Below are 72,089 nucleotides of genomic sequence, written 5' to 3'. Positions count from 1 at the left end.
GTGGGCGGAGAATAAGAATATGTATACAAAACTGATACACAAATCTGAAAAAAACCATACATATGTATTAACAAATGCGCTGTAATTCATTATCCCTCCAACAAAAAAAAAGTGTTTTTGCACAACAATTATGCTATTTCCCCAACCATAATGGTTCCATTGTTTTTTGTCAAGTGACATGGTCTTCTTTTTTGTTTTTAGCAAACTGCCACTAGATATTAACAAAATGAATGTTAGTGTCCCTTTAAACAATATGAAGCAGTGGGTGATGATACACTCCTTTGAACTCACACATTACCATACTCAAGGACCAGGACTTCAAACCTCAAGTTCCCACCTGCAGGGGTGGGGGTGGTAAGGTAGAGGAATTTGAGTAGATTGAAGCAGTGCTACAGCTATCCCTCTCTCTATATATAACCCCCTCCCCTCTCCATTTCTCTCTGCCCTATTGAAATAAAAACAAACAAAAGCAAACAAACCCCCATATGAATCCTATCCCTACTTTAGTTGTTTGGAGCTTAAGATAATATTCAGGAGATATTAATAACAGGATAATATTTGGATAACAGGATATTAATAACAGGATAATAATTGGAGCTTAAGATAATAATAACAGGAGTACAACCATGTGAGAGCAGATACCAATGAATAAAAACTGAAAGTTCCAACTCTATTCTCCAGCGTTCACTCATACAACAAACTTCAACTGTAGTATGTTGCCAAATGGCCCTTTCCTGTGATCTGAAATTGTGGAAATGCTATAGGAACAATTTGTGCAAAAACTGAGAAAGAATGACTATTTCATTTCCTTAGATCTTTGGAACATTAGTACCATTTCAACACTGATGACAATCAATGTTGGAAATGCTTTTAGAAACCAACTGTCTTAAGGACTTTAGGTGTGTCTTTATTGTATCTATTAATTTGGAGCAATTCCATTTTTATTATTGTTATTGACTTTATATGTGATATGTATTGTGTTTATTAATTATGTTTTAGTCATAAGAGATATTTAAAAATTATTATGCTAAAGGCAAGAACCTTTATTTTCTTCACTGATATATTCTAATCCTCTAGAACAGTGTACATTGTATCTATAAATATTTGTTGAATTGATAAGTAAATCAATTGAATGTGCCTCATTTTTTAATCCCTGGCACATAATACATGTTCAATAAATGCTAGCTGTTATTTTCAGGTGCTAAGTTTTAGGTTAAATATAACAAATGTTTCACTTGATTCTCCTACCAATCATAAAAGAAATATTGCTTTTATTATGTTAATTTTCCAGATGAGGTTAGGAAGAGCTGAGAGAGTAAGTAATCTGCTCAAGGTCACACACAAGACTGGTAGGTCACAGCACTGTGGTTGGAACCCAGCTATGGTCCTAAGCTTGGGCCCTTATTCCCAAGCGCTCTTCTGTCTTTGCTACTGAAGAATAAACAATCAAAGCCCTTTTGTCATTGCCTGGCAGCCCCAGAACTGCCAGATGTTACAATTTAAACAGAAGAGGAGTGCTGCTGTGTATGAGCCATCTCTCCTTTTTTCTGCAGCAGATCTCTGTCTTTGAGGTGTAAAGAACAGATATTCAGGTAATAGAAAAGGAAACCTCAGCCTGCTTGAATTTCATATGAAAAGTTGTCAGTGTTATTGATCCATCCCACATGTAGCAGCTGGGAAAGGGTTTGTTTTAACTTGCTTTCTCCTCAAGCCTGAAAGTTTTACTACTCTACAGTCACATAATTGAGAGATTACTTAAACTCTACCTAATCCTTCTGATCTATATGATTGCTTGCTTCTGATAGTTAGTAGTTATTCCCAAGGGGTTAAAAGAGGAAAAGTAATGCATTAACTTATTCCAGGAAGATAAAAAGAAATACTTTTCTTGAGAGGCAAGAAAAATATAAAATTTTTAAAAAAATCAGTGTTTATTTGTAATTTAGAATTTCTTGGACTGGTTCCTGTATTAATAAATCTTACTAATCAATTTAGCCAAGAAAAATAAGTGGATATGTATAAATTTGAAAAAAAAATAGGCCAGAGACTTAAAAAAAATCTGAAGCTATTGGTAAATAAGGTTTTTAAATATTTATTTATTCCCTTTTGTTGCCCTTTATGTTTTATTCTTGTAGTTATTATTGTTACTGATGTAGTTTTTGGATAGAATAGAGAGAAATGGAGAGAGGAGGGGAAGACAGAGAAGGGGAGAGAAAGACACCTGCAGCCCTGCTTTACTGCTTGTGAAGCTCCTGCAGATGGGGAGCCGGGGCTTGGACCGGGATCCTTGTTCCACGTGTGCTTAACCCGCTGTTCTACTGCCTGGACTCCTTGGTAAATAAGGTTTTAAAATACAATTGAGAATACTTTCTGCTGCAAATGCTGATGTTTCATGATTGGAAACTTACGTGTTAGTACAAGATTCTATTTTCTTTTTAATGCTGAAGCATTTAAGGATATTCTGTAAGGCTATATCTAGTCAGAATTCTTTGAATACTACTACTACTAATAAATATATTTAATTTTTTCACAGCAGGATTTTCACAGGAGTCACACTGGGACTCACGCCTGCATAATCCACTATTTCTAGTGCCCATTTTTATTTTTAAAGGGGGTAAGAGACATAGAAAGATAAAAAGGAAGGGGAGTTGGGTGGTAGCACAGTGGCTTAAGCACACGTGGCGTGAAGCTCAAGGACCCATGAAAGGATCCCAGTTTGAGCCCTTGGCTCCCCACCTGCAGGGGAGTCGCTTCACAAGCGGTGAAGCAGGTCTGCAGGTATCTGTCTTTCTCTCCCTCTCTCTGTCTTCCCCTCTGTTCTCCATTTCTCTCTGTCCTATCTAACAACAACAACCACAATAATAACTGCAACAACAATGAAAAACAATAAGGGCAACAAAAGGGAAAATAAATTTAAAAAAAAAAGGGAGAGAAGGGAAGGAGAGAGAAACAAAGAGGAGAGACACCTGCAGCACTGTTCTAGGACTTGTCAACCCAGGTTCTACTGCATAGTAACGTGTATATTCTACCAGATGAGTCAACATTTGGCCCTGGTATCTGTACTTTATTGCTTCATAGAATCCTGGGGTGAAGTTAGAGTGAGTACTGAATAGCAGAAGAAAAGTATAGAGTATTTAGTAATTGTCCATATTTAGCAATTACTCATAAAGAAAAAAGGAAGGCTTGGATTATGTTTCTCTAGGTTCATTTCTTTTCTTAAAGAAAACATCATATATATATGCAGAGAGAAAGAGAACAGAGCATATCTCTACACCTTATGTGATGTTGGGATTTACCCAAGTAAATGCATGCGCTTTACTTCTGAACCACTTCCTAGACTTCTATGCTCTTTTTTTCCCTCCAGGGTTATTGTACTAGGAATTCACTACTCCTGGTGGTCTTTTTAAAAAAATTTTTATTGGATAGGACAGAGAAAAATTAAGAGAGAAGGGGGATGATAGAGAGGGAGAGAGAGAAAGATAGACACCTGCAGACTTGCTTCACCAATTGTGAAGTGACTCCCTTCCCCTGCAGGTGGAGAACAGGGGTCTGGGACCAGGATCCTGGAGCTGGGGCCTTGTGCTTCTTACTATGTGTGTTTAATCCAATTTACCACCATTGGACCACTCCATGCCCATTTTTTTTAAAATCTCAGTTCATTTCCTATATATGTTTTCAATGGGGAAATATGATAGCAGTGAACAGTTTCATAGATCTGACAGGCATCCAATCTTTAGGTCATTATTACAATTATTGCTCTCTTGCTTAGGTCCCAAACCAATCAATATCACTGTGGTCACAGAAATGATTTAAGAACAGGCACATAGGGCCAGAGAAGTAACTCAATATGTAGGGTGCCTGTCTTGTTCTGTGTATAGCCCAAGTGAGTCCTGGTACTACACAGAGAATACTATGATGGCGCTGGAGAAAACTCTGGTGCTATAATGTCTGTCTCTAGCTGTCTCCACTCTCTATCAGAATGAGAAAAAAATTAGCCCAGAGTGAGATCCTGTATTTGTGAATTCCTAGCCACACTCCCCCACCAACCTCCCCCTAATCCTTGTCCCCCCCAAAAAAAGACAAAGTTTAGGCACATGGTCAAATTTGAGGTAATGGAATTAGGGTATGAAGTGCTTGTTCAATATGCTAGATACATCCTTTCTTTCTGCATTGATTGGGAAGAAAATTATGTAAGCCTGAAACTGTGAGCAGCCATTTTTTTCTTTAGTACACTCACCAAATAGGGGTGGCCTCTAGGATGGTGGGATGGGTGGGAGGGACTAGAAATAATGTTGTTGGGGGAATCCATTTCCTCCTTGAGTCAGGAGGAAATGGATTCTATATCATGTATGGAGTCCTAGACACAGATATAATTAAAGTCATATTGCTTTATAATTACCTACTTAGATCTCAGAGTAACACAAGAAGAGAATTTAAATGACAACAGTAAATTTGAATGTGAATTATTTCTCAGTAAAATCCCATATTATCCTGTTCTTTATTTAGAGGTGATAATTTTTATTCACTTTGGATTTCAAAAAAAAGCATAGTACTGGCCATTAGTCTTAAGGATTTTGTGCTTTTCAAATAAAGTTGTAATAATTTTAGCCTTATAAACTATTTTTTTCCAAAACTTTTTGCTAGTTTGACTCTTTCCTTTTTTCTTTATCTACACTAGTTTCAGTCGGGATAACTTCCTCTGGTTCTCAATGTGTCTGCAACCATCCTATAACCTTACTTTAAAAGAATAGTTACTTATTAATGAGAAAAAGATATAGATATATACATAGAACTAGAGCATCATTCCCTTATAAAGAGGGAAGGAGGGTGAACTCAGGACACCACTCATACAAGTCCTGTTCTCTTCTCACTGAGTCAACTCCTTGATTGTTACCCTTTTATTTATTTTTTTTTTTACATTTCTTTAAAAATATTTATTTATGGATTCTGGAAGATGGCAGAATGAGAAGCTGCTAGTGGCTTGAGCTCCGACTACATCTACTGGAAATGGTAGGATATTTTGCCTTTAGTAGGACAGTCAATAAGGGGTCCTAGTAGTGACACCAAGGAGGTGACTATAACTCAATTTGGGTTAGAAAACAGAGTAAAAAGAAAGGGAAAATTTTTTTTTTTTAAATTATTATTCCTGAAGCACAACCCCTACCCCCTACCCCCCACAACCAGTCCCTGGGGGCCAGAGATCTGCACCTAGCAGGCTCCCCTGCTGAGCTACTTTCTTTACCAAGATTCCTGTCCCATCAGGGGGTGTCATTCATTCTAATTCCATTCTCTTATGAAACCTTTGGTCGTTTTTCTTTCTAAGTAGCCAATCAGCTGCCTCTGCTCAGGGATTCTGAGGCAATCTGGAGCCATCCAAGCTGAAGACAGGACAGGGTTTTTTGCTCTGTTCTATTTTATTGTCAATACAAGATAAACACTTATCCCTTTCCCCCTCTCCTTCAGGTTGACCAGAATTAACTCTTAGTGTATTTTTCATTGCTAGGGGACTGAGTGTCTTATTCACTGCTAAAATAACTTGTTTTATTCTTCCTACTGCCCCTACCCATTCTCTCCCCCACCGCATAGCTAATTAAATAATAATTTAAAAAAACCTCTTTCCTTTCTCTTTGCTCTTTTATTACTGCTATTTTTCTTATCTTTTTCTTTTTTCTCTCTCTCTCTCTCTTTTTTCTTTTTATTCTCATTCTTGTCATCCTTCCTTCCTCCGTCAGCTTTCTGAATTCACTGATACATGTTTGGGAATTATTTTGGGGATGAAATCTGACTCAGAATGGACTCTCTCTGTGTGTATCTCTGCTCTACTTCCCTTTCTCTTCTAGCTACCCCTAGATTATACAGTGGATATTAGATTTGCATAACTGTCTATTCCTGCTATTCTTGTCTAGTTGTGAGGTTTTTTTTTGTTTGTTTGTTTTGTTTTTTTTACTTTCTTAATCAGCTGCCTCTGCTCAGGAAACTTGAGGCAATCTGGGACAGGTTTTTTACCCTGCTCTATTTTATTATTAATATTGTATAAAGGTGTATCTCTTTTCCCTCCTCCTTTAGGTTGACCAGAATTAACTCTTAGAGTATCTTTCAATGCTAGGGGACTGGGCATCTTATCCATTGTGAGAGGAACTTGTTACACTACTCCTACATCCTGTACAGACACTCCCCTTATCCTCCTCTTAACTAATTAAAAAATAAAATTAAATAAAAAATGAATTAATCAATTAAAAAACTTTCCTTTCACTGCTCTTTTGTTACAGCTCTTTTTCTTATCTTTTTCTCTTTTCTCTCTCTTGTTTCTCTTCTTTTTTATATTGTCTTCCATTTCTTCCTTTCTTCTTTGTCTTTCTGAATTCACTGATATTCATTTATGAATTATCTGGGGGAAGAAATATGACTCAGAGTGGACTCTCTATGTGTTTATCTCTGCTCTATGTCCCTTTCTCCTCTTGATACACCTAGAATATACAGTGGATAGTAGATTTGCATAAATATCTATTCTTGATATCCCTTCTTTCCTTTCTCTTTTTTTTCACTTGAACTTGGTGGCTATTTTTTCATGGACTGGAGACATTCTTTGGCTAACTGGTAGTGATTAAACTGCTTCAATACTTGCTTCAGTTGCTATTGTAATTCCTGAGGTTGGTGATTGCATTTGTCATAAAGGTATTTAGTACAGTGTTGCTTATACTCAAAACTCAACAACTGAGGAAGAACAGAACATAAAAATAAGAAACACATAAATCAAAAAAATGGGTAGATCAAAACCAAATAAAACTGCTACTCCAATGAATGAAGACAAGAGCCCAGAAGAAACTACAAATCAGCCAGAAGTAACCATAGATAAGAAAAGTATGCAAGCAGTAATAAACTTATTAATCACAGAAATGAAAACAACACTGGAGGAAAGGAATGGCAGTATTAGGGAAACAACAGTTGAGACGCCCCAAAGAAAAAACTGATTATCTTGAGGCAATTAGAGAACTGGAAGCTGAAATAGCTGAATTAAGGAAAGAAGCTGAGGGAAGGGAAAGCAGACTAACATAAGCAGAAAACAGAATTAGGCAGATAGAGGATGAGTTAGAGAAAACTAAGAAAGAGGTGAAAGAGCTTAAAAAGAGATTGAGAGACACTGAAAACAACAACAGAGACATATGGGATGATCTCAAAAGAAGTAACATTCATATAATTGGCCTGCCAGAGGAAGAAAGAGAGAAAGGGAAAGGAAATATTCTAGAGGAAATTATAGAAGAAAACTTCCCAGACCTGAATAACAGAAAGGACATCAAGATTCAAGAGGCCCAGAGAGTTCCAAACAGAATCAACCCAGACATGAAGACACCAAGACATATCATAGTCACAATGAGAAGAAGTAAGGATAAAGAAAGGATCCTAAAGGCTGCAAGAGAGAAACAAAATATCACATACAGGGGAAAACCCATAAGACTATCAGCAGACTTCTCCACTCAAACTCTAAGAGCCAGAAGAGAATGGCAAGATATCTATCAAGCCCTGAATGAAAAAGGGTTTCAACCAAGGATAACATATCCTGCTAGACTTTCATTCAAACTAGATGGAGGAATCAAAAACTTCTTAGACAAACAATAGTTAAAGGAAGCAACCATCACCAAACCATCCCTGAAAGAGGTTCTAAAAGTCCTGTTATAAACAAGACCATCACTATAATACTTGCAATATATCAGAGCAAACAAATTTTTTTGAACAATGGCACTAAAATACATTAAATCCATAATATCAATAAATGTCAATGGCTTAAACTGACCCATCAAAACGCACAGAGTGGGGGGATGGATCAGAAAACATAATCCAACCATATGCTGCTTGCAAGAATCCCATCGAACCCAACAAGATAAACACAGACTTAAAGTGAAAGGATGGAAAACTATCCTACAGGCTAATTGACCAAAAAAAAGTCAGGAACAGCCATTCTCATTTCTGATACAATAGATTTTAAATTAAATAAAGTAATAAAAGACAGGCAAGGACATTACATAATGATTAGAAGATCAATCAGCCAAGAAGATGTAACAATTATTAACATCTATGTAACCAATGAGGGACCCTCTAGCTATATCAAGCACCTACTGAAAGAGTTTCAAAAATACATCAATAGTAACACAATAATAGCGGGAGAATTTAATACACCACTCTCACACTTAGACAGATCAACAAACACAGAATCAACAAAGACACAAGAGAATAAAATGAAGAGATTGATAGACTAGACCTCGTGGACATTTTCAGAGCTCTTCACCCCAAAAAACTGGAATACACATTCTTTTCAAATCCACACAACACATACTCAAGGATAGACCACATGTTAGGCCACAAAGACAGCATCAATAAATTCAAGAGCATTGAAATCATCCCAAGTATCTTCTCAGACCTCAGTGGAGTAAAACTAACATTTAACAACAAACAGGAAATTATTAAAAGTCACAGAATTTGGAAACTAAACAACATATTCCTTAAGAAACACTGGGTCAGAGAGTCACTAAAGCAGGAAATTCAAATGTTCCTGGAAACTAATGAAAATGAAGACACAACCTATCAAAATATTTGGTACACAGGTAAAGCAGTATTGAGAAGGAAACTTATAGCCATACAATCACATATTAAACAACAAGAAAAAGCTCAAATGAATGACCTTACTGCACAACTCAAGGACTTAGAGGAAGAGGAAAAAAGGAACCCTAAAGCAACCAGAAGGACAGAAATCACTAAAATTAGAGCAGAAATAAACAACATCGAAAATAAGAGAACCATACAAAAGATCAATGAAGCCAAATGCTGTTTCTTTGAAAGATTAAACAAAATTGACAACCCCCTAGCCAGACTCACCAAACAAAAAAGACAGAAGACTCAAATTAATAGAATTGTAAACAATGGAGGAGATAACACAGCTGACACCATAGAAATCCAGAAAATCATGGGAAACTTCTATGAAGAACTATACTCCACCAAGTTAGAGAATCTGGAAGAAATGGAACAATTCCTAGAAGCATATTCCCTTACAAATCTGAACCAAGAAGAACTACAAAAGCTAAATGCACCAATCACAGACAAAAAAATTGAAACCGTTATTAAGATTCTCCCCAATAACAAAAGTCCTGGACCAGATGGCTTAACAAACGAATTCTACAAAACTTTCAGGAAACAGTTAGTACTCATATATCTTAAGCTTTTCCATAAGATTGAAGAAACAGGAATACTCCCTTCCACCTTCTATGAAGCCAATATCACCCTGATACCTAAAGAAGATAGGGACAGAACAAAAAAGGAAAACTACAGACCAATATCTCTTATGAACATAGATGCCAAAATATTAAACAAGATCTTGGCCAACCGGATACAACAGCACATCAAAAAGATTGTTCATCATGCCCAGGTGGGATTCATCCCAGGAATGCAAGGCTGGTTCAACATCCGTAAGTCAATGTCATTCACCACATCAATAAAAGCAAAGCCAAAAACCATGTGATTACCTCAATAGATGCAGACAAAGCCTTTGACAAAATTCAACACCCATTCATGCTCAAAACTCTACAAAGAATGGGACTGGATGAGAAATTCCTCAAGATAGTGGAATCTATATATAGCAAACCTACAGCCAACACCATACTCAATGGACAGAAACTGTAAGCATTCCCTCTCAGATTGGGGACTAGACAGGGCTGTCCACTATCACCATTACTTTTCAACATAGTATTGGAAGTTCTTGCCATAGCAATCAGGCAAGAGAAAGAAATAAAAGGAATACAGATTCGAAGGGAAGAAGTCAAGCTCTCACTATTTGCAGATGATATGATAGTATACATAGAAAGACCTAAAGAATCCAGCAGAATACTACTGGAAGTTATTAGGCAAGATAGCAAGGTGTCAGGCTACAAAATCAATGTACAAAAATCAGTGGCATTTCTTTATGCAAACATTAAATCTGAAGAAGACATCCAGAAATCACCCCCATTTACTGTTTCAGCAAAATTAATAAAATACCTAGGAATAAAGCTGACCAAAGAAGTGAAAGACTTGTATATTGAAAAGTATGAGTCAATATTCAGGGAAATAGAAAGTGATACCAAGAAATGGAAAGACATCCCATGCTCAGGCATTGGAAGAATAAGTATCATCAAAATGAATATTCTCCCCAGAGCCATATACAAATTTAATACAATACCCATCAAAGTTCCACCAAGCTTCTTTAAGAGAATAAAACAAAAACTACAATCATTTATCTGGAACCTGAAAACACCTAGAATTGCCAAAACCATCTTGAGGAAAACAGAAATGGAGGCATCACACTCCCAGATTTCAAACTATATTATAAAGCCATCATCATCAAAACAGCCTGGTACTAGAACAAAAATAGGCACACAGAGCAGTGGAAAAGAATTGAAAGCCCAGAAATAAATCCCCATACCTTGGACATCTAATCTTTGATAAGGGGGACCAAAGCATTAAATGGAAGAAGGAGGCTCTCTTCAATAAATGATGCTGGGAAAACTGGGTTGAAACATGCAGAAGAATGAAGTTGAACCACTTTATCTCGCCAGAAAGAAAAATCAACTCCAAATGGATCAAATACCTGGATGTTAGACCAGCAACAATCACATACTTAGAGGAAAACATTGGTAAAACACTTTCCCACCTAAACCTCAAGGACATCTTTGATGAAACAAACCCAATTGCATGAAAGACTAAAGCAGAAACAAACCAATGGGACTACATAAAATTGGAAAGCTTCTGCACATCCAAAGAAACTATTAAACAAAAAAAGAGACCCCTCACAGAATGGGAGAAGATCTTCACATGCCATACATCAGACAAGAAACTAATCACCATAATATATAAAGAGCTCAGCAAACTTAGCACCAAAAAAGCAAATGACCCCATCCAAAAATGGGCAGAGGATATGAACAAAACATTCACCTCAGAGGAGATCCAAAAGGCTAACAAACATATGAAAAACTGCTCTAGGTCACTGATTGTCAGAGAAATGCAAATTAAGACAACATTGAGATACCACCTCACTCCTGTGAGAATGGCATACATAAAAAATGACAGAGACACACCTTACTAGGGAAAGAGAGTGGAAGAATGGGAGTATGGACCGACCAGTCAACGCCCATTTCAGTGGGGAAGCAATTACAGAAGCCAGACCTTCTACCTTCTGCAACCCTCAATGACCCTGGGTCCCAGAGGGCTAGAGAATGGGAAAGCTATCATGGGAGGGGGTGGGTTATGGAGATTGGGTGGTGGGAATTGTGTGGAGTTGTACCCCTCCTACCTTATGTTTTTGTTCATTAATCCTTTCTTAAATAAAAAATTAAAAAAAAAAGAATTAAAAAAAATGACAGCACCAACAAATGCTTGAGAGGCTGTGGGGACAGAGGAACCCTTCTGCACTGCTATTGGGAATGTAAATTGGTCCAGCCTCTGTGGAGAGCAGTCTGGAAAACTCTCACAAGGCTAGACATGGACCTTCCATATGATCCAGTAAGTCCTCTCCTGGGGTTATACCCCAAGGACTCCATAACAACCAACCAAAGAGAGGTGTGTACTCCTATGTTCATAGCAGCACAATTAATAATAGCTAAAACCTGGAAGCAATCCAGGTGCCCAACAAGAGATGAGTCGCTAAGAAAGCTATAGTACATATACACAATGGAATGCTATACAGTTATCAAGAACAATGAACCCACCTTCTCTGACCCATCTTGGACAGAGCTAGAAGGAATTATGTTAAGTGAACTAAGTCAGAAAGATAAATATGAGTATGGGATGATCCCACTCATCAACAGAAGTTGATGAACTAGTGCAAAATATATACCTGAAAGCAGAAGTACACTAGAATTTGCAGTGAGTATCCCCCTAACACTTCCTCTCCACTATTCCAACCTTTGGGTTCATGATTGCTCAACACTTTGTTTGGCTTTGTATGTTAACTCTCTTTTCAGCCACCAGGTTCCAGATGCCATCAGGATGCCGGCCAGGCTTCTCTGGACTGAAGACCCCACCAATGTGTCCTGGAGCTCTGCTTCCCCAGAGACCCACCCTACTAGGGAAAGAGAGAGGCAGACTGGAAGTATGGACCGACCAGTGCCACGGTAGTCGTGCCATCTAGTGGGTGACGTCAGGGTGTGCAGGGGTTCAGATGGTTTTTCCAGGATTCCTGTGAAAGAAACACAAACAATCTGCTTCTCGTGGTTAATTTGAACTTGTAACAAGTTATAGGTTTGTTATCGTTGATACCTCGATGATTATAATTGGTTTAGAATCTCTTTATGATTTTATTTAAAGGTCATCTAATGTGACCTCCTGTAGCAGCCTCTACTGCAGGATCTTGAGACCAATTTTAGCTAAAATATGTATTTTAAACAGACTCAAATTGCTTAGAGAGTTAACACATATTCGTGACAATGATTTTAACGTTTACAGTGCCAGATTGATGCCAGATCTGTTGTGGATTAATTTCCACAAGATAGTTTACAGGGCACCATTGGGGGCCCTTCAAAGGTGTCCTGTATATAAAATTTATATAGTTTAGTTTTGGGAATGAATAGACACATTGAATATTTAGACTTTTACCTAAATAGTAAGTTACCTTAACAAATTAATTTTTACCTTGTCTGGTAAAAGTGTAGCTGTAGGGTTACACTTTTGACCGTTAAGTTAGTGTTACCAAACTTGAGACATACCCATAAACATTTAGTTATAACAAACTGGAGGAAAAAGAACTTTTGTTATAAAAACACATTATTTAAAAACAAATTTAAATCTGTCATTAGTCACACAGTTTAAGACTAAACACTTACATATATACCAAAACTATATATAAAATTCAAAAGAGGGAAAAAAAAATTTTGGAATGTTTCTGGGCGTCTCCAGAAACTTTGGCTGCATCCAGCATTTTTATATAAAGCCAATTACCTTTTAGCAGATGGGTCATGCAAAAAAAATTTTTGTCATTCAACACACTCACAAAAACAACTGGCCAGTTATAACATAAGACATACAGGGAAAGGGTAGGAGAGTGGTCTCTGTGAGCCAGATTTTGTAGGTTCTGCCATATCGTATTACGGGTCCTGGGATGTATCCTGCATCTGGTCCTCTTGTAGTATTTCTTGTTCTTCAGGAATAACAGCGCCATCCTGCGGGTATTGTCGGACATGGCAGGCAGGAACCCAGACAGGTTTAAAGAAATTTTGAGGAAAAATGCATGCGAAACCCCTTCCCATGGTCAATAATGGGTCAGGCCCTTTCCAAATTTTATCGAGTGGGTCTCTCCATTTGACCTTAATAGATGGGAGGGTAGATGGTGTTTGCCAGTGAAGAATAATAGGGGGTAATGCCAAGTTATTGTAAATATTAAAGAGATTTAATGTAGTTAAGGCTTTTGCTAGCTGGATATTGGGGGGATATGTTCCTCCTTTATCTTTATTTGGTTGAGCCTTCAGAGTTTGATGGGCCCTCTCGACAATGCCTTGTCCCTGTGGATTGTAGGGAATGTCCGTGGTATGAGTAATATTCCAGAGGGAACAAAAATCTTTAAATTGTTTGCTTGTAAACATAGGTGCATTGTCTGTTTTCAAAAATAATGGGACCCCCATAACGGCAAAACAAGAGAGCATATGGCTTAATCCATATGCTCTAGAATCCAATTATCTGGGTGTAAGTGTTTAAGATTAAGGCATACCTGACAGAATTGTGATGTCATGCCTTCCCAGACAATAGAGTGCAGGAGTAGTTTGCGGATGTCAGGATTATAAACCTTTCTCTCTAAGCTTCTCTTCACCCTTGAGATGAAGCTCGCCAATGATTCATCAGAGCCTTGGTGAAAAGAGTTAATGGGAGCTGACAGATCTACATCGGGTGTGGTCACCCTTGCCCATGCTTCTGTTGCACAGATGCGTACCTGTTCAAAATAACTGGTTGGAAACCTGGCTTCTGCCTGCTGAGCTCCAGATTCATAAGCTCCTGCTCCAAACAAAGCATCAGAATTCCATTATACCTGTTTGTTACTATTTTCCTGCGATTGCCTAGAGCACTCATCGCGGAAGCATGCCTGCCACTGAAGATAGAGTGGGTCTGGGAGTGCAGCACGAGCCAGTTCTTTCCAGTCTTGTGGTGTATTTAAATGCTGGTAAAAACTCCTCAAGACGGACTTGGTCCATGGAGAATGCATTCCGTTCTCCCTGACTACTTGAGTGTTCCAACGCTTTAGAGGAATAGGCTGCCACGGCTGAGGGTTTTGTTTAGAAGGGGCCAAGTTTACCGGGAATGTGTGGATTTGGTCCGATGGTGCGGGAGAGGGAGCTACAGAAGTGGAAAGTGCCGTAGAAACTGCTGTAGTGGCTGCAGGGGAGACTAAACACATATCTACGGGGACGGAGCTCCCAGGGTGGACTGCACATGGTTTAAAATCCTTAAATGCTGAAAAAATATCCTTTAGCTCTCGTATCTCAGCCACTAGGTCCCTTAATGGTGACGTATCAGCAGGGGGCGGGGTCAGGGACGAGGAAGCCTCAGGCAGAGCTGAAACTGTGGCGGCAGGGGCCGGGTCAGGAATGCAGAAGCTGCAGGCGGAGCTGAAACCGGCGCAGCTGGGGCCTGGGGCGGGGTCAGGAACACGGAAGCTGCAGGCGGAGCTGAAACCAGGGCGGCAGGGGCCGGGGACGGGTTCAGGGACACAGAAACCTCAGGCGGAGCTGAAACCAGGGCGGCAAGGGGCGGGGTCAGAGGAGGAGTGTCCGAACACGTGTGCATGTCTGTGGGAACGGAATTCTTGGGTTTAGCTGCTGATCGCTTAGGACATCTAAGTCTTAAGCACATGTGATTTAACTCTCGTACCTCAGCCTCAAGGTCACTTATCCTTATGGCATACCACGTTTTACATATCTTGAAAGTGGCGACCACAGTAAAAAAAATCCAAGGGTAGCGAAAATTAAACCATTTATGACAGCGCGAATCTGTCCCAGGTCAAGAGATAATGACTGGGACACCTCCTCATAAAATGAGAAATTTCCCATGGTGGAGGGAAATGCAGGGCCACAGAAGTGGGCGGATGTCACTTACCTGTGTCTGGGCGGTTTCGGAGACCTTAGGCCGGGCGTGGTGTGGGTACGGAACATGATGGGCGCCAGATGTTGTTGCGGTGGTCTGGTGTCGGGCTGCACTGCGGAGAAGAGAGCGGACGTCCAGAGCAAAGGGGTACACAAATCTTTATTATAGGATGGGGGGGTTGGTTCAGACCACGTTGAGCCAGCCGGCAATGGCCGTCCCCACTATCTGACCACGGGGGAAGAGCAGGGAGTGAGACCTCAGAGAGGGAGAGCTGAGAGCCCAGAGAGGGGGGTGAGGGGGCTTTTTATTGGGCGACAACCAGGGGTGACGTGTAGGGCCAGGATTGGTTGAAGGGATTTTGCGGGGCGTAGAAAAACCTGGGGGCGGAGACTGCATCAGAATAACTCCTCAGCAACATCATGGACCCAGGGTAATTATGGTTTGCAGAAGATTGACGGTCTGGCTTCTGTAATTGCTTCCTGCTGAACATGGGTATTGATAGGTCGATCCATACTCCCAGCCTGTCCCTCTCTTTCTCTAGTGAGGTGGGGCTCAGGGGAAGCAGGGCTCCAGGACAGATTGGTGGGGTTGTCTGCCCAGGGAAATCTGGTTGGCATCACGGTAGCATCTGGCTGAAAGAAGAGTTAACATATAAAGCCAAACAAATTGTTGACTAATCATGAACCTAAAGACTGAAATAGTGCAGATGAAGAGTTGGGGGGGGTCTCTGTTCTGTAGATAGTTAGTAGACATATTCTAGTTATATTCCAAAGGGACAATGACTATACTATGTTTTATTTTATATATTTTCTGAGCCTGACATCTGATATGCAGGTGGATCCAAGTTATTGTCTGAGGAGATGGCTGTAAAAAGAACCAGAAAGCTGAATTAGGGGAAGAGAGTAGCTCCCAAATATGGGAAAGGTGTGTAAATATTGTTGACTGTAAATTCCCTAGATTTGATCTGATCTGGGGTCCATATTCAGCTTAGGAGCCTATGTGACCTCTGTATCCAATGTCACTGACTGATTTATTCTGTAAATTTTAAATGTCTTGGCTATAATCAACAACAGTAACTTATATGATAGAAATATTTACCTCTCAAACAATATTTTGATGTTTTTAGATTTTCCCCTAGGCTGCTATTCCCTCCTTTATTAACACTGCCTAGTAATTTGCTCAGTTCAGCTCCTAATTTAAAGTGCTAAAGTACATTGTTAGAACTGCTGAAGTGTGTATATGGTGACCAACCACTTGGTTCATTTGGTTATTATTTCAGGCTACTAAAAATGTCATAGAAGAGTCTAGAAATGGTATTATTTCATATTTTGGTGAGTAATATTTCATATTTATCAGACATTTCTCCTATGTGTTATACTTTAAAACACTTTTTCCTTATAGATAGATAAAAATAAGTTATAGAATATTTGTCAACTACAGAAAAAACAAAAAAGAAAAAAATAACTTATAATCTCACTATATACACAGAACTGCTATTGATCTTATGATGCTTTTGTTTTACTTCAGACCTTTTGTTTCCATACATACATCAAAGCTGATCAAGTTGTTTCTGTTTTCCATTTTAGTAAAAATTCATCACCTATTTTTGTTTTTCATGCTATTGTTGCACACACACACACAAACACACACACACACACACATGTATATTCCCTACCACAGTGCCTGGATTATTATAAGCAGTCAAATGATAAATATTATTAATATCTGCAAACATAATTAAAATTTATTTGTGCAAATAGAACCATCGTCCCTAACAGTAAAAACATTTTCAGATTCTGAATAAAATGTGTCACCACCAGCTTTTTAATACAACAATGCTGCATAAAATGTTGAGTTTTTAATTGCAATATTATTCTTAGTTGACAGCCTTTGGTGGTTTAGAAGAGTGAATCTTTCATCCCTTCTCTCTAAGATCTAAAGACTTGATAACAGACATGGGCAATTGTGTGGGATCAATAATGTCTAAAGTACATGGTTCTGACTTACTGAGTTGGCCAGATTTCAACTGCAAAGAAGGACATCCACTTCTGCTAATTTAAGCAAGAGGAAAATATAAGATGTTAACTAGTTTATAAAATCACCAGAGTCTAAAGAAACATATGCTAGGATGTACTTATTAAAAAAAAAAACTCGCACTAGAGCCAGACTAGACCCAGGCCACTTGCAAAGCTTTTCCCTCTTCTGTACTCAGAAAGCCTCTAGTTCTAGAGTGATTTTGTCAAGTTCATGACTACAAAACTAATCCAACAGCATGCCCCACTGTCGGGACCCTCAGATCTCGGTCCCCAACCCCCTGGGGAAGAAGGTCGCTGCCACTGGCTCCCCATCCCGAAAGGACACTCAGACACAGCAGGGAAGTCTGTCAAGCAGTTTTTCGTTTATTATGTGCTGGGCATTGATATTTAAAGGAATTTTTTGGTGGGCGGAATTTTGGCGGTCAGGGTTATCTTATTTTGCAGAGGGGAAGCAGGTGTGGTTTCGCTGAAATGGTTTCCGAGAAGCATAACTATTGAGGTTATTCTCGGGAGATTAGTGAAGCGTTCTCATTCCAGAGTGATGAGGAAGTGACTTATGGGTCTAGGGTGTGTTCCCACACTTCCCCCTTTTTTGTTTTCTTTGTTGGGGCTGTCGTAGTTTGGGGGCCTGTTGGTGGCATAGCCTGTGCCTGTTAGGTTGCCTCATCCGGGAAAAGAACATACCTGTCTTTGGTCATCAGACCAGCTGAGGGAGGTCGTTCTCGGGGTGCATGCCTGTCTTACGTTGCCCCTCCCGGGAAGGGCCTTACCAGTCATTGACTACCGCACCATCTCGCAGAACTCATCAGATACTTTCACTCTGTATTTCGCTCAAGGCCGTTTGGACCCAGGGGGTCTTTTGCCCACTACGATTTGTGAGGTCTTCGACCACATGAGACCGCATAACTATTGACTTAAACCTTTGATGGATAAGGCCAGTCACTCGGTTTAAAATACAGGGGCCAAGGGTAAGGAGCAAAAGCAAGATCACTAAGGGCCAAGCAAGAGAGGATAGCAGGGTGGTTAGCTAAGGAGATTGGTTAAACCAGCTTTCTTTCTTTTTTTTTTTTTTTTAAAACTTACTTTTTTTATAAATATTTTATTTATTTATTCCCTTTTGTTGCCCTTGTTGTTTTATTGTTGTAGTTATTATTGTTGTTGTCATTGTTGGATAGGACAGAGAGAAATGGAGAGAGGAGGGGAAGACAGAGAGGAGGAGAGAAAGATAGATACCTGCAGACCTGCTTCACTGTGACTCCCCTGCAGGTGAGGAGTCGGGGTTCTAACCAGGATCCTTATGCCGGTCCTTGTGCTTTGCGCCACCTGCGCTTAACCCGCTGTGCTACCACCCGACTCCCTAAACCAGCTTTCAAACCATCCGATTTGTATTTCTCTTTCTGATCTTCTTCTTTTAGCGAGCCCCTTCCGCAATTTGGTCATGGACTGCCGACCACCCCCGAGTGGTCAGCGTAGAAGCAGCACTCTTCTCCCAATGCAGCACAGACTCCTTCCTGTTGAAGGAAAATCAGGTCAAGTCCTCTCCTGTTCTGTTCTGTTCTGTTTCAGTGAGGTAAGGGATTTTTATAAATGACTTATGGAGGTCTCTTTCCGCTCTAGATCTTCGTCAATGGCTGCTCTGAGTGAGTGTACCTTCTGATGTGTGGTAATGAGGGAGGTTGTGCCCACTCCCACTCCAGCAGCCCCCATAAGGGAGGCCACAGTAATAAGGGCGGCACCTATCACCTGCTTTTGTCTATGGGCTTGGTGGATTCCCTCTATGGTGTCTAAGAGACTCTATCGATCACACGAGGGTATAAAAGGACTAAGATGCACCACTCATGGTTTTTTTCTAAGATTTCTCCTGAGACACAGGGGGTCACTCCTGAGGCCTTGCAAGCCCACCAGGCTTCATCAGGGGCCAGATAAAAAGCTGTCTTGTTGGGTTGAGTGGTGTGATTGTATGACCCGGGTTCTATTGAGGTACCAATACAAGTCCCGTTTCCCTGTACTTCCTGAAGGGTCATTCCTGTCTCAATAGCTCTTGTCCACCTGCACTGATGGGAAGCCTCTCCCTGTATGGTATTGTTGATAATTGCTATCGCCTCGTAGTATGGGGGTGCAATGTGGAAACATAACCAACAGGCAGTGGTTAGATTTGGGGTGGTGTTGTTGAGGACAGAAAAGGTTCCCTGGATAAGGGGGCACATGGGATCTGTGGGAGGTGTGGTCCACGGAGGGATAACTGGCCTTGACCTATTAGAGGTTGTTAGTGTGGTGAGGGAGGAGGAGTCAGCAGGAGTAAGGGTAGTAGAGATGGTGCGGGGGGGCGGGGGGGACTTTGGCTTATTTCTGCCCATTTGGGATCCTTTTATTACAGTATTGGGTCCAAACAGGAGGGATGGTGGTGTCTGTGGCTGCCACCTGATGGTAAAGGAAGTCCCTGGGTCTTTTCCTGACATGTATAACCCAAGTCCCCAGGTCTTTCCAGTCCTTCACTGGCTATCTGACTGCATTCCTTGCCATGTTTTAACCTTGATGGTGAAGGGATTTCGTTTGCCTACTGCTTGTCCATCTGTGCCGTCTCGCTTCATCTCTTATTTGTGTATCTCTCTGAGCCCATGGTGCCATGGTCTCGCACCCCCATGCTTTACAGTGATAGTCAGCCTGTCCCTTGCAATCTGGGGAAGCCTCAGCAGGGCAGGCGTACCACCCCATGGATCTTACTGTTCCCTCTATTCCTGTTTGTCCACAGCCATATGCACTTACACCAGGAACCCAGTTCCAGGTTGTTCTGTCTAAAAAAGTTCTAATTTTGGAGCCAGACTATTTCATGTGGGTGTCTATCTCTAGGGTTAGATCGCATAGGTCTATGTGAAAGCATGGCTGATCTGTCCCTGTGTATTAACCCAATCTGTTTCCCACTGGGGAGGCTCAGTGTCCATTTTCCTGGTGGAGGCCTGAAGGAGGTTATTGTATTCCCAAATGTGGTGGTGGTCCAGGTTAGCCAGCATAACCAGACTCCGGTGCTCAACATGTTCTTCAGCATGGTGGTGAGGGCTCACCCTTCAGCAGATGCCTGTGAAAACAAAGAAAGGAGCCTCAGGAACTGGTGTTCTTGGGCGAGGTTAAATTATTCAGAGAGGGGATTTCTGGGGACTATGGTGTTTGTGTTAGTGGATTTCAGGGGCAAATGTTTGATATTCCTGGCTGGGATCCAGATAGGTCTGGGTTCATTAGTAAGAAAGACAAACCTGAACCCTCACCCCATCATTAGGAGGGGGTCTGGGCCTTTCCATTCTCCAGTCAGCTGGTCTCTCCAATGAACAAGAATCTCTGGTTTTGGGGTGATGTTAGCCCAATATTTTTGAATAGGTGTGAGGGGTTCATTTTTTTTGAAAATTGAGAATATTTAAGGTGAAGAGGGCAAGACTTAGCTGTTGATGTGGGCCAGATATCCCCCCTTTTTGTTTAAAAAGCTGCATTTTTAGGTTTTGGTGGAATCTCTCAACAATTGCTTGTCCTTGGGGGTTATAGGGGATCCCCATGACATGATGGATATTTCAAGTATTAAAGAAATCAGTAAGGGTTTTACTGACAAAGCAAGGGCAATTATCTGTTTTGATTTGGAACGGAAGACCGAGGACAGCAAAGCATTGTAGGAAGTGTTGTTGAGCATGCCTAGCCTTTTCTCCCATGTGGGCAGTGGCCCAGCAAGTCCGTGAGTATGTGTCTACAGTGGTGAAAATGTATTTGAGATTTCCAAAAGGGGAAAAGTGTGTAACATCTGTTTGCCAGATTGCATTTGCAATCCCTCAGGGGTTAACTCCTGGTCCTTGTATGCAGGGGGTGTGGAGGTAGGGTTGACAAACTTGCAGGTCCGGATGATCTGCTTGAGATCAGTTACCGGAACAGAGGGAAATCTATGTTGTAGCCCTCTCCAGTTAATGTGGGTTAGGTAGTGTAATTTTTGGGCTTCACTGACGTGGAATGCAATAGGGTTTCTGGAGGCAGTTTGGTCCGCCAAACTGTTTCCTTCAGATATAAGCCTAGGGAGTCCTTGATGACCCCATAGATGAAAGATAAACAAAGGTTGTTAGTGCTGCTGTAGCAGGGATCTAGTTTGAATCATGGGGGGGGGGGGTAATGGGATTAAATCTAGCCAGATGTGTGCTGAGAGCAATCATGGAAGCAACTGGGTAACATATAGGGAATCTGAGAAGATGTTGATGGGCTGGGGGAAGAGAGAGAGTGCCATAACAACTGCGAAGAGCTCTTTGTATTGGGCTGACCCCTGGCAAGGTTCGAAGTAACACTGAGGTTTAGGGTCAGCCACAACAATTACAGCTGATCCTCTTTATCCCCCATCTGTGAAGACATCTTTGGCTCCCCTGATGGGTTTTCTCTTAAACCATGTCGGGGAGTGCCAACTTAATTTACAGAAAGCTGGAAGCCATTTGCTGGGACCATAGTGGCAATCAAGGTTGCCCTCAAAGCCTTCTAGAGCTAAGGTGAGTCTGACATTGTGCTGTATGACCCAGACAAGGTCACCCGATGGGTAGGGCAAAATTATTGTCTGAGGGTCAATGGAGAAGTTTCTCTGGGATATCTCTCTTCCCTTAATAATCAAGTTAGCAGTTTGGTCTGTTTTAGAGTAAACCCTAGTGCTGCTGCCCACTGCCAGGTGAACCCACTGAATGGGTTCTTCCTTTTGTATTAGAGAGGCCATGAGTGTTTGTTCAGTGGGAAAAATCCACAAAGAGAGACAGGCAGATGGGTCAAATCGGGCCAGATGGGCCTGGTTTAGGCAGTCCTGAATCTCCTGAAGCAGGTCTCTATGACGATCCGAAATCGTAACGTTATCATGGACCGACGAAACCCTCAAAAGTTCAAAGAGGGGAGGTAAGAGTCCTGTGAGTATAGGCACCCAAGACCAGACCCAATTTAACTCTCCCACAACCTGCTGCCACTCGGGAAGGGTGTAAGTATGCTTGAGTGAGAGTTGTGGTTTCAGAGGGGAGATTCCTGACAGGGTTAGCTCAGTGCCCAGTATCTTGAATGGGAGAATTGTTTGAATCTTGTCAGGGGATGGGTGGAGATGTCCTTGTTCTAAAAGGAGCATCAACTCTGTGAAGGCCTTGTCTAAATCTCTGGTGGACTGTGTTCCAAGAATAATGTCATCCATGTAAACAAAAATTTTTATGTGGGCCTGTTGAATAAGGGGTTTGAGAAGAGCACAAATATAGGTCTGACAGAAAGATGGGCTATTAGCCATACTCTGGGGTAACACAGTCCATTCAAACCTGGCGTCAGGGGTGGCAAAGTTTGTAGAAGGTACTGAGAATGCAAATTTCTCACAGTCATTCGGGTGAAGGGGAATAGAAAAAAAGCAATCTTTAATACCAATAATCACTAAATGTAGATGGGATGTCTGGTATCCAGGGTATTCTCCTTAGGGGGGTCCCCTGAATGATCATTCTTTTATTTATCTGTCGGAGGTCTTGTAGCATTCTCCATTTTCCAGAATTTTTTTTAATGACAAAAACTGGGGTGTTCCAAGGGCTGTTAGAGGGTCTAATATACCAGAGTTGTCATTGTTCCTGCACTAACTCAGAGTGCCTCTAGCTTCTCCCAGGGGAGGGGACACTGTTCGACCCATACAGCAGGTCCTTCTTTTCATTGTATGGGTGGCACCTGGGGAACAGTGGCCTTCAGAGTTGGGGGTGTCTACCATCAGGTTGGTTAAGGCTACACTGAAGTCATTAACACTGGCTCCCGTGGTGATGCAGGCGAGGGCCTCCCCCAGAATGTCTTCTTCTAACAGGTTGGCTGAGAGACCTTTAGCGATGAGGGGGCGGACCTGGCCTCAGTTGTTCTCCTCATCTTCCCAATCAAGGTTGGTCTCAGACTCCCATGACAGTATGTCCCCCCCTACTCCATGAATGACAGGTCTAATAGGCCAGGAGGAGGGAATCTCTTCAGCCTTTAAGAGCATCCTGTCTGCTACTGTATCTACCAGGCAATTAAACCATTTTCCTCCTATCTCAATAGCCATTTTGGGCCTGATCCCGGGAACTATGGGGATGGTCCAGTGAGCCTGGGGCTGTCGGGGTCCCTCTTGGTTAAACGGGGCTGAGGGCAGCCCCCCATGAAGTTTAAAGCCTTTCCATCTTTATCGTATGTGGATTGGCACTCTGTCTTCCAGTGAAACCCTTTCCTGTACCTTGGGCATGGTGTGGAGGGGGGCCTGGAGCTTGGCAGCTGAGCCTTGCCTTTAGGGCATTCCCTCTTAAAGTGGCCCTCTTCCCCACATTGGAAGCACCTTCTCCTATTCATATGGGGTGGGGCTTGAGAGGCAGCTGGAAAAGCTCAGGTGAGAGCAGCTGTGAGGACCTCTGTCTGTCCTCTCAGGGCATCGGCAAGAAATTCTGACTGTTGCCTGTGGCTCCCTATATCCCTGGTGGCCACTATCCATTTTTCCATGGACTTATTTTTAAGCCCTGAACAGGCCACTTTATGATTGGCATTCATTCCTTCCCACACCAACATTTTGACAAATTGGTCTTGGAGAGCCCCGGGGGGGGGGGGGATTTCCTCTACATACTTTTTTCTACCCTGTCAATAAAAGTAGCTAAATCTTCTCTGCTTTTCTGATTGATTCCTTAGATGGGAAGGTCCTTGGGACCTTCAGCCAATTGTTTCCAGGCTGATAAGGCTAGGTGATGAATCTGATCATGGTAGGGGTCAGGGAGGGCAGCCTGCTGGGGTCCTGTACTCCATTGGTCTGCTGTTCCTGAGAGCTGGCCAAACGTTAAGGGAATTGCTGGTTGGGCTGCTAGGTTTCTCTCAGCCTGCATGCGCCACTCCTCTTTAAAGAGGGCGCACCATTTAGCATATTGTGACCCCGTCAAGACCGCCTTGCAGATGGTTCACCAGTCCTGAGCAATACAGGGCTCATGGGCCAGACCCTGAAGGATTGTTTCTGCCCAAGGCAAGTTAGGGCCATTTTCCAAGACAGCCTCTTTCAAATCCTTAAGATTTTTCGGCTCCCATGGATACCAAGCTGCAGGTTGAGCCAGATTTGGGTTAAGGTTGACAGGATAAACCTGATATGACAGGGGGCGGATGGTAGAGGTAGGGTCGATTGGATCGGGGCTGGCAGATCTGGCTGAGGAGGGTTTTTTCCTCCAAAAATATCTTGGGCTATCTGATCCTTGATATCAACTGGATCGAGATTGTCCCAGAGCAGGCTGGGGGATGGGTCCCTAGGGGGAGGATCTGCGCATGAGTCCGGACTATGAGAGTCGGGGGGGGGGGGGTCCCATTGCTACTACTTTCTCCAAGGGTGGAAAGCAAGCCTTAAGGGCAGACAAAGTAGCAGGGACTCCCAAGGGAGGCTCTTCTCCATATTCGACTTCCCTCTTTTTAACAAGAGCTTCAACACGGTCACAAGTGTCCCAAGAAAAGAGATTGGCCCCCTTGATCCATGGGGCAGCCCTTAAAACAGTCTCCCATGATTGAAGGGTGTGGCGATCAGAAAGCTCAATTCCATGGCTCTTGAGCATGTACCTGAGAGCCTTGAGGGAGGGATCCTGTCCTTTAGATGAAATTGTACCCATGGCAGAATCAGAAGAAAAAGAAGAGGAAATATATGAGAAAGGATATTAAGACAAGGCAACCAAGTAAAACAAAAGGGAAGAAAAGGGGAGACCTAAGGGGGGAAGGTATCTGTTCTAACCTATCGTCAGGTAGGAGGCCAAAGGGGGTCCACAATCTCCCTAGGGGGGTATAGGAATTGGGCATGGGGAGTGAAAAAGAACTGGCACCTGGGGGGTGACAATCAACTGTGCTTGCCTGGCCGGGCCCCTCACGGGACCTTAAGGAGTCTTAGCTTAGTAGTGGCCGTATAAACTCCGACCTCAGTCTCGACAGTGTCAAGAATCTCCACTGGGCTGAGACGACTCCACAGACATGCAGGTTGAGAGCCCAATCATGCCCCGTAGTCTAATGACTGTGAGGCACACAACTCGCACACGGGCATTGTAAAGAGGCATTCGTTCAGTCAAGAGGGGGCAATTGCCTATCCAGCTGCCGCTACTGGAATGTCTCAAGTCAGGCCTTCAGGATTCACTGGAGAGTAGCTCCGGCCAGAATCCGTCAGTTGCACTGACAAGGTCAATTCTTTCACGAATTGCCAAAGTGGAGAGAGAAAGTACAAGAATGAAGAGTTATTGGGAGCACCCAGTGCCCCGATCTGCGACCTCCTGTCGCCTGGCCAATTTACTTACCCCTGGTGAAGTCTGTCTTTTGCCCTGCATTTGGGCGCCACCTGTTGGGACCCTCAGATCTCAGTCCCAACCCCCAGGGGAAGAAGGTAGCTGCTGCTGGCCCACCTGCCCAAAAGGACACTCAGACACAATGGGGAATTCTGTCAAGCAGTTCTTCATTTACTATGTGCTGGGCATTGATATTTAAAGGAATTTTTGGTGGGCAGAATTTTGGCGGGCAGGGTTATCTTATTTTGCAGAGGGGAAGCAGGTGTGGTTTTGCTGAAACGGTTTCCGAGAAGTATAACCGTTAAGGTTATTCTCAGGAGATTAGTGGCATGAAGCGTTCTCATACCAGAGTGATGAGGAAGTGACTTATGGGCCTAGGGTGTGTTCCCACACCCCACTTGTTACATTATGTGTCAGCAAAACAGATGGCCTTTTACCAACCATGAAGTTAGGGATTGGAGTGCTAGTGCTGCTCCAGAAAAACCAATGGGTTCCATGTATTAATAACAGGAACAACTAGAGAAAATACCTTTAACTTCTAAAGCAACAGTACTGCTTTTCCAAATCAACTGAGAGCATATTTGACTGGTCAAACCAAACTCTCTAGCTACTCTATACAAATGGGATCTATGAATTGAACTGTGTAGTTTTCTAGCCCCTACTTTAAGGGAATGTTCTTTAGAATGAAAATGAAATATATGTCCAACATCATTTTTTAAACTTTTTAAATATTTATTTTATTTATTTATTCCCATTTGTTGCCCTTGTTATTTTATTGTTGTAGTTATTATTGCTGTTGTTATTGATGTCATAGTTGTTGGATAGGACAGAGAGAAATGGAGAGAGGAAGGGAAGACAGAGAGGGGGAGAGAAAGATAGACACCTGCAGACCCGCTTCACTGCCTGTGAAATGACTCCTCTGGAGGTGGGGAGCCAGGGGCTCGAATCTGGATCCTTACTCTGGTCCATCAACACTTTGTGCCACGTCCCCTTACCCCGCTGTGCTACTACTCAACTACCCTAACGTCATTTTTTAAAGAGGGCATTAAAAAAATGTTTATTCTTATGAGACAGAGAACCATGCACAATTCTGGTTTATAGGTATACTGGGAAATGAGCCTGGAACTGCTGAGGTCTCAGGTGTAAAAATCCTGTTCTTTACATGCTGAGAGAGCTATGTCCTTGGCCCCAAAGACAAATCTCTTATCTACCACTATATTATGGCTGAGGAAATGAAGGTTTATAATTCAGAAGTGAATTCACTTAATCCCAACTGCAAGCTTTGTGTTTTCCAATCTTGAAGTTTCTATGCTAGTGTTCAACCTGTTCAGGTCAGGAAAAAGGGACAGCAAGTGGCATGGGAAATGGTGTGGTGGCTAAAGCTTTAAAGTAGAAATCTCGAGGTCCTGATTCAATCCCTGTCATGGCAGAGTGATGCTCTGGTTCTCTCTTTTTCTCATCATCCTCCCTCTCATTTATACATAGCAAACATTATCATTTTTCAAAAGAGGAAATCATGGAGGGCAGGACAGTTGAACAGCTGATAAAGTGTACAATCTACCATGTATGAGGACCTGGGTTCAAACCCCTGCTCCCTACCTCTAGAGGGAAAACTTCACAAATGAGTGAAGCAGTACTGCAGATGTCTTTCTCTCTGAACCCCCATTCAATTTCTATCTCAATAAGAACAACAACAATAATAAATAAAGAGGCAATTGTGTTCCACCTGTGCATGCAATTATCAGTCACAGAAAACTGAACAAGATAAGGGGAGATTCATTCTTTTCTCTGATGTGCAAAGGCTACCTCCACAGTAGTGAGGAGCATGACAAAAAAGCTTTTTGTCTTTGTTTCAGGGGCAGCTCCCTGCTTCGATGGAGAGAAGCATCCTCTGCCCCCACCTGCCCAGGAAAGGTAAATATTGAGCTGAACCAGGGAAGTATTAAGACCTTTTTTTTTTTTTTTTTTAGTTTGAGATGGGAGTGTGAAAGTAAAGAAATGGGTTCTAGCAAGATAATTCTGCCTTTGATACTCAGATGACATAATGGTGTATATTCTTCTAAAGTAGATAAAAACGTCTGCTACTAACTTCATATGTGATTGACGACTTGACAGACCTGCATTCATGGGTTATTATTCAGTTTCCCCCTGAAAAAAATGTCATTTGGGGGGTCCTAAGTATTGAAGCTGAACTATTATTGATGTAGGTATGCTTTCTGTTTTATTTGTCCTGTTTGTATATTCTCTGGGCATTCTGTATTTGTAGTTTGGTGTCTGCCTTTGATTTTAGAAATTTCTCAATTTTACTACTTCAGATAATTCTCTTTTTCCTCTTTTTCCTTCTGATATTTCAAGTAAGCAGTGCTATCTTTTTACTATTCCATTGTTTTGAATGTCTTCCTGTTTTTGTTCTCTTTTTACATTTAAATTTGGGAAGTTTCTTTAACATGTTTTCACATTCTCTGAGTATCAGAATATTATTGAACCTACTGGTACTATTTTCATTTCTGATGCTTTTTCAATTCTAGCATTTTATTTCATTTTATTAGTGATTTAATAATGATTGCCAAGATTGTATGATAAGAGGGGTACAATTCCATACAATTCCCACCATCAGAGTTCCATATCCTATTCCCTCCATTGGAAGTTTCCCTATTCTTTATCCCTCTGGGAGCGTGGACCAAAGATCTTTATAGGGTGCTAAACGTGGAAGGTCTGGCTCCTGTAATTGCTTCTCCACTGGACATGAGCATTGACAGGTTGACCCATATCCCCAGCCTGTTTCTGCCTTTCCCTAGTGGGGTAGGGCTGTAGGGAGGTGGGGCTTCAGGGCACATTGGTGAAGTCATCTGCCCAGGGAAGTCAGGTTGGCATCATCTGCCCAGGGAAGTCAGTTGGCAACTTGGTGGGTGAAAAGCATTAAAATATAAGGCAGAATAATTTTTTTAATAATCAGGAACCTAAAGGTAAAGGTATAGCAGATGAAATTTTGGGTCTTCATTTTGGAAGGCCTATGAAGTCTATTTTAGGTATATTCCAAGGGGCCTATGATCTTATTAAGTTTCTCCTGAGTTGAACGCTAATGCAGGTGGGCTAGGAGTACTGTCTGGGAAGATAGTGTCAGAGTTGAGGATAGGATCAAGAAGGTGCATAAGGGCAGTGAAAAGCTCCAAAAAAATAGAGTAAGTATATAAATATCATTAACTGTAAACTCTGTCGATCTTACCTAGGACCCATGTCTATTCATATTAAGAAAAGTAGCTTATATAACCTCTGAATACCTATCAGTCTGAGCTTGCATTCTTTTTATTTTATTTTATTTATAAAAAGGAAACACTAACAAAACCATAGGATAAGAGGGGTACAACTCCACACAATTCCCACCATCAGAACTCTGTGTCCCATCCCCTCCCCCAGTAGATTTCCTATTATTTAACCCTCTGGGAGTATGGACCCAAGGTCATTGTGGGATGCAGGAGGTGGAAGGTATAGCTTCTGTAATTGCTTCCCCGATTCTTCTTCTTCTAGCATTTGCCCTTCTTCCGTAGCCAGTCAACAGCATCAGGTTGAGCCTGATGTAAAGTTTCAAGACCTCCTTTGAATCTGGAGAGGTGGCAGTCGTTGACTATGTGGGTCATAGTCTGTCTGTAGCTGCAGGGGCAGTTCAGGTCGTCTCTGGCTCCCCAGCGATGGAACATAGCGGCGCACCGGCCATGGCCTGTTTGATAGCGATTGAGGAGGGCCCAATCATAATGTGCTAGGTCAAAGCCGGGTCGATGCTTGCAGGGGTCTGTGATGAGGTGTTTGTTCTTTACCTCAGCTGACTGCCAGCTCTGTTTCCAAGAGACTGGAACAGAGAAGTTCAGTGTAGGCGTAGGGGACCAGATTGGGTGACGAGACATCAAGCATTGAACAGGGTGAGCGAAGATATCCGCGTATATTGGCAGGTCCGGTCAAGCGTAGACGTGGGAAATGAACTTAGATGATGCCGCATCCCGACAAATATCTGGCGGGGCGATGTTGCTAAGAACTGGCAGCCATGGAACCGGGGTGGAACGGGTGGTTCCAGAAATTATTCTCATGGAGGAATATAATTTGGAATCGACCAAGTGGACATGGGGGCTACGGAACCATACTGGGGCACAGTATTCTGCAGTGGAATAACATAATGCCAGAGATGATGATCGTAGTGTGGAAGCGCTTGCGCCCCATGAGGAGCTGGCCAGTCTTGCAATGATGTTATTCCTCGCGCCCACCTTTGCTGCAGTTTTTATGAGATGTTTGTGAAATGACAGAGTGCGATCGAGAGTAACGCCAAGATAGACTAGCTGGGCTTCATGCCGGATTCTCGTATCATCAAGCTGCACATTAAGCTCACGCGAGGCCGAGGCATGGTGTAGATGGAAAACAGATGATACCGTTTTAGCAGTGCTGGAGTGAAGAGACAGTTACTTTCATCAGCTGGGATAAGATTTGAAAACTGAGCTTATTAAAGCATTTTTTTTCTCCTCTGAAAGAAAGGTCTATTTTAACCAGTTAAAAAGACCTGTGAAAGGGAGTCGGGCAGTAGAGGATCGGGTTAAGCACAGGTGGTGCAAAGCACAAGGACCAGCATAAGAATCCCAGTTCAAGCCCCTGGCTCCCCATCTGCAGGGGAGTCACTTCACAAGTGGTGAAGCAGATCTGCAGGTGTCTATCTTTCTCTCCCCACTCTGTCTTCCCCTCCTCTCTGCATTTCTCTCTGTCTTATCCAACAACAATGACATCAATAACAACAACAATAATAACTACATCATGAATAACTACTGAATAATAACTACAACAATAAAACAAACAACAAAAGGGAATAAAAAATATTCCTGGACAGAAAGCTGATGGAAGTGTGAGGTCCCCAGAAATATTCTCACACTATCTATTTTAAAGGATTCATGAAAATCATTATTTAAGTATCACTAGTAATTTATAATCCTAGTAGTTACAAATTTCAGTAGTTATATTTCTTTGGATGTTTTTTGTCTCCCCAGATTTAGGGCTGGTGGTTTTCTCTACAATTAGGTTTAAGAAAAGTTACTGATTTTCAATCTGTTATTTTTTTTATTGTAAGGATGGAAGTAAAAATCATCCTAATTTTCCACATGTCAAGCAACATCTGAAGTTCTCTATTGAATTCCTCTTTTGCCAACATTTCCTTTTTTTAAAATTTTTTAACCAGAGCACAGCTAAGTACTGGCTTATGGTAGTGTAGGGGATTGAGCTTAGGACTTTGGAACCTTAGGAGGAGTTTGTTTGCATAACCATATCTATCCACACCCAATATCTGTAATTTTCTAGATGTCTTTGTCCAATCAATAGAAAGGAAAATCAATTTTTAGCTAGTTATAAGTTGTTAGTATTGTTTATATCCTATATATAACTTTTCTAGCTATAATTAAAGAGTGAAACCCCTCTTTTTTATTACTACTGATCCAGGGCCTCTCACATATGAAATTTAGTGCCCCCCCCTTTTTTCATTTAGAGCGAGAGCGAGAGTGAGAGAAGTCAGGAGAGACACTGCAGCACTGCAACTTCTGAATGTATAACTCCTTTCATTTGGTGCCTGGGCTCAAATCTTGGCCTTGCACATGCCAAGGTTCATGCCCAAGGAGGAACTTCTTAGTGAGATGCGGGGGTACAGCTCTAAATGTTTCAACACATAAATATGGATACTTAAAAATACTCACATTTCTAGAAACATTTATCATTAACTTGACTTTGTGATTTATTTATATGTATATAGGGACATTTATAGTGATACACACACACACACACAAAAAACACACGTCATATGTTTCTTCAGTTTATCAGCCCCCTTCCTGATAAACAGAGTTTTTTCTTCTCCAACCCTTACATTCAAAATAGGATCCCACTAGCTAGCTTTATACCTCATAGCCCTGTCTTCTGGACCATAGTGACTTTGTATGAATAAGTTACGCCAGTAAATTTCTTTCTCCTGAAAACTAAGAATAAGGATTGAGGTGCACATACAATGAGGTTGGGAAATTTTAGATAAGTTAACCTATAAATTGTTGGGCAGTCATCCTCTGGGTGCATGCTGAATCAGAAAGAAATGTTCAGTGGGAAAAAAAAAGAGAGAGGAGATGATGTGTGAAACTATGACTAATATATCCTGAGATAGAGAGAGAGTGGGTGAGACCTTATCAGTGAGATTTCATGGCTGTTTTGGACTTTGGTTTATACCTCTTTTGTTGTTCAATTTTTCTATCTTCTCTTTGTTGCCTAAGCTTTTTTGATGTATAGCCAGAAGGTCTTGAAGATAAAGTGATAATGAAAATCAGAATAAAGTTCAAAGCAAAGAAGGATATTATATTTTTGTTTGAACATTAACCTTTAGCATACATGGTCATGCCTTGAGTGTTAGCATTAATTATTAAATAATGTTGGTCCTTTGGAAGAAAGAAATATGTGATTTAAAAAAAAATCATATAATTTTCATTCATTTTGAAATTGAGATGGTAAATCAATTTAATTCTACTGGGTTGATAATTGACCATATTTTCTGGTTGTATATGTTTGATATAGTCTTATCAGATGATGAAATTTATGTTTGAAATTATGTTTATTTTATTACCTATTATTAGTGATTAATAAGACTATAAGATAGTAGGGGTATAGTTCCACACAATCACCACCAAAGCTTTGTGCATATTTTTTGACTTTAAGACTGAGGTAACTGAATTATAAGGTCCTCATTCCACAGGAACTTCCTTGATGTTTTTTATTTATGTTTTTCTTTATGGATATAATATGATCATTATACATATGAGAAAATATTAATGACCTTGGGTTTGTTAATGATTTCTTGAATACAAAATAAAATCATAAGCCTCACTACAAAAATATCAGTAAGTTGAATGCTGCTGCATATAATATGTTTTCTTCAAACAACAATAAAAAAAGGAAAGAAAAAGAAAGAAAAAAAAGGAGCAGATAACTTCGATATCGTTCACCTGGTTGTGCTCCTGTGTTGTCAGCTGTATGATCCAGGTTTGAATTCTTACACTGCAGTGCTGGAGAAGCATCAGTTCTATATGGTGTTTCTGCCTTTTCATTTTTCTTTCTTTCATTAACAATAGAGAGAAGTGGATAGGCAAAGGGGAAATGGAGAAGGAGAGACAAAGAGAAGCACCTTCAGCACTACTTCACTGCTCTTGAAGCTCCCTTTGCAAGTGGGAACCTCGGTCTTGAACATGTTTTCTTGTGCATGAAATTTTTATCTAAGTAAAATGAGCCTGACACAAAAAGCCAGCTATTGTGTAATTTTGTCGACATTCACTCAAATAATTAAATTAGTAAGGAAGAATAAGAAGACTAGTGGTTACCAGGACGTGCAGGTAGAGAAGAATTATTGTTTAAATGTCACGGTTTCATTTTGGCACACAAAAATGGTCTGGACAGACAGTAATGGTGTTGTACAACAATGTGATCATAGCCAGTGTCACTCAAATTTTTCCATTGAGAATAAAAATGATGAATTTTAGTGTTACATATATTTATCACAATAATTTATTTAAAAAATCTGATATATCATTAGGCTTCCTAAGGAAAAAACACTTTTTTTTTTTGCCTCGGGTTGTCACTGTGACTCGGTGCCTGCACTACAATCCACTGCTCCTGGCAGCCATCATTTTTCCATTGTTGTGTTGCTGTTATTGTTGTTGGTGTAGCTACTGTTGTTGTTGTTGGATAGGACAGAAAGAAATTGAGAGAGGAGGGGAAGATTGGGAGAGACAGCTGCAGGCCTGCTTCACTGATTGCATAGCGACCCTTCTGCATGTGGTGAGCCTGAGGCTCCAATAGGGATTCTTGCGCAGGTCCTTGCACTTCGCACTACGTGTGCTTAATGTGGTGTGCTCCCGCCTACCCCCCTACCCCATTTTAGTTTTTAACCTGAAGGGTTTTTGTAAAAGTGAAATGTCTTGGAAAAATAAGCTACATTACTTTGAGAATTTTTTTTTTTTCTGACAAGCTAGCATATTGACCATAATTAGACGAGCATGCAAGACATTTTAAAATTTTATCAAAGAACTTTAGATATACCCTTAGGCCAACATTTATTATTGTTGTTATTATTATTATTATTGCTAAAGAGGGTGGGGAAGATACTGAAAACAAGGCTCAGTTCACTCTGTTAGTGTGCTGTACCTATAATGTAGCCAGCTTTCCTTCTGGCTTCATTCACTCTATTCTGGAGCTCGTCTTTTCTATTTGAAGAGCTCTGATGATAAAATTTGTTCCATTATAACGTCATAGTGTTATTCTAGAGAGGGCTAAAATTAAATGCATCTGTAAATTGCCATTGTCTCTTCAGAAACAAAGTGGTGCTACTTTTGTCAGCTGCCCAGCCCAAGTGAATATTGCACCTGTCACGTAAGTTCTGCTACTTTTTACTACACAGTGGGTGAGGGTGAAGGCAGTAATCACATATGACCTAGGTGATATTTATCGGGGGTTGGGACTTAATTTTTTTCTTTTGTAATGAATTTTTTTCTCTATATTTATTTAATGAAGAAGGTAAACAAAAACAAGAGCAACAGCATACACAGTAAATTGAAGTACAGGAAAAATTCCATAACAGCACACTTGGAGTTATGATTAATATTGGTATAGATAAGGGAAGAAACATTTTCTCTTTTTTAATATTTTATTTATTTTTGAGAGAGTTGAAGAGAGAGAGACATACACACACAGAGAGAAACACCAGAGCACTTCTCAGCTCTGGCTTATGGTGGTGGAGGGGATTGAACCTGGGACTTAAGAGCCTCAGGCAGGAGAGTCTGTTTGCATAACCATTATGTTATCTCCCCTGCCCAGAAACATTTTCTAATACCCTCTTAGTTCTAGAAAGTGGATCCTATGAATTAAACTGATAAGAGAAAAATGAGAATAAAAGTTTATTATGCAAATATCCACTTTAGTTTATATATATATTATATTTATTAGATAGAGGCAGCAAGGAATCTGGCTTCTGTAATTGCTTCCCCACTAAACATGGCCATTGACTGGTTGATCCATACTCCCAGCCTGCCTCACTCTTTCCCTAGTAGGATGGGGCTCTGGAGAAGAGGAGCTCCAGGACACATTGGTGGGGTATCTGTCCAGGGAAGTCTGGGCGGCATCATGCTAGCATCTGGAACCTGGTAGCTGAAAAAGCAATGTGAATGTATACTGTGTATATATATTGTTCTTATGGGAAAAATAACCAGAGTGACTTAAAATATTTTAATATATATTTTTTACCAACTTTGAAATTTGTCTCACTGGACATTTGTTATTGAAGGAAACACAGGCACTGGAATAGAGATTCATGCTGAGTTTAAGTTTGCTTGTCCTTGAAGATTCTGTAGATCTACTTCATACCATATGGTCTCTGAAAATACGATGATATCTAGTGAATATGAAGGGTAGTTCCAAAACAATTTGGCTCATAAAACTGTCAGTCGATTTCATACATCTAATTGAACCATATTCCATCTAAAATAGGGCAATTTATAAAAGTGTCTCTCTGGTTTATTTACATAGCATATTCCCATAAAGCAGCAGGTTTGCAATAAAGCATTTGACACCCCCATGGTATTTTGTGAAAAAAAAAAAAAAAAACACAAAAAAACAATGAGCAATCTGGCACAAGTTAGCACCAGTGTGAAATGGCAGGCTGGAGGAATATCTTAAACAGCAGCAACTTTCAAAACTAAATAGTCATCTTAAGGATTCTGCTGTTAATGCAATTTAAATTACTCACCTGAAATTAATATTCTATGGAGGAGAATAAAGCAATTTAGCGGACCAGATACTTCTCCATCACTTTAGTAGCACTAGGTGGTCATGGACTGCTCCCTGATCTAATATAGTAACACACCAGTTTCTTTTAACATTAAGCACTTATCCATTTTAATCACCTGACTTCCTTAAAAAAAGTAAATCTACTCATTCCCTACAGATGGCTAACAATTTGAGATTTATGTTTTGCTTCATTAAAATTAGGTAAACATGACCTTGACATACTAATTATCACACCTAATAGTCATTTCTATAGAGGACAGTGGAAATCAAAGAACTGTGCTCTTTTGTGAGAATTCTCCAAACAATTCAAGTTCATAGGAGGATGGTTTCTTTATTTTTCCTCCCTCTTTAGCTAGAGGCAGTTTAAAACATGCTACCTTAACTCTTCATACTTGAGTATACTAAAATGTTAAACAAAAACGTATTTATACTGAGCTGCCTTGGTATCTTGAGGAAAGAAGGAAATTGACTAGATTCTTTCTAGATAGGGGAGCAATTTGAGCCTTCTAGGCTTCTAGGTTGTTCAGGGAGGTAAAGAAAGGACTGAATATCAGATTTCAGGCTCAGAGGGAAAAAAAAAACAACTAGTATAGCTACAGGCCCTTTGAAATATAACTAAAATATGCAAATCACATTTCAGGCTCAGAGAAAAATTAATGTATAGCTACTGGTCCTTTGAAATATAACTAAAATATGCCTACTAGCTATCTACAAAATGGAGGAACCCCCCACCCCAACACTTCATCTGCACTATTCCAGCCTTTAGGTCCATGATTGGTCAACAATTTGTTTGGCTTTGTATTTTAACTCTCTTTTCAGCCACCAGGTTCCAGATGCTAGCATGATGCTGCCCAGACTTCCCTGGACAGATGACCCCACCAATATGTCCTGGAGCTCCGCTTCTCCAGAGCCCCACCCTACTAGGGAAAGAGTGAGGCAGGCTGGGAGTTTGGATCATCCAGTCAATGCCCATGTTCAGCGGGGAAGCAATTACAGAAGCTATACCTTCCACCTTCTGCATCCCACAATGACTTTGGGTTCATACTCCCAGAGGGATAAAGAATAGGAAAGTTATCAGGGGAGGGGATCGGATACAAAGATCTGGTGGGAATTACGTGGATTTGTACCCCTCTTATCCTATAGTTTTGTTAATATCTCCTTTTTTTTTTAATAAATAAGAAAATTAAAAAAAAAGAAAGGACAAATGTGTTGACTGTTAACACATTCTGCAGTTATTTACATAACTTTCTTACTGAACCAGGATTAAAAATAAAACAGTCCTTGTTTCAAACTTGTTTTGCAAAAGAAGGTGAACATCAATGTCATGTCTAGTGAATATCCTTGTTAGTGCTTAATTAATATTATTTGCATTTAATTTGAATGAATTTTTCCTTAACATTCCCTACATTATAAAAGATCTATGGTCTCAGGTAGGAAAAAAAGGCTAATAAGCCATTGAGTATTGGTGGCAGTTCTCAACCTTGAATGAACATAATATATAGGAGCTTCTTCTTACCCCTGTGGCCAAGTTATCCCTGCACCAAAATTAAATCAGAATCTCTGAGGGTAAGATCTAGGCATTTAAAACACATTTTAATGTTCTAGATGTGATTAAAATATTGAGAGTCAAGATTGAGAACTGCAGTATAGAAACTTTTGAGGGCAAAATCATCTGTACTAGTATGATTATGAAGAATCTAGCTATCTATTTGATTTTATGATTGCCTTGTAATTTGAAGACAAAAGGCTAACATAATTTATATATGGTTAAAATGACAATTAAAACTTACAGGGCAAGTATTGACTTTTTTTTAGTTCATTTTATTTCTACTGCATAAAGGTTGATAAAGAATTTTCAATAAATGTTTAGTCTGCCCATTTAAGTTTGTTTTGGTGGAAATTGTTTATTGTCCTTTAGAAACCTTATTAATTGGGCATCTAAAATATTTAGGAATAATATTTTTCTCATTTAGTACACTACTGCCTGAGGTGAGTGAATAAAAAAACAACTTCTATAAAACAATACAGAAATATTTCCCCCCAAAGACTATCATGACTGAGTTGAAGAAACTGAATTTAAATAATTTCATTAAAATTAACCCTTGGATTTGGAATGTGAATGTGCTCAAGACTGATCAGTAATTCAGTTATAGGGGGCATTAGTCAACCTGCTTAAGTGAATGAATGAAATGACTGGATAATGTGATTTATAGAACCAACTTTACAGATTAAATATTTTTTTTAGTCATTTAATATTGATTTACAAAATTATAACAGGGGTATAATTCAGCAGCTTTCCTACTACCAGTGTTCTATGTCTGCATTCCCTCCATTGAAAACTGTGGTAATTCTCCCAAGATTACAGATATGGGTTGACTACTATATATAAAGCAATTTTATATTATATATAAAATGTTATGTATATGATTATATGTGTATATATATATACATATATATATATATATGCCCATTTTTTCTATGTTTCTGCCTTTTCTTTATTTCTAAGTCACAGCTACATCTATTACTGTTTCTGAATGTCCTTCCTTTCTTTCCTCTTCTCTCTCGGGGGTCCTGATGGAATAGGGATTCAGAGCCCTCCAGTCATCTTCCTCTATAATCAACAATCCAGTCTCTATAAATTTCTTTATTTCTTTATTGGGGGATTAATGTCAACAGTAAAAACAGTAAAAACAATAATTTGTACATATAACATTTCTCAGTTTTCCATATAACAATACTACCCCCACTAGGTCCTCTGTCATCCTTTTTGGACTTGTATTCTCCCCCCTCCCACCCACCCCAGAATCTTTTACTTTGGTGCAATACACCAACTCCAGTTCAGGTTCTACTTGTGTTTCCTCTCTCTCTCTCTCTCTTTCTCTCTTTTGTTGTTATCGTTGTAGTTATTGTTGTTGTTATTGATGTTGTCATTGTTAGATAGGCCAGAGAGAAATGGAGAGAGGAGGGGAAGCCAGGGAGGGGGAGAGAAAGAGAGACACCTGCAGACCTGCTTCACTGCCTGTGAAGGGACTCTCCTGCAGGTGGGGAGCCGGGGACTTGAACCAGGATCCTTATGCTGGTCCCTGCGCTTCATGCCACGTGCGCTTAACCCATTGCACTACCGCCTGACTCCCGTGTGTTTTCTCTTCTGATCTTGTTTTTCAAGTTCTGCCTGAGAGTGAGATCATCCCATATTTTTTTCTATAATTTTTAAAAATTTATTTCTTTATTGGGGGATTAATGCTTTACAGTTGACAGTAAATATGATAGTTTGTACATGCATAATATTTCCCAGTTTTCCATATAACAATACAACCTCCATTAGGTCCTCTGTCATCATGTTCCAGCAGTTTCTATAATTTACAATGTATTTTTATTCTCTACTGAGAGTCTCTTAGGATATGAAATAGCTATAAAACAGGTTATATGAAAATAATATTTAAACACCAAGTACTTGAATATACTATTTTATTTCACATCATATTATACTTTTGATGAGAAAAAAAAATTCAGGCCAACTTTGAATGAAGTTATGTTATTCGAGAACTTCCTTGCTTTCTTTCATCATCTTCTTCTTTTCCTCCTTCCCCTTCTTCTCCTTCTCCTCCTCCTCCTCCTCTTCTTCCTCCTCCTCCTCCTTCTTCTTCTCCTCCTTCTTCTTCTCTTTCTCCTTCTCCTCTTCCTCCTTCTTCTTCTTTTGCCTCCAGGGTTATCACTGGGGCTCGGTGCCTCCACTAGGAATCCATTGCTCCTGGAGGCCATTTTTCCCATTTTGTTCTCCTTGCTGTTGTTGTTGTTGTTTTGGATAAGACAGAGAGAAATTGAGAGAGGAGGGGAAGACAGAGAGGGGAAGAGAAAGATAGACATCTGCGTAAAGCCTTTGGGGAACCGAGGGCTCGAACCAGGATCCTTACTCTTGTCCTTGCACTTGGCGCCATGTACACTCAATCTATTATGCTACTGCCTGGCCCCAAGCACTTAAGTTTCTTAATAAGATGTTTGGCTGAATGTCACAATTTCTAAGAAATTATCACTGACATTAAGTGAGAACTTAATTGTATTTAATCATAAAAGAGGTGAGTAGAAAATTTTCAGAGTGACAAAAACATTTCAGAAAAAATAGATGAACAAAGACTAAGAGCTTAGTCCTGGTAAACTTTTATTAGGGCATGATTAGGGCATGACAGCCACCTCTCCAGATTCAAAGGAGGTCTCGAAACTTTACATCAGGCTCAACCTGACGCTGTTGACTGGCTACGGAAGAAGGGCAGACGCTAGAAGAAGAAGAAGGGCATGACAGTTATGTATGAAACTTAAAAATCACAAGATTCTACAAAGAAATTGACTAGTAACATGAATGTTTAACTTCAAAGGCATGTTTTAAAACTTTTTTTGTTTTTTAAATTTTATTTATTTATTTATTTATTTATTAGATAGAGACAGACACTGAGAGGGAAGTGGGTGATAGGGAGAGAGACAGAGAGACACTTGTAGCACTGCTTCACCACTCATTAAGCTTTCTCCCTGCAGGGGAGGACCAGTGGTTTGAACCTGGGTCCTTGTGCATTGTAACTTGTGCATTCAACTAGGTGCACCACCACCTGGCCTCTTGTTTTAAAACTTTAAAGAATATTCTAGTTGAAATGTTTTTAGAATTATTTTTCAATAATTTCAATTTACATATGAGCAGCACATCTGGTTGAGCACACAGATTACCATGCACAAGGACTCAGGTTCAAGTCCCAGAGACCTGCAGAGGGGAAGCTTTCTTTCTTTCCTCTATTCTTTCCTCTATGTCTTTCTCTCTTCCTTTCTCTCTTCCCCTTTCCTTTGATTTTCTTTGTCTCTGTCCAAAATATATAGGAATAAATAAGTAATATATATAGATATAGATATATTGTCTAGTGTTTTTATTGAAGGATTTCAGAGATATTTTTTAAAAACTAACATTCATTATGGATCTCTAAATTAAACTTCAAGGTGCAAAATTCTCCCAATTGTTAGACTATTGTCCTGAGGTGTTTCTTTTCTTCCTTCCTTCCTTCCTTCCTTCCTTCCTTCCTTCCTTCCTTCCTTCCTTTCTTTCTTTTTTTCTTTCTCTTTCTTTTTTTTCAAAGAATACCATCAGAACTGTATTCATAAAATGCAATGCTTTATAAATGCTGACTGGAGAAAAAAAATATATTTTTTGAAATAAGAGCAACAAGGGGCCAGGTGGTGGTGCATCTGGTTAAGTGCAAATGTTACCATGTGCAAGGACCCAGGTTTAAGCTCCTGGTCCCCACCTTCAGGGGGAAAGCTTCACAAGTGGTGAAGCAGTGTTGCAATTCTCTCTCTCTCTCTCTCTCCCCCCTCCGTCTCTGTCTCCTTCTGTTTCTCTCTTTTCTATCAAATTAAATAATGCTTTTTTTTTTTTAAAAAAAATGCCTTTCTGAGTGGCAGACCTCTGTTAACAAATATGAGCAACAATAGAGCTATTATACAGACTTGCTTGTTTTAAAACTTTGAAGAATATTCTAGTTGAAATATTTTTATAATTATCTTTCAATAATTTCATTTTATGAGTTCTGTTACACTAGTATTTGGTCACCTGGATGATCAAAATATATTTATATATATTCACCTTCATTTGTAGTTATAAAAAGCTTTGGAATTCTTAGGTGTACACAGTGATAAGAACATATTTTGTTATGTGAATAAAACAAATTTTTGTAAGCATTGTATGGATGAAAATGAGTTGCCTAGAGAAGCTACCATTAGTAAGAGGGTTAGAACTTTCAATTCCATAGGTATGTGAGAGAGGGTCTAGAGAATAAATTAATTGACAATGGACAATAAGATCATCTATCATGACTATACAACTTCTAAGTATACACACACATACATACACAGCAGAAGAGGAGGAGGCTTCAGAGAACTTCTGACTTGCTAAGCATGTGGAGATTTGAGGAGTATGGGTTATCTGGAGAGGGCATGGAAACTGTCAATTCCTTATACCCTGTACATCTCTTCCTTATGGTTGTTTCTAAATTATACCCTTTGAAAATATTATTGATGTAGTAAGTGTATTTCATGTGTTTCCTAATTGGACCTGGAGGCGGTATACTATTAAATTGGTTTATAGCTAATTATTAAAAAGCACAAGTACTAATTTGGGTACCTGAGGTCTAGTGTGAGGTGGTCATAGGGATCTTCATTGTTTAGCTGGTTGTTTAGAAGCAGTTTCTACAGTCTGGGCTTGTAGCTAGCATCTAAAGTGGAGAGCAGCCTTGGTAAATTGAAACCATAGTCTGTGGAATCTAGCACTGTCTCTGCCTAGGTCCAGAGTCAAGCTGAATTGAACTCATTCTCAGATACTGTAGTAGTGTCCAAGAATTGCTACTGATTATCACAGAAATACAAAGACAGTAATGAGATAACACGTCACAGATGTAAAAATGCTGTACATCAAAAAGGACAGAAACAAATGCTGATGAGAATGTGGGCAAAAAGGAACACTTCTATATGGAGTGCAAATTGTTTCAGTCTCTGGAAAACAAATTAGGATATTCCTCGGAACATTATAAGTGGTCCTACCTTATGACCTGACAGTTCTTCTTCTAGGAATTTATACAAAGGAAACAAAAACAAGTAAATGAGGAGGTCAATGTACACATTGATCACAGCAGTATTACTTGCTTTTTATTGGTTTGTTTACTTATTTATTTAATAATGATCAACAAGACTGTAGGATAAGAGGGGTACAATTCCAAACAATTCCCACTACCAGATTTCTGTATCCCATCTCCTCTACTGGAAGCTTTCCTGTTCTTTGTCCTTCTGGGAGCATGGACCAGGATCAGTATGGGGTGGCTTCTGTAATTGCTTCTCTGCTCGACATGGGCATTGACAGGTCAATCCAGACTCCTAGCCTGTTTCTGTCTTTCCCTAGGGTCTGGGGAGGTGGGGTTCCAGAACACATTTGTGAGTTCATCTGTCCAGTGAAGTCAGATTGGAATCAGAGTTGGAAATAGACCTTTGTGGCTGCTTTATTTATTTTTCTTTTTTAAATTTATTTTTTACTTAAGAAAGAATAAATTAACAAAACCATAGGGTGGGAGAGGTACAACTCCACACTATTCCCACCACCCAATCTCCATATCCCATCCCCACCCCGATAGTCTTCCCATTCTCTATCCCTCTGGCAGCATGGACCCAGGGTCATTGTGGGTTGCAGAAGGTAGAAGGTCTGGCTTCTGTAATTGCTTCCCTGGTGAACATGGGAGTTAACTGGTCTGTCCATACTCCCAGTCTGCTTCTCTATTTCCCTAGTAGGGTTGGGTCTGTGGGGAAGTGGAGCTCCAGGACATATTGGTGGGGTCTTCAGTCTAGGGAAGCCTGGCCAGCATCCTAATGGCATCTGGAACCTGGTGGCTGAAAAGAGAGTTAACATACAAAGCCAAACAAATTGTTGAGCAATTTTGGACCCAAAGGTTGGAAAAGTGGAAAGGAAGTGTTGGGGGGCTGTACTCACTGCAAACTCTAGTGTACTTCTGCTTTCAGGTATCTATTTTGTACTAGTTTATGGATACGTGCGAACATATGCCCTCTCTCACAGAACCTGGTCTATATCTAGGTTTTGGGACTTTGTTAGAAAGTGATCCACTGGGGATGGAATTAGAGAATGCTATGAAAGGAAAGGTATCACCTGAATAATGAAGCTGAAGGGTTGTCATTCCACACCTGAAGTCTCTGGACACAGTCTGAGCTGAAGCATGTTGAGGTGGCACTCGTTGCATTGATTAGGTTACGATCGGCAGATGCAATATTTTATTTGATATGGATTGGGAGAGGCATGAGGGAAAGTGGGCCCTATCCTAAGGTTCCAGGACTGGGGGAAATATAGGCTCTATAGTGGAGATGTGAGGTTCCTGCTGTCTTAGGGTTCAAAAAGACAATGGATAGTTAATGTTATCATCACATTATTTGATAATTGGGTTAATTTTGAAAAGTCCTTTTGTTAGGGTTTGCTGTATAGTACCCAGTATCTTGTATATAGCTGTGCCATCGGTTGGTTTTGATCTGCTTGGTCTAGGCTTTTGAGAGAGTCCGCATATCATATACACAGCCTATATATTAAGAAGACTCAGTCTGTGTTTTAAAAACTTCGAGACATACAATTAATTTTCCCCCTCTCATATTAATTAACTAGTGATTTATATGACTACACTTTACTAGGAGTGTACATAAACACCATTCCCACCACCAAAAGACTGTGTCCCATCCCACCCACCCACCCCCACCCCCCCACCGGCCCAGGAAGCTGCATGTCTAGCCCTCACCACAGGGTTTTTACTTTGGTGTCCTACATTCAATTTAGTCAGATCCTGCTTTTAGTTTCCCTTTCAGATCTTCTTTCTCAACTTCTATTGATGAGTAGAATCATCCCATACACATCTTTATCTTTCTGACTTAGCTCACTTAACATGATTCCTTTTAGCTCTGTCCAAGATGGGTCAGAATAGGTGGGTTCATTGTTCTTGATAGCTGTATAGTATTGTGTATGTATAGCACAGCTTTCTCAGCCACTCATCTGTTGTTGGGCACCTGGATTGCTTCCAGGTTTTAGCTATTATGAATTGTGCTTCTATGAACATAGGAGTACATACCTCTTTTTGGTTGGGTGTTATGGAGTCCTTGGGGTATAACCCCAGGAGAGGACTTACTGGATCATATGGAAGGTCCATGTCTTTCCTTGTGAGAGTTTTCCAGACTGCTCTCCACAGAGGCTGGACCAATTTACATTCCCACCAGCAGTGCAGAAGTGTTCCTCTGTCCCCACGGCCCCTCCAGCATTTGTTGCTGCTGTCCTTTTTGATGTATGCCATTCTTTTTGATGTATGCCTCACAGGAGTGAGGTGGTATCTCAATGTTGTCTTAATTTGCATTTCTCTGACAATCAGAGAAGTGACCTAGAGCAGTTTTTCATATGTTTGTTAGCCTTTAGGATCTCCTCTGAGGTGAATGTTTTGTTCATATCCTCTGCCCATTTTTGGATGGGGTCATTTGCTTTTTTGGTGCTAAGTTTGCTGAGCTCTTTATATATTTTGGTGATTAGTTTCTTGTCTGATGTATGGCATGTGGAGATCTTCTCCCATTCTGTGAGGGGTCTCTTTGTTTGTTTAATAGTTTCTTTGGATGTGCAGAAGCTTTCTAATTTGATGTAGTCACATTGGTTTGTTTCTGCTTTAGTCTTTCTTGCAATTGGGTTTATTTCATCAAAGATGTCCATGAGTTGTAGTTGGGAAAGTGTTTCACCAATGTTTTCCTCTAAGTATGTGATTGTTGCTGGTCTAACATCCACGTCTTTGATCCATTTGGAGTTGATTTATGTTTCTGGTGAGATAAAGTGGTTCAATTTCATTCTGCATTTTTCAACCCAGTTTTCCCAGCACCATTTATTGAAGAGAGCCTCCTTCTTCTATTTAATGCTTTGGGCCCCCTTATCAAACATTAGATGTCCATAGGTGTGGGGATTTAGTTCTGGGCTTTCAATTCTGTTCCACTGGTCTGTGTGCCTATTTTTGTTCCAGTACCATGCTGTTTTGATGATGATGGCTTTATAATATAGTTTGAGATCTGGGAATGTGATGCCTCCGTTTCTGTTTCTTTTCCTCAAGATGGTTTTGGCAATTCTAGGTGTTTTCAGGTTCCAGATAAATGATTGTAGTGTTTGTTCTATTCTCTTAACGAAGCCTGGTGGAACTTTGATGGGTATTGCATTAAATTTGTATATGGCTCTGGGGAGAATATTAATTTTGATGATATTTATTCTTCCAATCCATGATCATGGGATGTCTTTCCATTTCTTGGTATTTGTTTCTATTTCCTTGAAAACTGACTCATATACAAGTATACAAGTCTTTCACTTCTTTGGTCAGCTTTATTCCTAGGTATTTTATTGATTTTACTGAAACAGTAAATGGGAGTGATTTCTGAATGTCTTCTTCTTCAGATTTAGTGTTTGCATAAAGAAATGCCACTGATTTTTGTACATTGATTTTGTTGCCTGACACCTTGCTATCTTGCCTAATAACTTCCAGTAGTTTTCTGCTGGATTTTTTAGGTTTTTCTATGTATACTATCATATCATCTGCAAATAGTGAGAGCTTGACTTCTTCCCTTCCAATCTATATTCCTTTGATTTCTTTCTCTTGCCTGACTGCTATGGCAGGAACTTCCAATACTATGTTGAAGAGTAATGGTGATAATGGACAGCCCTGTCTAGTTCCCAATCTGAGGGGTAATGCTTTCAGCTTCTGTCCATTGAGTATGATGTTGCCTATGTGGCTGCTTTACTTCTGTTTGCATCCTTTTTCTTTAATACCTTGACTATTGGCCTCTGCACTGCTTATCTACCTCATTTAAACCTAACAACCTTACTTGAATGTCATTTCTTTATGGGGACTTCTCTTGTGCCTTGTCTTTCATCATACCCATTTATTTTCTTTTAGAACTTTGTATACTTTATTAATTGTATGTTTGCTTGTTTAATGCTTATCTCCCCTACTGACTAGTATGTTATGTAATAATAGTGGTCTTATTTGTTTTGTTCACTGTACAGTAAGCAGAATGTGAGAGAGTGCTTAGCACAACCAACTGTTTGAATGAAGTAATGAGAATATTTACAGAAGTAGGAACAGGAGATGCAGTCTTCCCCTCCCCCCATTCTTGCATGACTCACGGCTGTCCTATAAGATATTTACTTCTATTTAATTGATGGATTCATATTCTCTTCTATCTCTTTGTTGCTAAGTTTCCTTTTTTCTACCCAGATTATAAAAAATATCGCTGTTCTGGTTTCTAATGTCCATCTCTGTTTCTATTGTCTTAACTCCTGTTGTTCATCTTTCTATTTGTTCTCTTTCCTATCTGTTGAATAATGTGTCATTATGGAAATCACAGAAATTTAATATCATCAAAATTATACCATATTGTTTTATTCTGATGAAATGGGTAAGAGACATTGGCAATGTACTTAGTGCCTAGAGTGATCCTTCTCAGACCTTAATGTCTAAGATTTGCATGAGGAGCTTATTTAAAGATACCCATGCTTTAAGACTATGTCCAAAATGTTCAATAGATGTGAATTGGGGTCCAGGAATCTGAAGGTGACAGAATTCTCTGGAATGGTGTGCAATGATAAGATTTGTTAAAATTCAAAAGTGGAACTCCTCTCAGAGTTTAAATTTACATTTATATTTTTTCTTTAAATATATTGATGCATATTTATTTTGTACAATGTATTGTTGAATGGCTGATTTAGTTTGTGTAACTGCAAAAAGTGTCTCCTAAATTCTAATCATTTTATATTAATCAATCAAATAAATTTAGCTAAAATAACTAACTCATTTAGGTTATTCAAAAAATGAGATAATAAAGTAATATATTTTATTTAAAATTTTATTAACTCCTGGTTATGGAGATTAGCATCTAAGCTATACTTAATAAATCACATTCTTTAATACAAATACAGTTTTGGATTTATTTATTAGTGATTTAGTAGTCATTTCCAGGATCATAACAGGAGTATAGTTCCACACCACACCCACCACAAAGGTTCTGTGCTATCCTATCCCCACCTCTAAAGATAATCATAGTTCCCCCAAGGTATTAGAGACTGGTTGAAAAATTTTCCCCTTCTTTTCTATTGCAAGGTCATACGTTTTAATTCAAATCTACATCTTCATAAAAGATCATAATTTAGTGTATAAAATGAGTGTAGTTATCACTGATTTGTATATATTTTAGATTGGCATTTTGATTGTTATTCTAGAAATTATATGTGACTGTGTCATTGTTTTGGATTAGAGATTATATGCTAGTTATGTATCTATCTGTGAATGTACATATTGTATAACAGGATCTCAAGTACAGACAAATGAACAAATCCTCTTCCTTTAAAGTTCAAGAGATGGGTAGAAACATGGATTTTTTTTATTGACAGGCATATTTACCCTTTTTGATTTTCTCCTAATTCTACAGTATCTCCAGGCTGATAGTACAGGATATGCAGATTTTACCTTTGGATGGGAGAACATGGATCACAGCTGTTTTGATAGAGTTGTATGGAGCTGGTGAATAAGGAAGGTAAGAAAGGTTTTTGTGGTGTTGAAATACTATTATCTGCTTATTTTAACCACATGTACTTATTTTGAGATATTTTTCCTTCATGGATATTTAACTTTTCCTTTTTATTTGTCTTTCTTGTGAAAATTTTTTTTGCCAGTGAAGTTTTGATAAATATGTTAAAATGGATCTTGATTTAATATTGTATATTGTATCTGATATATGCTTGACTTTTAACTTTTGTTGTTATTGCCACTATATTATTTAATAGTAGGTTACTTTTTGTTCTGAAAACGAATTGTTTTTGTACAGATCTGCTTTATGAAGTTGGGTTGTAATTCACAAACCATATATGAATGATAGAATTGCAGGCTTATCCTTAGAGAACAAAATCATTTAGTGGTCCAGGAGGTGGCACAGTGGATGAAGCATTAGATTCTCAAGCATGAGGTCCTGAGTTCAATCCCCAGCAGCACATGTACCGGAGTGATGTCTGGTTCTTTCTCTTTCCATCTATCTTCATGAATAAATGAATACAATCTTTTTTAAAAAAGAAAACAAAATTATTTATATATAGGGAAGAAATGATTGAAGCAAATTAAAAGCATGAATCTTAAGTGTATCCAATGGTTCAGCTATTTTCATGGTAAGTAGAAAAAGATCTCTGTTCTGTTTTCTCCAATTTCTTGTTGATTTCTTTGAAAACATAACAGTGCCATTATTTTTACTTAAGGTGACAATTTATGTAAGTTATTTCCTTTATCATCAGATGACTGTGATAAATTTAGTCCCATTGATTAGTTACACTAAAAATGTTTTATTAATTACCATAGAGTATGATAAGACAGGTGTTGTGTGCTGCCCTAAAAGTCTGCCCCCCCAAATTAATTTGTTAAAAACTCTAGAATGGTGACTTTAAATACTGGGTACTATTTTTTTTTCATATGCAGTGTAATCATTCTGTGTAAGAAGGAAAGGACTCTTAACTTTCTAAGTTTTAATATAAAAAGCAGGTACTCTGTAAATATTTATTTTATAATGTTACATGTCTGCTGAGAACTGTTACACTAAAGAAGTACTTAATTTTATATATTGACTTAAGATATAGCTTTAAAATAGCTATAATTTATTGATTTCTTACTTCTGGACAAGCAATTCACATAAAATCTTTGTACTTTTTCCCTTTTGTATATTTCTTTTCTTCCTTCCTTTCTTTCTTTCTCTCTATTTTTTCTATTGTTTTTGCTTATGATTTTTTTTAATCTCATTTTGTCTTATCATAGCTAAGATTCTAAAGATGTTTTCCAGTTAGACTTTTTGCAGTGTTGATTCTGATCTTTGTTGCTTCTAAGAATTCATTTTAAATTCAATGACTACAGTTTTATGTCCTTAACATCGAAATCTCATTGAACTCTGCTTCCTTTAGGGAGATAGTGTTTCAGTTTAGAGTATGGTTTCCTCTCTTTTTGCAGTTATTCAGTTTTTTTCTTTTTTAATTGAAAACTAAGGGGACATTTCTTTCTTTCTTGTGGTATATTTATCTTTTGTTTTATGCTATCCAATAATTCTATCTGTCTTTTGTTTTTGCTTTCATTTTTTTAAAGAGGTATACCTAAGGCAAACATAATCCCCAAAAGGTCAATAGTAATACAATACAGTGATATCTCAAGTCCAGACCAAGAAAGAGATGCATTTAATCTTTGTCTCAGAAAATAGGGAGTTCAGATTTGTTTTTATTTCACTGACTATCCATCTTAATATATTAATTTCCTACAAGGTCAATACTTTTTTCCCCTTGTTATCAGTGTTTACCTCTATGGACTAAACATTTTTTTAAAGATAGAGATAAAGGGGAGAGAAAGAGAGACAGAAAGAAAAATGGCAGGAGAGAGGAGAGTGAACAAGGCATTGAAGCTTCCTCCAATGTGGTTGAGTTTGGACTGGAACCTGGGTTATGAGCATGGAAAAGCAGGTGCATTATCCAGGTGAACCTGAGATTATGCCTTGAGAATCTCCAAAGACTAATGGTTTAGAAGTGTGTATAGATTCCAACACTGAAGAAGGCAGAATATATTATATTATTATGATAAATCCATGGCTCTAGTGTATACCTGGTGTCACTATACTGTGTATTTAAGAAAGAAATATACTTGTACATGAGAACTAAGTTCTAAATTTTAGTAATATTACTTAGTAATTTCAGCAACTGATTACTATCTTGTATTATTATTATTATTATTATTATTTATTTCTCCCAGGGTTATCACTATGAATCCATTGCTCCTGGAGGCTATTTTTCCCATTTTGTTGCCCTTGTTGTTTATCATTGTTGTTGTGATTGTTATTGTTGTCATTGTTGGATAGGACAGAGAGAAACTGAGAGAGGAGGGGAAGACAGGGGGGAGAGAAAGACAGACACCTGCAGACCCTGCTTCACTGCTCCTAAAATGACCTCCCTGCAAGTGGGGAGCTAGGGGCTCGAACTGGAATCTTTAAGCCGGTCCTTGAGCTTTGCACCATGTGAACTTAACCCTCTGTGCTACAGCCCACAACCTTTATTTTATTATTATATCATACAAAGATCCCTTCTTTTACTATTTGTTTTTTGTACTTTTCATCTTCTATGTAGAATTATTATTCTGCTTTGAATATGTATTTTTAAATTTTTATTATTGGATAGAGACAGAGAGAAATTGAGAAAGGAGGGGAGAGATAAAGAGGGAAAGAGTCAGAGAGATACCTGCCACCCTGCTTCACCACTCATGAAGCTTTCCCCCCACAGGTGGGGTCTGGGAGCTCGCACTTAGGTCCTTGAGCACTACAGTGCACTCAACCAGGTGCACCACCACCTGGCCCCTGCTTTGAATATTTTTATATGCTTTTAAAAATAATTCATTTTTTACCAGAGCATTGCTCAGCTCTGGTTTATGGAGGTTTGAGTCAGAGACCTTGGGATTAAACCTGGGACCTTGGAACCTCAGGCATGAAAACTGTTTGAAAAAAAAAAAGAAAGAAAGTAAATATGGGATGATCTCAATCACAGGCAGAAAATGAAAAACAAGATCAGAACACTAAACAGAATTTGGAGTGGAGTTGGTGTATTGCACCAAAGCAAAAGGCGTTGGGGTGGGGGTGGGGGGTTCAAGTCCTGGAACAGGATAGCAGAGGACATAGTGGGGGTTGTATTGTTGTGTGGAAAACTGAGAAATGTTATACATGTACACACAATTTTATTTATTATAGAATATAAAATATTAATCCTCCAATAAAGAAATTAAAAATAAGAAAAAAAGAAAACTGTTTGCATAACCATTATGCAATTTCTCCCACAACCAATTGACTTTTGTAGTTCTATGTTTCAATCTTTTTCTATCCGTTTTTTTTTTCATTGAACTGTTAATTTTTTCTTTTGGTAGCTGTGCTTTACAAGGTGAGGTTAAATTTGTTCAGTCTCTGGCTTGTGATTTTTGTAGGAGGCAGTGGATGGATAGAGGAGAGGAAGGGTGAATCTGCTCTACTCTGGGGGTCTGATGGGGAAGTAATTAGTAATTATATTGGCCTCAAGAAAAGAAATAAACAAAACTAATAAAGTCAGAGATCCCTTGCAATATATCTAAAATAGGCTTCCTAGCTTTTTCACACACAAAGACTCTTAGTTCCATTTGTCTATTTTTTTTAATAAAAAGGAAACACTGACAAAACTATAGGATAAGAAAGGTACAACTCCATACAATTCCTACCACCATTGTGGGATGCAGAAGGTGGAAGGTCTGGCGTCTGTAATTGCTTCCCCACTGAACATGGGTGTTGACTGGTCAATCCATACTCCCAGCCTGCCTCTCTCTTTCCCTAGTAGGGTGGGACTCTGGGGAAGCAGAGCTCCAGGACTCATTGGTGGGATTGTCTGTGCAAGGAAGTCTGGTTGGCATCCTGCAAGCATCTGGAAGCTGGTGGCTAAAAAGAGAGTTACCATACGAAGCCACATACAAAGTTATAAATTTAAAGGCTGGAATAGTGCAGATGAAGAGTTGTGGGGTGTCCATTCTGTGGATAGCTAGTAGGCATATTTTATATTCCAAAAGAGCCTTTGGCTATACTATTTTTTTTTCCTTGAGCCTGAAATCTGATATACAGATGGATCTAAGTTATTGTCTGGGGAGATGATGTCATGGCTGGAAAAGGAACAGAAAGCTGGATCAGGGAAGAGAGTAGCTCCCTAATATGGGAAAGGGGTATAAATATTGTTGATTGTAAACCCCATCTATTTGATTTGGTCTGGGGCACATATTCAGCTTAGGAGCCCATGTGACCTCTGCAGCCCTGTAGATCTGATCTCATATTCTGTGATCATGAGTAGGAACATTCCAAGCTGCCCCAATTCCAAGCTGTGCCTCAGGTGGAACATAGTGTATGTTGTCCATCCTCCCTTTGGAGGATGGAACATTCTCTACCATTGTTGATCCAAGTTGAGGGCAAGATCCTACGGGGGGGCCCACAAAGGGGTCTATTTTATTGTTCCTGATAGAGGTGCTTCTCTCAATTCATTCCAAATGATATTGCATCTGCTGATCCCAAGCTAATCAATGCAATGAGTACCGCCTCAGCATGCTTCACTTCAGACTATGCCCAGAGATGTCAGGCATGGAATGCCAACCCTTCATCTTCATTACTCAGGTGAAACCTTTCCTTTCACAGGATTCTCTAAATCCATTCCATGTGGTTCACTTCCTAACAAAGTCACAAAACATAGATATAGACCAAGTTCCGTGAGATAGAGCATATGTCCCATGTATCCATAAATTAGGGCAGAATATATACCTGAAAGCAAAAGTACACAATAATCTGCAGTGAATCAGTATAAAGTTCATATTGAATTAGTATCTAGTTAGACTTAGATACCCTCCTCAAGTACTTCCTGTTACGGTTATTTCACTCACTCCAAAGCTAACCTTATCAAAACAAGGACTGAAAAAGCTGAATAAGGGCAAGAGACTGGCATACTTTAATGATGACTCTTTAGTCACTATCAGGCCACCCCATCAGCTGGGGCCCTATTCAGAGAGTCCTGAGCTTCCCGAACAGACATGATGGGCCTAGACCTCAAATAAATCATCCATCTGCCTAGTCTTACCTTAGGTTTCTATTTATTAAACAAATTCTCCTGCTTTATATCATATCACTTTTCAGCCACCAAGTTGCAGATGCTACCATGACACCATCTTGACTTCCCTGGGCAGACAATCTCACCAGTGTGTCCTGACACCCCACCTCCCCAGAGCCCTATCCCACTAGGGAAAGATAGAAATAGGCAAAGATATGGGTCCACCTGCCAGTGTCTATGTTCAGTGTAGAAGCAGTTACAGAAGCCAGACCTTCCACTTTCTGCACCCCATAAAAATTTTTGGTCTGACAGTGGGGAAGATGGTGGACTGAGAAACTTCTAACAGCGTGTTCTCTAATCACATCTTCTAGAAATGGTAGGATTTTCTGCCTTTAGCAGGCCTGTCAATAAGGGGTGACACCAAAGAGGTGATTGTAATTTAATTTGGGTTAAGAATTAGAGTAAAGGTGACATGGACTAGCGGGGCTCCAGACTTCCCAGGTGGCGACGGGCAAGGCGAGTGCGCCCGGCATTGTCCTCCACCCGGGAAGGTGGCTCCTCTGCTGGTTGCAGAGCATTGCTGGGCAGCCGGCAGAGGACCCGGAGAGAGCACTTTAGCTCGGGGGCTTTCTCTTGGGAGTCTCCAAAGACCACCGGGACCCTGAGGGCGGATCCAAAGACTTCTTGAGTATAGCTCTCATTGGATCAAAGGACTTGGAGCTAGTTTTCATTTTCGAGAAATCCTTTAAAAAAGTCTGGAGGGGGGGGGGTTTCCCGGAAGATGGCTGATGGAGAAGCTGCTAGCCACTGAGCTCCGAACACACTCCCCTGGAAACAATAGGATTTTCTGCCTTTAGCAGGCCAGCCAATAAGGTGTCCTTAGACACCAAGGAGGTGACTATAACTTAATTTGGGTTAAGAATTAGAATAGGGAAAAAAATTCTTTTTTTCTTCCTTTTAATTTTCAAGCATACATCCTTCCCACCACCCCCCCCCCCATAAACAATCCCTGGGACCAGCTCCTAGCAGGATACCCCATCCCACCAAACAGGGTATTTTTTTTTTTTGAATTCACTGATACACATTTGGGAAGTTCCTTGCACTGCTCTTTAATTACAACTCTTTTTCTTATCTTCTCCCTTTTCTTTCTCTTATCTCTCTCTCTCTCTCTTTTTTTTAATCTTGTCATACACTTCTTCTTCTTTGCCTTTCTGAATTTGTGAATTACTTTGGGGAAGAAATCTGACTCAGAGTGGACTCTCTATGTGTGTATCTCTGCTCTGGTTCCCTTTCCCCTCTTGTTATCCCTAGAATATACACTGGATAGTAGATTTACATAACTGTCTATTCTTGCTATCCTCTCTTTCTTTTCTCTTTCTTCACTGGGATTTGGTTACTATTTTTTCACGGACTGGAGAAATTGTTTGGCTAACTGGTAACGATTAAACTACTTCAATACTTACTTCAGTTGCTACTGTAATTCCTGAGGTTGGTGAGTGCAATTGTCATAAAGGTATTTAGTACAGTGTTACTTGTACTCAAGACACAACAACTGAGGAACAACAGAGCATAAAAAAAAGAAACACATAAATAAAAAAATGGGTAGATTAAAAACAAATAAAACTGCTACCCCAATGAATGAAGACAAGAGCCCAGAAGAAACTACAAATCAGTCAGAAGTAACCATAGATAAGAAAAGTATGCAAGCAATAATAAACTTATTAATCACAGAAATGAAAACAACATTGGAGGAAAGGAATGGCAATATTAGGGAAACAACAGTTGAGACCCCCAAGGAAAATACTGATTATCTTGAGGCAATAAGAGGACTGAAAACTGAAATAGCTGTAATGAAGAAAGAAGCTGAGGCAAGGGAAATCAGACTAACAGAAGCAGAAAACAGAATTAGTCAGACAGAGGATGAGTTAGAGAAAACTAAGAAAGAGGTGAAAGAGCTTAAAAAGAGATTGAGAGACACTGAAAACAACAACAGTGACATATGGGATGATATCAAAAGAAGTAACATTCGTATAATTGGCCTGCCAGAGGAAGAAAGAGAGGAAGGGGAAGCAAACATTCTAGAGGAAATAATACAAGAAAACTTCCCAGACCTGAATAACAGAAAGGATATCAAGGTTCAAGAGGCCCAGAGAGTCCCAAACAGAATCAACCCAGACCTGAAGACACCAAGACACATCATAGTCACAATGAGAAGAAGTAAGGATAAAGAAAAGATCCTAAAGGCTGCAAGAGAGAAACAAAAAGTCACATACAAGGGAAAACCCATAAGATTATCTGCAGATTTCTCCACTCAAACTCTAAAAGCCAGAAGGAAGTGGAAAGATATCTATCGAGCCCTGAATGAAAAAGGGTTTCAACCAAGGATAATATATCCTCCTAGACTTTCATTCAAGCTAGATGGAGGGATCAAAACCTTCTTAGACAAACAACAGTTAAAGGAGGCAACCATCACCAAGTCGGCCCTGAAAGAGGTACTAAAAGACCTCTTATAAACAAGAACATCACTATAATACTTGCAGTATATCAGAGTAAACAAATTGTTTTTTAGAACAATGGCACTACAATACATTAAATCCATAATATCAATAAATGTCAATGGCTTAAACTCACCCATCAAAAGGCACAGGGTGGGGGGAAGGATCAGAAAACATAACCCAACCATATGCTGATTGCAAGAATCCCATCTGTCACTCACAACAAGATAAAAACAGACTTAAAGTGAAAGGATGGAAAACTATCATACAGGCTAACGGTCCACAAAAAAGGGCAGGAACAGCCATTCTCATCTCAGACACGATAGATTTTAAATTAAATAAAGTAATAAAAGATAGGCAAGGACATTACATAATGATTAGAGGATCAATCAGCCAAGAAGACTTAACAATTATTAACATCTATGCACCCAACGAGGGACCATCTAAATACATTTAAGCATCTACTGAAAGAATTTCAAAAATACATCAATAGTAATACAATAATAGTGGGAGACTTCAGTACCCCACTCTCACACTTAGACAGATCAACAAAGCAGAGAACCAATAAAGATACAAGAGAATTGAATGAAGAGATTGACAGACTTGACCTCTTGGACATTTTCAGACTCCTCCACCCCAGAAAACTGGAATACACCTTCTTTTCAAATCCACATAACACATACTCAAGGATAGACCACATGTTAGGCCACAAAGACAGCATCAATAAATTCAAGAGCATTGAAATCATCGCAAGTATCTTCTCAGACCACAGTGGAGTAAAAATAACATTTAACAACAAATGGAAAATTATTAAAAGACATAGAATTTGGAAAGTAAACAACGTGCTCCTTCAGAACCACTGGGTCAGAGACTCACTCAAACAGGACATTCAAATGTTCCTGGAAACTAATGAAAATGAAGACACAACCTATCAAAATATTTGGGACACAGCTAAAGCAGTACTGAGAGGGAAACTTATAGCCATACAATCACATATTAAACACCAAGAAGAAGCCCAAATGAACGACCTTACTGCACACCTCAAGGACTTAGAGGAAGAGGAACAAAGGAACCCTAAAGCAACCAGAAGGACAGAAATCACTAAAGTTAGAGCAGAAATAAACAACATCAAAAATAAAAGAACCATACAAAAGATCAATGAAGCCAAATGTTGGTTCTTTGAAATATTAAACAAAATTGACAAACCCCTAGCCAGACTCGCCAAACAAAAAGAGAGAAGACTCAAATTAATAGAATTGTAAACGATGCAGGAGATATCACAACTGACACCACAGAAATCCAGAGAATCCTGCGAAACTTCTATAAAGAACTATATGCCACCAAGCTAGAGAATCTGGAAGAAATGGAACAATTCCTAGAAACCTATATACTTCCAAAACTGAACCAAGAAGAACTATAAAATCTAAATGCACCAATCACAGACAAAGAAATTGAAACCGTTATTAAGAATCTCCCCAACTGCCAGATGGCTTCACAAACGAATTCTACAAAACTTTCAGGAAACAGTTAATACCCATACTTCTTAAGCTATTCCATAAGATTGAAGAAACAGGAATACTCCCTTCCACCTTTTATGAAGCCAAAATCACTCTGATACCAAAAGCTGATAGGGACAGAACAAAAAAGGAAAACTACAGACCAATATCTCTGATGAACATAGATGCCAAAATATTAAACAAGATCTTGGCCAACCAGAAACAGCAACACATCAAAAAGATTGTTTATCATGACCAAGTGGGGTTCATCTCAGGAATGCAAGGCTGGTTCAACATCCGTAAGTCAATCAATGTCATTCACCACATCAATAAAAGCAAAGCCAAAAACCACATGATTATCTTGATAGATGCAGAGAAAGCCTTTGACAAAATCCAACACCCATTCATGCTCAAAACTCTACAAAAAATGGGAATAGATGGGAAATTCCTCAAGATAGTGGAGTCTATATATAGCAAACCTACAGCCAACATCATACTCAATGGACAGAAGCTGAAAGCATTCCCCCTCAGATCGGGGACTAGACAGGGCTGTGCACTGTCACCATTACTCTTCATCATAGTATTGGAAGTTCTTGCCATAGCAATCAGGCAAGAGAAAGAAATCAAAGGGATACAGATTGGAAGGGAAGAAGTCAAGCTCTCACTATTTGCAGATGACATGATAGTATACATAGAAAGACCTAAAGAATCCAGTAGAAAATTACTGGAAGTTGTTAGGCAATATAGCAAGGTATCAGGCTACAAAATCAATGTACAAAAATCAGTGGCATTTCTTTATGCAAACACTAAATCTGAAGAAGAAGACATCCAGAAATCACTCCCATTCACTGTTTCAGCAAAATCAATCAAATACCTAGGAATAAAGTTGACCAAAGAAGTGAAAGACTTGTATACTGAAAACTATGAGTCGCTACTCAAGGAGATAGAAACTGATACCAAGAAATGGAAAGATATCCCATGCTCATGGATTGGAAGAATAAATATCATCAAAATGAATATTCTCCCCAGAGCCATATACAAATTTAATGTGATACCCATCAAAGTTCCACCAAGCTTCTTTAAGAGAACAGAAGAAACACTACAATAATTTATCTGGAACCTGAAAACACCTAGAATTGCCAAAACCATCTTAAGGAAAAGAAACAGAAATGGAGGCATCACACTCCCAGACCTTAAACTATATTATAAAGCCATCATCATCAAAACAGCATGGTACTGGAACAAAAATAGGCACACAGATCAGTGGAACAGAATTGAAAGCCCAGAAGTAAATCCCAACACCTATGGGCATCTAATCTTTGATAAGTGGGCCCAAAGGATTAAATGGACAAAGGAGGCTCTCTTCAATAAATGGTGCTGGGAAAACTGGGTTGAAACATGCAGAAGAATGAAATTGAACCACTTTATCTCACCAGAAACAAAAACCAACTCCAAATGGATCAAAGACCTAGATGTCAGACCAGAAACAATCAAATACTTAGAGGTAAACATTGGTAAAACACTTTCCCACCTACACCTCAAGGACATCTTTGATGAATCAAACCCAACTGCAAGGAAGACTAAAGCAGAAACAAACCAATGGGACTACTTCAAATTGAAAAGCTTCTGCACATCCAAAGAAACTATTAAACAAACAAAGAGACCCCTCACAGAATGGGAGAAGATCTTCACATGCCATACATCATACAAGAAACTAATCACCAAAATATATAAAGAGCTCAGCAAACTTAGCCACAAAAAAGCAAATGACCCCATCCAAAAATGGGCAGAGGAAATGAACAAAACATTCACCACAGAGGAGATCCAAAAGGCTAACAAACATATGAAAAACTGCTCTAGGTCACTGATTGTCAGAGAAATGCAAATTAAGACAACACTAAGATACCACCTCACTCCTGTAAGAATGGCATACATCAAAAAGGACAGCAGCAACAAATGCTGGAGAGGATGTGGGGACAGAGGAACCCTTTTACATTGTTGGTGGGAATGTATATTGGTACAGCTTCTGTGTAGAGCAGTCTGGAAAACTCTCACAAGGCTAGACATGGACCTTCCATATGACCCAGTAATTCCTCTCCTGGGGTTATACCCCAAGGACTCCATAACACCCAACCAAAAAGAGGTACTCCTATGTTCATAGCAGCACAATTCATAATAGCTAAAACCTGGAAGCAACCCAGGTGCCCAACAACAGATGAGTGGCTGAGAAATATATACACATAATATATACACAATGGAATACTATGCAGCTATCAAAAACAATGAACCCACCTTCTCTGACCCATCTTGGACAGAGCTAGAAGGAATTATGTTAAGTGAACTAAGTCAGAAAGATAAAGATGAGTATGGGATGATCCCACTCATCAACAGAAGCTGACTAAGAAGATCTGAAAGGGAAACTAAAAGCAGGACCTGATCAAATTGTAAGTAGGGCACCAAAGTAAAAACCCAGTGGTGAGGGGTAGACATGCAGCTTCCTGGGCCAGTGGGGGGTGGGAGTGGGCAGGAGGGATGGGTCACAGTCCTTTGTTGGTGGGAATGGTGTTTATGTACACTCCTAGCAAAATGTAGATATATAAATCAGTAGTTAATATGAGAGGGGGAAATCAATTGTATGTCTCAAAGTTTTTCAAAAGACAAACTGAATCTTTTTAATATATAGGCTGTGTATTTGATATGTGGACTCTCTCAAAAGCCTAGACCAAGTAGATTAGAAGCATCCAATAGCACAGCTATATACAAGATACTGGATACTGTACAGCAAACCATAACAAAGGGACTTTTCAAAGTTAAACCAATTAACAAATAATCTGATGATAATATTAACTATCGATTGTCTTTTTGAACCCTGGGACAGCAGGAACCTCACATCTTCACTATAGAGCCCCTACTTCCCCCAGTCCTGGAACCCTTGGATAGGGCCCACTTTTCCGTATGCATCTCCCAATCCAAACCAAATAATATTTCATCCGCTGATCACAGCCTAACCAAAGCAACGATTGCCACGTCAACATGCTTCACCTCAGACTGTGTCCAGAGATTTCACGTGTGGAATGACAACCCTTCAGCTTCATTACTCGGGTGAGACCTTTCCTTTTATAGTACACTCTAATTTCATCTCAGGTGGTTCACTTTCTAACAAAGTCCCATAACCCAGATATACACCAGTTTCTGTGGGAGAGAGCTTATGTGCACACGTATCCATAGACTACTACAAGATATATGCCTGAAAGCAGAAGTACAAGATATATGCCTAAAGCAGAAGTAGAGTTTGCAGTGAGTACCTCCCTAACACTTCCTCTCCACTATTCCAAGCTTGGGATCCATGATTGCTCAACAAATTGTTTGGCTTCATATGTTAACTCTCTTTTCGATCACCAGGTTCCAGATGCCACCAGGATGCTGGCTAGGCTTCCCTGGATTGAAGACCCCACCAATGTGTCCTGGAGCTCAGCTTCTCCAGAGACACACCTTACTAGGGAAAGAGAGAGGCAGACTGGGAGTGTGGACTGACCAGTCGACGCCCATGTTCAGCGGGGAAGCAACTGCAGAGGCCAGACCTTCTACCTTCTGCAACCCTCAATGACCCTGGGTCCATGCGCCCAGAGGGCTAGAGAATGGGAGGGCTATCATGGGAGGGAGTGGGTTATGGGGATTGGGTGGTGGGAATTGTGTGGAGTTGTATCCCTCCTACCTTATGTTTTTGTTCATTGATCCTTTCTTAAATAAAAAATTAAAAAAAACAACAACAACAACAACAAAATTTTTGGTCCATACTCCCAGAGGGATACAGAATAGGGAAATTTGTGACTATGCAGTGGCACACCTGGCTAAACACTCACATTACAGTGTGCAAGAACCCAGATTCAAGCCCCTAGTCCCCACCTGCAGGAGGAAAGCTTCACAAGCAGTGAAACAGTGCTGCAAGTGTCTCTTTCTCTCTCTATTTCCCCCTCCACTCTCAGTGTCTCCCTGTCTTTACTTAGTAATAAAATAAATAAATACAATTAAAATATACACACATACATAAACAAAGAATAGGGGAACTTCTAATGTTGAGGATATGGAACTTTGTGGGGATTATATGGAATTGTGCCCCTCTTATCCTACCATCTTTTAATCACTAATAAAAAAAAAAAAAGAAGAGAAAGAAACAATTCTTCTCATTTTTTCTGAACTTCACAGTCCTGGCATTAAACATGTCTTTTTTTTTAATTGGTATTATAAGTTGCTATGGACCACTCAGGTGGGGGAGCAGCAGGAGTTGTCAGGGTCTGCTGAAGAGAGCCCCAGGTGGGTCAGGAGTCGGCTTGAGGGAGAACAGATAGACACCACACTCTATTGGAGGGTGAATCTGAACTCAATGTTTGTTAGACAGGCAAGCATTTATATACATTTTTTTTTTTTTTTTAGCATTTACATGATATTTTGAAAGCAGGAATCTGGAGCAGAAAGTAAAGCATTTCTGATAATTGTGGTTATTTCAAGGGAGTGTCAAGCCCTGTGGGAGTAACCTGTAATGCATTCATGAGTAGGAGCTCTCTGTAAAAATTTAACTTTCTCCATTGTGAAAATCTAACTCCCTCCTTAATCATGGGGAGGCAGCATAAGCTAAGGCTTTGGCTTCTAAGGGGGGCAACATATGATTGAGAAATCTTCTTAAAAGTGTATGTATGTCTTCTATTCCTGATACCTCTTTTGGCTCATTACTTTTAAATATATTTACTAATTTTAATTTGTCTACATTAGGGACTCTAGATCTACTGCAGTCTCTGTACCTGGTGTGCCACAAATGTGTCAATTGGGTATATTATTTATAATGTGTTCTGAGAGGAAGCAAACACCGAGGAGGTCTGCTTCTTGCTAATCTCTCTAAAAAAGGACAAACTATACCAGGATATATGAGTGGCATTAATACTAACTTTTCTGTCACCCTGTATGTAGGCACCAGTATAGTGCAAAGGGCAGTCAGTGGGCTTAGGTAAATATTTGCGGTAAAGATAGGGAGGAAATCACAGTCTACCACCCATGGGGTAAGCTGGCCCCCACTTGGTCATAACTATAGGTGCTGGTCTGCAGTAGGACCCTCTGTGAGTTTTTCTAACTTGTTGAACTCTGGGTTTTTCTTCAGTTTCTATTTCTTGAAAATGTGAGTCATCAGGGACTGTATCCCAGGCTGGGCGTCTGGGAATTAGTGATTGAGTATCCTGGTCATTTGTTATTATCTATAGATCAGGGGAGCTTATTCCCACCTGTTCCCACCAAACATAAGTCTCATTGTGATCATAAGAATATTAAATTGTAATCTAAATTTGATTGGCATGCCATGTCCTGTTTCCAGAATCACTCTTCCTTGAAGATGTGGTTCCCAGGTGTCAACTTTGTCAGACCCTTCATTTCTGGTTTGATGGGGCTGTGACAATCAATCTTATATATTTTCTGATGGGAATTATGTACCCCTTTTTCATCAGAAAAAAAAATCTGAATTTTTCAGATTAGGAGCCTATGTGACCTCTGCATTCCTGTAGATCAGACCTCACATTCTGTGGTCATCAGTAGGAACAGTCCAAGCTGCCCCAATATCAGGACCCATCTTCCTCAGGAATAGCTTAGAATATGTTGTCCAGCCTCCCTTCAGAGGATGGAACATTCTCTACCCTTATTGATGCAAGTTGAGGGCAAGGTACTATGGGGGCTCACAAAGGGGTCTGTTTTGTTATTCCTGATATAGATGAGAAGGATTTATTCAGGGTCTAGGCCCATCAGGTGTGTTCAGGAATCTCAGGACTTCCCGACTAGGGCCCCAGCTGATGGAGTGGCCTGATAGTGACTAAAGAGTATGATTAAAGTATGCCAGTCTTTTGCCCTTACTCAGCTTTTGCAGACCCTGCTTTGATAATGATAGCTTGGGAGTGAGTAAGGGAAGTATAATAGGAAATAGATGAGGAGGGTATCTAATTCTAAGTAGACACTATTTCATTATGAACTTTATACTGATTCACTGCAGATTATTGTGTACTTTTGCTTTCAGGTATATATTTTTCCCTAATTTATGGATACATATGAACATATGCCCTATCTCATGGGACCTGATCTATATCTAGGTTTTGAGACTTTGCTGGGAAGTGAACCACCTGGAATGGAATTAGAGAATACTATGAAAGGAAAGGTCTCACTGGAGTAATGAGGCTGAAGGGCTGACATTTCATGCCTGATGCTGGGTAGTATGCCACCTCCCCCTGGCTTCTGCTTAACTATATGCCTATATAGGGATTTACTGATCCAAAGCTTTGGTCTATTTACATAAATCACTTTTACATTTACATAAAGCACTCCCTCCAGGGCATTGGTGGTTCAGTCCTCCTTGTCACACTCTGATTTTCACCAGTCACTTTTCTCTCCACCCTCTCTATATCACATCCTGTTTCCACCCTACTTGGAGAGTATAAAAACAGCTGCTCTTCTGATTAAAGACACTTGGAAATTGCTTTCCGGCTCCAAGAGTTCCAGAGTGTATTTCCTGCAGAAGTTAGTGCGGCACGAGTTCCTGATCCCTCTCCCACGAAGCAGCCTAGATCGGCTCCAGTTGAGTTCTCTCCAAGCCAGAGAGCACTAGCTCGGGAAGAAGTACCCTCAGGCTATCCCGGCATCTGGCGCCCGGAACAGGGACACGTAAGCAGCAGATTTACAAGAAGACATCTTAGATAAGTACACACCTTTTGGGTATCTGCAATATTGTGTTAAGGCACTGTGATTTTTTTTCTTTCTTATTGTTTTCCTGAGATCTCTCCACCATGGAAAATCTTTTCCAAATTCTGCATTCTTTTTCCAGTATACAATTTTTATATATCTGGGACATTTTTCTCGGGGCTTCACCTTATATCCTGTTGATCATCATAGCAGCTTTTAAGGGATATATAGGGCAACCTCTCAAAAGGCTTAAGGACCTAGAGGCTGAGGTCCAAGAGATAAAGGAAGTGATCATAGAACTTAACCAGCACCTTAAAAACAAGAAGAAGCAAAGGCCTGTCGTGATCTTGACCCACTCTAATTCCTCTGCATCTTGCCCTGAGGCCCCTATTTTGGCATCTTGCCCTGAGGCCCCTATTTTGGCAGACACGTGTCCGAATTCTCCTTTGGACTCCACAGCCACTTCTTCGACCACCCCCATTTTGGCAGACACGTGTCCGGAACCTCCTGCTGCCTCCACGGCTGCTTCTTTGCCCACCCCTGTTTTGACAGACACATGTACGAATTCTCCTGTAGCCTCCAAAACCACTTCTTCTGCCATTTGTCCAGAAGCTTCCACTTTGGTGACTCCTCCTACCACTACACACTTATCAGAGCAAGTCCACACATTTCCGGTCAATGTTGCCCCCAATAGACAAAAACCTCAGGCCTGGTATCCATATTCCGCCAGGCTATCAAGGATGACGGTATTCATGCCCCATGGACCAGGTCCATTTTACAAGGCCTGCTTCAGAACCTTAATACCCCCCAAGATTGGAGGGATGTGACTTGTGCTACGCTCCCAGGCCCCCTCTTCCTGCAATGGGAGGCATTCTTAAGCAACGAATGTTTACAACAATCGCGGAAAAGTATTCAAAATCAGCCAGAGGGTAATTTTGATGCATTGTTTGGAACAGGCCAATTAGAAACAGGGATTCAACAGGCAGAAGCCAAGTTTCCACCGGGGTATTTTAATCAAGTACGCCTGTGTGCATTAAAAGCATGGGAGCGATTAACACCACCCATGGGAGCAGCCTCAGCCCCCATTCTCTCCCTGCAACGAGAACCTGATGAATCCCTCGCTAAATTCATTGCCAGGGTCCAGTCGAGTTTGGAAAGGAAGATTTATAATCCTGACGCTTGTTTTCTCCTCCTGCAATCCATAGTCTGGGATGGAATGCTTCCGCATTTTCGACAGGCCTGTATCACTCTTAAAAATGAACACCCAGATACTTGGATTCTAGCTACACAGGATCTCAGATCAAACTCTTTTCAAGGACCTATGTTACAGGCCTATGCAGCTACCTTGCATAAGCAAAAAGGGGCTTGCTTTCAGTGCAGTCGCCAAGGGCATTGGCGTAACCAATGTCCAGAAAATAGACCGCGACCCCGCCTCCAGTCAGGGCGACCCCACCTCCAGTCAGGGCAATCCCGCCTCCAGACAGGGAACCAGAGACCACGAATGCCTTGTCCCAGATGCCAGAAAGGATTTCACTGGAGGAGAGATTGTTGGTCAAGGTTCCATAGGAACAGCACGCCTCTGCCAAATGTAAACAGGGATTTAAACTAGGTGTGGGGCTTCCTTTATTTTGTTTTGTTTATTCCCTGGCTATGTGTCAGAGTACTAACTATTCAATGAAAAAGAGAATAATTTTTTTCCTGAAAGCATTTCTACAGAACCTCCATAAATCAACAAAGAAAAAAATAATAAGAGGGCAATAAATCAGCACCCTGGGCTCTGTCCTCCTCTCATTACACCTTTCTTCCTGAGCATTATGAGACTACATTTATTCCTTAAAATAGGCCTTCCATGTGAGTATTTGAAAAACTATAGAGCCTTTTATTTATTTTATTTTATTTTTTGCTGTTTGGGAACTTCAGGAATATGTTCCATTCCTTATACTTAACAGAGTCTCTTTTTCTCCTCCTCCTCTTCTTCTTCTTTTTTCTTTTTTTTAATTTTATTATCTTTATTTATTTTTTTTAATTTTTTTATTCATTTAAGAAAGGAGACATTAACAAAACCATAGAATAAGAGGGGTACAATTCCGCACAATTCACATAACCTGATCTCCACATCCCACCCCCTCCCCTGATAGCCTTCCCATTCTCTATCTCTCTGGGAGTATGGATATAGGGTCGCTGTGGGTTGCAGAGGGTGGAAGGTCTGGCTTCTGTAATTGCATGCTCGCTGAACATGGGTATTGACTGGTCAATCCATACTCCCAGTCTGTTTCTCTCTTTCCCTAGTAGGGTGGGGCTCTGAGGAAGTGGCGCTCCAGTACACATTGATGGGGTCGTCTGTATAGGGAAGTCTGGTCAGCATCCTGCTAGCATCCGGAGCCTGGTGGCTGAAAAGAGAGTTAACATACAAAGCCAAACAAATTGTTGAACAATCATGGACCTAAAGACTGGAATAGTGCAGATGAAGTGTGTGGGTATTCCCTGCATGCTCTTGTGTACTTCTGCTTTCAGGTATATATTTTTCCCCTAGTTTATGGGCACGGGTGAACCTATGCTCTATCTCAGGGGACCTGGACAATATCTAGGTTTGGGGACTTTATTGGGGAGTGAAGCACCTGGAATGGAATTAGGGAATACTATGAAAGGAAAGGTCTCACCCGAATGATGAAGCTGAAGGGTTGTCATTCCACACCTGAAGTCTCTGGTCACAGTCTGAAGTGAATCATGCTGGGGAGGCACTTGTTGTGTTGATTAGGTTGTGATCCACGGATGCAATATTATTTGATTTGAATTGAGAGCAGCATGCAGAAAAGTGGGCCCCACCCTAAGGTTCCAGGACGGGGGGAAATATAGGCTCTATAGTGGAAATGTGAGGTTCCTGTTGTCTTAGGGTTCAAGAAGACAATGGATAGTTATTGATCTCATCACATTATTTGGTGATAGGGTTAACTTTGGAAAGTCCCTTTGATAGGGTTTGGGGTATAGTACCCAGCATCTTGTATATAGCTATGCTATCTGTTGCTTCTGTTCTCCCTGGTCTAGGCTTTTGGGAGAGAACATATCAAAGACAGCCTTAGTATTAAAAAGACTCAGTCTGTGTTTTAAGAAGTTCTAGACATATCCTCAGATTTTCGCCTCTCATATTAATTAAATAATGGTTTATATAATGTTTACACTTTAATAGCATTGTACATAAACACCACTCCCACCACCAAAAGACTGTGTCCCATCCCCACCACCTACCACTGCCCCCCCCTCCACCATGCCGGGAAGCCCAATGGCCACCGTCCCCTTCACCACAGTGTTTTTACATTGGTGCCCTGCTCTCAATTTAATCAGATCCTGCTTTTAGTTTCCCTTTCTGTTCTTTCTCAACTTCTGTTGATGAGTGGGGACATCCCATACTCATCTTTATCTTTCTGACTAGCTGACTTAACATAATTCCTTCTAGCTCTGTCCAAGATGGGTCAGATAAGGTGGGCTCATTATACTTAATAGCTGCATAGTATTCTATTGTGTATATGTACTACAGCTTTCTCAGCCACTCATCTGCTGTTGGGCACCTGGGTTCCTTCCAGGTTTTAGCTATTATGAATTGTGCTGCTATGAACATAGATGTACACACATCATTTTGGTTGGGTATTATGGAATCCTTGGGGTATATCCCCAGCAGAGGAATTACTGGGTCATATGGAAGGTCTATGTCTAGCCTTGTGAGATTTCTCCAGACTGCTGTTCAGAGAGGCTGGACCAATTTACATTCCCACCATCAGTGCAGAATGGTTCCTCTGTCCCCACAGCCTCTCCAGCATTTGTTGCTGCTGTCCTTTTTGATGTATGCCATTCTTACAGGAGTGAGGTGATATCGCAATGTTGTCTTTATTTGCATTTCTCTGACAATCAGCGACCTGAAACAGTTTTTCATATGTTTGTTAGCCTTTTGGATCTCCTCTGAAGTGAATGACTTGTTCATATCCTCTGCCCATTTTTGGATGGGATCATTTGCTTTTTTGGTGCTAAGTTTGCTGAGTTCTCTGTATATTTTGGTGATTAGTCTCTTGTCTGATGTTTGGCATGTGAAGATTTTTTCCCATTCTGTGAGGGGTCTCTTTGTTTGTGTGATAGTTTCCTTGGCTGTGCAGAAGCTTTTAAATTTGATGTAGTCCCATTGGTTTGTTTCTGCTTTAGTCTTCCTTGCAATTGGGTTTGTTTCATAAATGATGTCCTTGAGGTTTAGGTGGGAAAGTGTTTCACCAATGTTTTCCTCTAAGTATTTGATAGTTTCCAGTCTGACATCCAGGTCTTTGATCCATTTGGAGTTGATTTTTGTTTCTGGTGAGATAAGGTGGTTCAATTTCATTCTTCTGCATGTTACAACCCAGTTTTACCAGCACCATTTATTGAAGAGAGCTTCCTTCTTCCATTTAATCCTTTGGGCCCCCTTATCAAAGATTAGATGTACATAGGTGTGGTGGTTTAGATATGGGCTTTCAATTCTGTTCCACTGGTCTGTGTGCCTATTTTTGTTCCAGTACCATGCTGTTTTGATGATGATGGCTTTATAATATAGTTGGAGATCTGGGAGTGTGATGCCTCTGTTTCTGTTTCTTTTCCTCAAGATGGTTTTGGCAATTTTAGGTGTTTTCTGGTTCCAGATAAATGAATGTAGTTTTTGTCTATTTTCTTAAAGAAGTTTGGTGGAACTTTGATGGGTATCACATTAAATTTGTATATGGCTCTGAGGAGAATATTAATTTTGATGATATTTATTCTTCTGATCCATGAGCATGGGATGTCTTTCCATTTCTTGGTATAAATTTCTATTTCCTTGAAGAGTGACTCATATTTTTCAGTATACAAGTCTTTCACTTCTTTGGTCAGCTTTACCCCTAGGTATTTTATTGATTTTGTTGCAACAGTGAATGGGATTGATTTCTGGATGTCTTCTTCTTCAGTTTTAGTGTTTGCATAGAGAAATACCACTGATTTTTTTATATTTATTTTATTTTTTCCCTTTTGTTGCCCTTTGTTGTTTTATTGTTGTAGATATTATTGTTGTTGTCATTGTTGGATAGGACAGAGAGAAATGGAGAGAGGAGGGGAAGACAGAGAGGAGGAGAGAAAGATAGACACCTGCAGACCTGCTTCACCGCCTGTGAAGCGACTCCCCTGCAGGTGGGGAGCCAGGGTTCGAACTGGGATCCTTATGCCGGTCCTTTTTCTTTGCACCACCTGCACTTAACCCGCTGCGCTACAGCCCGACTCCCGCCACTGATTTTTGTACATTGATTTTGTAGCCTGTTACCTTGCTATATTGCCTAATAACTTCCAGTAGTTTTCTACTGGATTCTTTAGGTTTTTCTATGTATACTATCATGTCATCTGCAAATAGTGAGAGTTTGACTTCTTCCCTTTGAATCTGTATTCCTTTGATTTCTTTCTCTTACCTGATTGCTATAGTAAGAACTTCCAATACTATGTTGAAGAGTAATGGTGATAGTGGACAGCCCTGCCTAGTCCCTGATCTAAGGGGAAATGCTTTCAACTTCTGTCCATTGAGTATGATGTTGGCGGTTGGTTTGCTATATGTGGACTTCACTATCTTGAGGAATTTCCCATCTGTGCCCATTTTTTGTAGTGTTTTGAGCATGAATGTGTGTTGGATTTTGTCAAAGGATTTCTCTGCATCTATTGAGATAATCATGTGGTTTTTGACTTTGCTTTTATTGATGTGGTGAATGATATTGATTGACTTACAGATGTTGAACCAGCCTTGCATTCCTGGGATGAATCCCACTTGGACGTGATGAACAATCTTTTTGATGTGTTTGTTGTATCCAGTTGGCCAAGATCTTATTTAATATTTTGGCATCTATGTTCATCAGAGATATTGGTCTGTAGTTTTCCTTTTTTGTTGTGTCTCTATCTGCTTTGGGTATCATGATGTTGGCTTTATAGAAAGTAGAAGGGAGTGTTCCTGTTTCTTCGGTCTTATGGAAAAGCTTTAGGAGAATGCGTATTAACTGTTTCCTGAAGGTTTTGTAGAATTCGTTTGTGAAGCCATCTGGTCCAGGACTTTTGTTGTTGGGGAGATTCTTAATAACAGTTTTGATTTCTTTGTCTGTGATTGGTGCATTTAGATTTTGTAGTTCTTCTTGGTTCAGTTTTGGAAGGGCATATGCTTCTAGGAATTCTTCCATTTCTTCCAGATTTTCTAGCTTGGTGGCATATAGTTCTTCATAGAAGTCTCGCATGATTTTCTGGATTTCTGTGGTGTCAGTTGTGATATCTCCTCTATCGTTTACAATTCTCTGAATTTGTGTCTTCTCCCTTTTTTGTTTAGTGAGTCTGGCTAGGGGTTTGTCAATCTTATTTAATTTTTCAAAGAACCAACATTTAACGTCATTGATCTTCTGTATCGTTCCCTTATTTTCGATGTTGTTTATTTCTGCTCTAACTTTAGTGATTTCTGTCCTTCTGGTTGCTTTAGGGTTCCTTTGTTCCTCTTCCTCTATGTCCTTAAGGTGTGCAGTAAGGTTGTTTATTTGGGTTTTTTCTTGTTGTTTAGTATGTGAATGTATGGCTATGAGTTCCCTCTCAGTACTGCTTTAGCTGTGTCCCAAATATTTTGATAGGTTGTGTCTTCATTTTCATTGTTTCCAGGAACATTTGTATTTCCTGCTTGAGTATCTCTCTGACCCAGTGGTTCTTAAGCAGCATGCTGTTTAATTTCCAGATTCTGTGACTTTTAATAATTATCTGTTTGTTGTTAAGTGTTAGTTTTACTCCAGTGTGGTCTGAGAAGATACTTGGGATCATTTCAATGCTGTTGAATTTGTTGATGCTGTCTTTGTGGCCTAACATGTGGTCTATCCTTGAGTATGTGTTGTGTGGATTTGAAATGAATGTGTATTCCAATTTTTTGTGGTGACAAGCTCTGAAAATGTCCAAAAGGTCTAGTCTGTCCATCTCTTCATTTAATTCTCTTGTTTCTTTATTGATTCTGTGTTTTGTTGATCTAAGTGTGAGAGTGGTGTGTTAAAATCTCCCACTATTATTGTATTACTATTGATTTATTTTTGAAGTTCTTTGAGAAGGTGTTTGCTGTATTTAGATGGTCCCTCATTGGGTGCATAGATGTTAATGACTGTTAAGTCTTCTTGGCTGATCCTTTAATCATTATGTAATGTCTTTGCCTATCTTTTATTACTTTATTTAATTTAAAATCTATTTTGTCAGAGATGAGAATGGATGTTCCTGCCTTTTTTGTGGTCCATTAGACTGTAGGATAGTTTTCCATCCTTTCACTTTAAGTCTGTGTTTATCTTGTTGGGTCAAGTGGGATTCTTGCAAACAGCTTATGGTTGGGTTGTGTTTTCTGATCCATCCTCCCACTCTGTGCCTTTTGATGGGTGAGTTTAAGCCATTGACATTTACTGATATTATGGATTTAATGTGTTGAAGTTCCATTGTTCAACGAGTTTTTATTTGATATGTTGCAAGTATTATAGTGATGCTCTTATTTATAAGAGGTCTTTTAGAACCTCTTTAAGGGCCGGTTTGGTGATAGTTGCTTCCTTTAACTGTTGTTTGTCTGAGAAGGTTTTGATGACTCCATCTTGTTTCAATGAAAGTCTAGCAGGATATATTATCCTTGGTTGAAACCCTTTTTCATTCAGGGCTCAATAGATATCTTGCCATTCTCTTCTGGCCTTTAGAGTTTGGGTAGAGAAGTCTGCTGATAGTCTTATAGGTTTTCTCCTGTATGTGATTTTTTGTTTTTCTCTTGCAGCCTTTAGGATCATTTCTTTATCCTTACTTCTTTTCATTGTGACTATGATGTGTCTTGGTGTCTTCAGGTCTGGGTTGATTCTGTTTGGGACTCTCTGAACCTCTTGGATCTTAATGTCCTTTCTGTTGTTCAGGTCTGAGAAGTTTTCTTCTATAATTTCCTCTAGAATGCTTGCTTTCCCTTCCTCTCTTTCTTCCTCTGGCAGGCCAGTTATGCGAATGTTACTTCTTTTGAGATCATCCCATATGTCTCTGTTGTTGTTTTCAGTGTCTCTCAATCTCTTTTTGAGCTCTTTCACCTCTTTCTTAGTTTTCTCTAGCTCATCCTCTGTCTGGCTAATTCTGTTTTCTGCTTCTGCTAGTCTGCTTTCCCTTCCCTCGGTTGCTTTCTTCATTACATCTATTTCAGCTTTCAGTTCTCTAATTGCCTCATGGTAGTTAGTATTTTCCTTGAGGGTCTCATCTGTTGTTTCCCTAATACTGCTATTCCTTTCCTCCAGAGTTGTTTTCATTTCTGTGATTAATAAATTTATTATTGTTTGCATGCTTTTCTTATCTATGGTTACTTCTGGCTGATTTGTAGTTTCTTCTAGTCTCTTGTCTTCATTCATTGTATTAGCAGTTTTATTTTCTCTTGATCTACCCATTTTTAATGTGTTTTTTATTTTTATGTTCTGTTGTTCCTCAGTTGCTTTGTTTTATGTAGAAACCACACTATACAAATGCAATCACCAGCCTCAGAAATTACAATAGTAACTAAAGCAATGACTGAAGCAGTTTAACCAATACCAGTTAGTCCCACATTGTCTCCAGTTCAAGAATAAATAGCAACTCACAAATAAGTATCAGTGAATTCAGAAGGCAGAGGGAGGAGGAAGGGAGAAAGGAATACAAGGGAAAGAAATAGAGAAAAGAAAAAAAGAAGGAAACAGAAAAAAAAAGCAGTGAAAGGAGAGTTGTATATTTTTTAATTGGCTTGGAGTTGGGAGAAGGGCTATAGTGTATAGAGGAGGTATGAAAAGTGAGACAAGTTTCTCTCACAGTGGGTGATAATTCTTGTTGTCTAGCAATGGAAAGTATACTAAGAGTTAATTTTGGTCAACTGAAGGGGGGGAAGGGTTATGCGTGTATATATAATAGTATTT

General features: G+C 39.9%; 1 long non-coding RNA gene across 1 annotated transcript; it reads left to right on the top strand.

The window, feature by feature from the left end:
- The first annotated feature begins 27,073 nt into the window (after positions 1-27,073).
- LOC132538298 (uncharacterized) lies at positions 27,074-60,404 on the top strand. The gene is made up of 4 exons (XR_009549696.1): positions 27,074-27,313; positions 33,768-33,826; positions 47,264-47,368; positions 59,443-60,404. It is a non-coding gene; the product is annotated as an uncharacterized LOC132538298 (long non-coding RNA).
- The last annotated feature ends 11,685 nt before the right edge of the window (positions 60,405-72,089 follow it).

Source organism: Erinaceus europaeus, chromosome 4, assembly GCF_950295315.1.
Source record: "Erinaceus europaeus chromosome 4, mEriEur2.1, whole genome shotgun sequence".
NCBI lineage: Eukaryota > Metazoa > Chordata > Mammalia > Eulipotyphla > Erinaceidae > Erinaceus > Erinaceus europaeus.
This window is presented reverse-complemented; position numbering and strand designations above follow the sequence as displayed.